The sequence below is a fragment of the Cervus canadensis genome, chromosome 6, assembly GCF_019320065.1.
Source record: "Cervus canadensis isolate Bull #8, Minnesota chromosome 6, ASM1932006v1, whole genome shotgun sequence".
Classification (NCBI taxonomy): Eukaryota; Metazoa; Chordata; class Mammalia; order Artiodactyla; family Cervidae; genus Cervus; species Cervus canadensis.
The window spans coordinates 30,889-102,157 of record NC_057391.1 but is presented as its reverse complement, the minus strand read 5'-3'; the positions used below and the strand labels follow the sequence as shown (position 1 = coordinate 102,157).

General features: G+C 44.8%; 1 protein-coding gene across 17 annotated transcripts; it reads right to left on the bottom strand.

The window, feature by feature from the left end:
• Positions 1 to 27,152: 27,152 nt before the first annotated feature.
• LOC122442935 (conserved oligomeric Golgi complex subunit 2-like) lies at positions 27,153 to 65,665 on the bottom strand. Of its 17 annotated transcripts, none has more exons than XR_006269828.1 (12): positions 65,593 to 65,665; positions 55,858 to 56,019; positions 49,811 to 49,891; positions 47,902 to 48,005; positions 45,390 to 45,569; positions 43,599 to 43,723; positions 40,651 to 40,778; positions 36,840 to 36,979; positions 31,514 to 35,330; positions 31,074 to 31,135; positions 29,713 to 29,830; positions 27,153 to 28,148 (listed from the first exon to the last, which is right to left on the bottom strand). XR_006269828.1 is itself a non-coding variant. In XM_043470590.1 (5 exons), the coding sequence occupies exons 1-4, from the start codon at positions 65,521 to 65,523 to the stop codon at positions 40,679 to 40,681; spliced, it is 567 nt and encodes a 188-aa protein (XP_043326525.1). In that variant the 5' UTR covers positions 65,524 to 65,586; the 3' UTR covers positions 27,153 to 28,148; positions 40,651 to 40,678. The 17 variants fall into 17 exon arrangements, 5 of the variants coding, with proteins under 5 accessions (XP_043326525.1, XP_043326527.1, XP_043326524.1 ...); XR_006269830.1 differs by having other exon boundaries at positions 65,452 to 65,637; XR_006269832.1 differs by lacking the exon at positions 65,593 to 65,665 and adding an exon at positions 65,452 to 65,586 and having other exon boundaries at positions 47,898 to 48,005.
• Between the last annotated feature and the right edge of the window lie 5,604 nt (positions 65,666 to 71,269).

Genomic DNA, 71,269 nt, shown 5'->3' with positions numbered 1-71,269 from the left:
AGTCTGGGTTGCTATCTCAAGCTAGTTCCCTCAGATTGCCCTCAGGGCATTCAGGCCTGGTCCTTACCCTAAGCAATGCAGCCCGTGCCTCCCTGTCCCGCCTCCGCTTGCTAGTGGGGGATGCGGGCATCTGGGCTGCTGCTCTGCTGGGAGTTGCTGTTAGGCACGTAATCGGTGGGTTTTAATTATTTATTTATTTTTCCTCCTGGTTATTTTGCCCTCTGAGATTCCAAGGCTTGCCACAAACCCGCCGGAGAGACTGTTTCCTGGTGTTTGGAAACTTCTTTCTTTTTTAAGACTTCCTTCCCGGGATGGATCTCTGTCCCTACCTCTTTTGTATCTCTTTTAATCTTTTATAGTTTGTCCTACCTCCTTTTGAAGACAATGGGCTCCCTTTCTGGGTGCCTGATGTCCTCTGCCAGCATTCAGAAGTTGTTTTGTGGAATTTGCTCGGCGTTCAAATGTTATTTTAATGAATTGGTGAGGGAGAAAGTGGTCTCCCCATCCTACTCCTCCACTATCTCAGAACCGCCTTGGCGTTCAAATGTTCTTTTAATGAATTGGTGAGGGAGAAAGTGGTCTCCCCATCTTACTCCTTCACTATCTCAGAACCACCTTCACACTTCTTTCTAATTGTGATATCCTAGGGTCTCCACTCTAGTTGTGCCTGGGGAATCTGCTTCAGTTGTGGCCAGGATGCCCCTCTGTCATTTTGGCCAGTGGTGCCTTTTCTTCTTACAGCCTAGGGCTCCTGTCAAATTGCAGTGGTGAGCTCAGTGTGCCTCTTGAGTTGCAGCAGGTGACTCAGGGTTTCTTTAGAGTTGTTATGGAGCCTCCTCTTGAGCTGCAATTGGGCAGATCCTCTGTAGTGGCGATCTGCAGGCTATCCCTGTCTAGTCGCATGTGCAGGTGGCTAATCTCTAGTTGTGGCATGGGGCTCCACTCTAATTGCAGTGAGGGTCCACTCTTTATTTTTCGTGCATTGGCTCCCCTCTAGTTGTCGTTTGCAGACTCCTCTCTGGCTTTGGCAATGGTGCTCCTCTTTGCTTGTGGTAGATGGGTTCCTCTTTAGTTGGGTTACAGTGCTCTTCTCAAATTGTGATGGTGTTGTGATGAGAAGGGGTGCTTTTTCTAGTGGTGATGTGCAGGAGGACACTCTATAGTTGTGGAATGGGGGCCTCCTCTTTAGTTGTGGTATGGGGATTAATCTTTTGCTGTGGTAGAGTTCTCCTCTTGAACTGTGGTGGGGGAGTCTCCTCTTGGGAATCCTCTTTAGTTGCATCAGAGGGCTTGTGGCTCATCTTGTGTTTCAGTGGGGAACTCGGAGTTCGTCTTGAATTGCAGCAGGAAACTTGGTGTTCCTCTTGAGTTAAAACAGGGGAGTCAGGCCTCCTCTTGATTTGCATTGGGAAACTCAGGGGTCCTCTCAAGATGCTAAAGGGGAATCGTGCCTCATCTTGAGTTGCAGCATGGAGTTCGGTGTTTCTCTCGTGATGCAGCGGGAAACACAGGGTTTCTTTCAAGCTGCGATGGGAACCTCTGGGTTCCTCTTGAGTTGTGACAGGGAACTCGGGATTCATCTCATGCTGCTGGAGGGGAATCAGGTCTCATCCAAATGGAGGTGGGAAAATTGGGGTTATTCTTAAGTTTTGGTGGGAAATGCAGACTTCCTCTCTGGATGCGATGGGGACTTGGGTGTTCCTTTCAAGTTGCAACAGGGTCGTCAGGCATCCTCTCGAGTTGAGGTAGGGAACTTGGGTTTCCTCTCAATTTGCCACAGGGAAGTCTGGCCTCTTTCTAGTTGCAGGGGGTAAACTGGGGTTCCTCTCGAGTAGCAGCAGGGGAATAGGGCCTCCTCTCGAGTTGCTGCAGGAAACTTGGCCTTCCTCTCAAGAGGTGATGGGTATCTCGGGTCTCTGATTGAGTTGCAACAGGTGAGTCGGCCCTCCTCTCAAGTTGCGAGGGGGACCTCAATGTTTCTCTCGAGTGGCTGCAGGGGGATCAGGCCTCATCTCGAGATGAGGCGGAGACATGGTATTTTTCTCGAATTGGGGTGGGAAACTCAGATTCCTCTTGAGTTGCGACAGGGAATTCGGGATTCCTCTCGAGTTGCAATTTGGAACTCGGGATGCATCTCATTTCACTTGAGGGGAATAGGGCCTCATCTAGAGTTGAGGCAGGAAACTCAGGGTTTTCTTGGGAAACTTTAGTGTTCCTCTCAAGTTGCGAAGAGGATCTAGGGTTTCCTCTCAAGTTGTAACAGGGTAGTTGGGCCTCTTATTGATTGGAGGTGGGGAACTTGGGTTTCCTCTTGATTTGCAACAGGGGAGTCAGGCTCCTCTCAAGATGCAGGTGGGAACTCGGGGTTCCTCTCGAGTTACAGCAGGGAACTCGGGATTCTTCCTGAGTTGTGGCCAGAAACTTGGGCTTCCACACTAGTTGCCATGGGGATCTCTGGGTTCCTCTCGAGTTGGGGGGTACCCAGTGTTCTTCTGGACTTGTGGTGGGGCCCCCTTTTGAGTTGTCTTGGGGCAACTCGTCTCTAGCAGGGATGTGCAGGGTGGCTCCTGTCTTGTTGCAATGTTCTGAGGCTACTCACTTCTTTTATCATGGAACTTCTCTATCTTTGTGGTCGGGTTCAACTCTGTAGTTACGGTGGATTTGATTCTCTCTAGTGGTGGTGTGCAATCTTGTCTCTCCTTGTGATGTGAGGTTCATCTCTGTTAGCATCAGAGCATCTCCTCTCTATGTGTGACGTCCAGCAGGCTCCTCTCGAGTTGTGGTGAAGGACTCTTCTCGAAGTGTGGGGCTGTGTCTTCTCAGGCTGGGCTGTGGGTGGTTCTATGGCAGAGGTCCTCTCTAATTTTGGCACTAAGAGTTCCTCGCTAATATTAGAGGTATTGCTTCTCTCTAGTTGTGAGGGCCTCCACATGACTTACTTCAGGGAGCTCATCTCTATTTGTGGTAGAAGGGCTTCTCTCTAGGTGTGGTATCCTGGGGGCCTCCACTCTCATTGCGCCTGGGGAATCCACTTCAGTTTTGGCCGAGGAACCTCCCTGTCATTTTGTCCATTGGCGCCTTTTCTTGTTACAGCCTAGCGCTCCTGTCAAATTGTAGTGGCAAACTCATGGTGCCTCTTGAATTGCAGCAGGTGAGTTGGGGTTTCTTTAGAGCTCTTTAGAGTTCTTTAGAGTTGTTGTGTAGCCTCCTCTCTAGCTGCAGTGATGAAGATCCTCTATAGGAGCGATCTGCAGGCTGACCCTGTCTTGTTGCAATGTGCAGGAGACTTCTCTCTAGCAGCATGGAGCTCCACTCTAATTGCACTGAGGGACCACTCTTTATTTGCCATGGGTCTGCTCCCAGCTAGTTGTCATTTGCAGACTCCTCTCTAGCTGTGGCAATGGGGCCCCTCTTTACTTGTGCTCATGGGCTCCTCTTTAGTTGCAGTAGATTGCTCTTTTCAAATTGTGATGGGCGTGATGCCTCTCTGGTTTTGATGAGAATGCACCCTTTTTCTAGTTGTGACATGCAGGAGAATACTCTCTAGTTGTGGAAGGCGGGGCCTCCTCTTTAGTTATGGTATGGGGCTTCCACTCTTGTTGTGGTAGAGTTCTCTCGAATTGTGGTGAGGTATGCTCCTCTTGGGAATCCTTTGGAATTGCATTAGGGGGCTTGGGGCTCTTCTTGACCTTCAGCGGGGTTCCTCTTGAGCATCTCAAGTTGAGGCAGGGAACCTGGGTTTATTCTAAAGTTGTAGCAGGAAACTTGGGTTTCCTCTCGAGTTGCGCTGGTGATCTCAGTGTTCCTCTTGAGTTGCCACAGGGTAGTAGCACATCTTCTGATGGTGCAAGGGGGAACTTGGAGTGCTTCTCGAGTTGCAGCTGGTGAGTCGTATCTCCTCTTGACTTGCAGCAGGTAACTCAGGGTTCCTCTTGTGTTGTGGTGGGAAACTTGATATTCCTCTCGAGCTGTGACAGGGATCTTGGTGTTCCTCTCAAGTTGCAACAGGTGAGTCAGGCCTCCTCTTGAATTGTGGCGGGAAATGCAGGTTTCCTTTTACATTATAATGGGGATCTCAGGTTTCCTCTCGAGTTGCATCAGAGAGTCAGGCCTCCACTCGAGTTGCAGTGGGAACTCATTGTTCCTCTCAAGTTGCAGTGCCAGACTCAGGGTTCCACTCCATCCATGGTGGAGAATTCAGAGTTCCTCTCAATTTGCGGGGGTACTCAGGGTTCCTCTCGACTTACGATGGGGCCTCCTCTCGAGTTGTCTTGCAGCAACTCATCTCTAGCAGGGATGTGCAGGATGGTTCCTGTCTTGTTGCAATGTCGGGTGGCAACTCACTAGTTTTGGCATGGTACTTCTCTATCGTTGTTGTTGGGGTAAGCTGTAGTTGAGATGGGTTCGACTCTCTAGTGGTGGAGTGCAAGCTCCTCTCTGCTTGTCATTTGAGGTTCATCACTGTTAGCAGCAGAGCAGGTCCTCTCTACGTGTGATGTCCAGCAGGCTACTCTCGAGTTGTGGTGGAGGGCTCCTCTCAAGGTGCAGGGCTTTGTCCACTCTGGTGTGGTGTGGGTGACTCCATGGGGGTGGGGAGTCCTCTCTACTTTTGGTGCTAGGGGTTCCTCACTAATAGTAGTGGGGTTGCTTCTCTCTAGTTATGAGGGATTTCACTCGACTTACTTCAGTGAACTCTCTCTACTTGGAGCAGAAGGGCTTCTCTATGGTGTGATATCCTGGGGAGCTCCACTCCAGTTTTGCCATGGGGATCTGCTTCAGTTTTGTTTGGGAAATCCCTCTGTCATTTTAGCCTGTGACCCATTTTCTTGTTACAGCCTAGGGCTCTTGCAAATTGCAGCAGGAAACTCTGGGTGTTTCTTGAGTTGAAACAGGTGACTCAGGGATCTTTTAAAGTTGTGTTGGAGCCTCCTCTCGAGCTGCAGTGGGGCAGATCCTCTCTAGTAGTGATGTAGAAATTGGCCCATGTCTAATTGAAATTTGTGCGAGGCTTCTCTCTAGTTGCAGTATGGGGCTCCACTCTAATTGGAGTGAGGTTCCACTCTTAGTTGTGATGTGTCAGCTCCTCTCTAGTTGTCATTTGTAGACTCCTCTCTAGTTGTAGCAGGGAGGCTCCTCTTTAGTTCTGGTAATTGAGCTCCTCTCTAGTTGTGGTAGAGTGCTCTTCTCAAATTGTGAGGGAGTTGAATACTCTCTGGCTGTGCTGTGAAGGGGCGCTTTCTCTATTTGTAATGTGCAGGAGGTTACTCTTTAGTTGTGCTAGAGGGGGGCTTCCTCTTTAGTTGTGGCATTGGGCCTTCCTCTCTTGTTGCGGTAGAGTGCTCCTCTCGAATTGGTTTGGGATAGGCTCCTCTTGGGTATCCTCTGGAGTTGCATCAGGGGGCTTTGGGCTTGTCTCGAGTTGCGATGGGGAACTCGGGGTTCCTCTCGAGTCACTGCAGGGGAATTAGCCCTCGTCTCTAGTTGAGGTGGGGAACTCGGTGTTCTTCTCGAGTTTTTGTGGAAACTTGGGGTTCATCTTGAGGTGTGGCGGGAATCTCAGGGTTCCTCTCGAGTTGCAACAGGGGAGTCAGGCCGCCTCTCAAGTTTGTGGGGAACTCGGGTTTCTTCTCGATTTGCATCATGGGAGTTGGGCCTCATCTCGAGTTGAGCTGGGGAACTCGGGTTTCATCTCAAGTTGCGGGAGGGGACTCAGAGCTCCTCTCAAGTTTCAGTGGGAATTCAGTGTTCCTCTCAAGTTACAGTGTGGGATTCAGGGTTCCACTTGAGCCTTGGCGGGGAACTCGGGGTTCCTCTTGATTTGTGGGAATACTCAGTGTTCCTCTCAACTTTCGGTGGGGCCTCCTCTCAAGTTTTTTTTGGGTGACACCTCTCTAGCCAGAATGTTCAGGTTGGCTCCTGTGTTATTTCAATGTCAGATGGCTACTCAGTAGTTTTAGCATGGGACTTCTCTATTGTTGTGGTCGGGGTCTACTCTGCAGTTGTGGTGGGTTAGATTCTCTGTAGTGGTGATGTTCAAGCTCCCCTCTCCTTTTGGTTTGAAGTTCATTTCTATTATCAGCAAAGGGGCTCCTCTCTATGTGGGATGTCCAGCGGGCTCCTCTTTTGTTGTGGTGGATGGCTCCCCTCAAGGTGCGTGGCTGTGTCCTCTCTACTTGGGGGTGGGGTTGGCTCCATGAGGGAAGTCTTCTCTACCTTTTTGTGCTAGGGGTTCCTCACTAATACTAGTGGGATTGCTTCTCTCTAGTTGTGAGGAACTCCATTAGACTTACTTCAGGGAACTCATCTTTATTGCAGCAGAAGGGCTTCTCTTTAGGTGTGACATGTTGGGGGTCTCCACTCTACTTGTCCAGGGAGAATCCACTTCAGTTTTGACCGGGGAGCCCCTCCGTTATTTTGGCCAGTGGCTCCTTTTCTTATTACAGCCTAAGGCTCCTGTCAAATTACAGCAGGGAACTCGGAGTGCCTCTTCAGTTTCAGCAGGTGACTCAGGATTCCTTTAGAGTTGTAATGGAGCCTCCTCTCGAGCTGCAATGGGTCAGATACCCTCTAGTAGCGATGCACAATCTGGACCTTGTCTATTTTAATGTGAGGGAGCCTCCTCTCTAGTTGCAGCATGAGACTCCAGTCTAATTTCAGTGAGGGCCCACTCTTTACTTGTGGTGGGTCGGCTCCTCTCTAGTTGTCATTTGCAGACTCTTCTCTAGCTGTGACAGAGGGGCTCCTCTTTAGTTGTGGTAGTTGGGATCCTCTCTAGTTGTGGTAGCATATGCTTCTTAAATTGTGATGAGGGTGACTCCTCTCTTTTTGTGATGAGAAAGGGTGCTTTTTCTATATCCAATGTGCAGTAGCCTACTCTGGAATTATTGCAGGGGTCTCCTTTTTAGTTGTGCTATGGGGCTTCCTCTCTTGTTGTGGTAGAGAGCTAAGCTTCTTCTTGGGAATCCTCTGAAGTTGCATTAGTGGACTTGGGGGTTGTCTCAAGTTGCAATGGGGAACTTGGTGTTCCTCTTGAGTCACTGCTGGGAATGGGGCCTCATCTCTAGTTGTAGTAGGAAACTCAGTGTTCATCTCATGTTGCCATGGGGATATTGGGGTTCACCTCGAGTTGCAACAGGGGAGTTAGGCCTCCTTTGGAGTTGTGAGGGGGAATTTTTGGTTCCTCTCGAGTTGGAGCAGTGGAGTTGGGCCTCTTCTTGAGGGGATCCTTCCCCTTGCAGCATGGAAATTGGGGATCCTCTTGAGTTGTGGTGGGAAACTCGGGGGTCCACTCGAGTTGTAGCAGTGCACTCAGAGGTCCTCTCGAGTTGCAGCGTGGGACTCAGTGTTCCATTCGAGCTGTGGCAGGGAACTAGGGGTTCCTCTCAAGTTGTGAAGGGGATTTCTGTGTTCCTCTCGAGTTGCAACAGGGGAGTCAGGCATTCTCTTGAGTTGATGTGGGGAACCCGGGTTTTCTGTTGAATTGCCACAGGGGAGTTGGGCCTCCTATCGAGTTGGGAGGGGGGATTTGGGGTTCCTCTGCAGTTGTGACAGGGGATTGTGCCTCCTTTCCAGTTGCAGAAGGGAACTCGGGGTTCCTCTCGAGTTGTGGAAGGAAATTCACGGTTCCTCTCGAGTTGCAGCAGGGTCTTAGAGCTTCTCTCAAGTAGAAGCCAGAACTGAATGTTCCTCTCGAGTTGCAGTGTGGGTCTCAGGGTTCCCCTCAGGCCATAGCAGGGAACTCGGGGTTCCTATCGAGTTGGGGGGTACTCAATGTTTCTCTTGATTTGCCTTAGGGACTTCTCTTGAGTTCTCTTTGGGCTATTCATTACAAGCAGGGATGTGCAGAATGACTCCTGTCTTGTTTCAATGTCAGGTGGTTACTCACTAGTTTTGGTATGAGACTTCTCTATTGTTGTGGTCGGCGTCAACTCTGCAGTTGTGGTGGGTTCGATTCTCTCTAGCTATGGTGAGCAAGCTCCTCTCTACTTGTGGTGTGAGGTTCGTCTCTATTAGGAGAATAGGTGTTCCTCTATACATATGATGTCCAGTGGGTTCCTCTTGTGTTTAGGTGGAGGGCTCCTCTTGAGTTGTGGAGCTTTGTCCTCTCTGGTTAGGGTGTGTATGTCTCCACAGGAGATATCCTCTCTAATTCTGGTGCTAGGGTTTCCTCATTAATATTAATGGAATTGCTTGTCTCTAGTTGTAAGGGACTCCACTCGGCATACTTCAGGGAGCTGATCTCTATTTGCGGCAGAAGGGCTTCAATCTAGGTGTGATATCCTGGAGGATACAATTCTAATTTTCCCTGGGGAATCCACTTCAGTTTTGGCCGGGGAGCCCCTCCATCATTTTGGCCAGTGGCTCCTTTTCTTATTACAGCCTAAGGCTCTGTCAAATTGCAGCAGGGAACTCAGGATGCCTCTTGAGTTGCAGCAAGTGACTCGGGGTTCCTTTAGAGTTGTGGTGGAGCCTCCTCTCGAGCTGCAGTGGGCAGATCCTCTCCAGTAACGATATGCAGGCTTGACCCTGTCTAGTTGCAATGTGTGGGAGGCTACTCTTTAGTTGCAGCAGGGGGATCCACTGTAATTGCAGTGAGGGCCCACTCTTTATTTATGGTGGGTTTTCTCCTCTTTAGTTGTCATTAGGAGACTCCTTTTTAGTTGTGAAAGGGGGGGGGGGCTCATCTTTACTTGTGGTAGGTGGTCTCCTCTCTAGTTGCAGTAAAGTGCTCTTCTCCAGTCATGAGGGGGGAGACTCCTCTCTGGTTGTGATAAGCAGGGGAGCTTTTTCTAGTTGTGATGTGCAGGAAGCTACTCTCTATTTGTGGCAGTGGGGGGCTCTTATATAGTTGTGGTATGGGGCTTCCTCGCTTGTTGCAGAAAAGTGCTACTCTCGAATTGTGGTGGGGTAGACTCCTGTTGGTAATCCTCTGGCATTACATCAGGGGCTTGGGACACGTCTTGAGTTGCGACGGGGACCTTGGTGTTCCTTTCGAGTCATTGCAGGGAAATCGAGCCTCCTCTAGATTTGAGGCAGTGAACTCGGGTTTCTTTTCGAGTTGCGGCAGGAAATCGAGGTTCCTCTTGAGTTGCCTCGAGGATCTTGGTGTTCCTCTCAAGCTGTAAATAGAAGTTGGGCCTCCTCTTGAGTTACTAGGGGGGAAACTTGGGGTTCATCTCGAGTTGCGACGGTGATTTCATTTTTCCTCTCGAGTTGCAGCAGGGGAGTCAGGCCACCTCTCAAGTGGCAGCAGGGAACTTGGGGTTCCTCTAGAGTTGAGGCAGGAAACTGGGGGTTCCTCTCAAGTTGCAGCAGGGGTCTCAGGGTTCCACTCAAGATGATACAGAGAACTCGAGGCTCCTCTCAACTTGGGGCGGGGGGGAGAAGGCTACAGGGGTTCCTCTCGACTTGCAGTTGGGCCTCCTCTCGAGTTTTCTTGGGTTGACTCCTGTCTAGCAGGAATATGCATGGTGGCTCCTGTCTTGTTGCAATGTTGGGTGGCTACTCACTAACTTTGGCATGGGATTTCTCTATCATTGTGGTCGGGGTCAACTCTAGTTGTGATGAGTTTGTTACTCTCTAGTTGTGGTGTGCAAGCTCCTCTCCACTTGTGGTGTGAGGTTCGCTTCTATTAGCAGCAGATGCATTCCTCCCATGTGTGATGTACAGCTGGCTCATCACGAGATGTGGTGGAGGGTTCCTCTCAAGGTGAGGGTGAGGGGCTGTGTCCTCTCTGTTTGGGGTGTGGGTGGCTCCAAGGGGGAGGTCCTCTCTTGGTTTGGGGCTAGGGGTTCCTCACTAACATTAATGGGATTCCTGCTTTCTAGTTGTGGGGGACTCCACTCGACTTACTTCTGGGAGCTCGTCTCTATTTGCAGCAGAAGGGATTTTCTCTAGGTGTGATATCCTGGGGGACACCACTCTAGTTGTGCCTGGGGAATCTACTTCAGTTTTGGTCAGGGAGCCCCTCTGTCATTTTGGCCAGTGGCTCCTTTCCTGGTTACAGCCTAGGGCTCCTGTCAAATTGCAGCCAGGAACTCGGGGTGACACTTGAGAGGCAGCAGGTGACACGGGCTTCCTATAGAGTTGTGATGGAGTCTCCTCTCAATCTGCAGTGGGGCCGATCCTCTCTAGTTGTGATGTGCAGGAGACTACACTCTAGTTTCCACGTGGGGTTCCACTCATATTGCAGTGAGGGTCCACACTTCATTTCTAGTGGGTCAGTTCTTCTCTGGTGGGTCAGTTGCTGTTTGTAGACTCTGCTCTAATTTTGCCAGGGGGGCTCCTCTTTACTTGTATTAGGTGGGCTTCTCTCTAGTTGTGGTAGAGTGCTCTTTTCAAATTGTGAGGCGGGGTGACTCCTCTCTGGTTGTGATGAGAAGGGCCTCTTTTTCTATTGGCAATGTGCAGGAAGCTACTTTCTAGTTGTGGCAGGGGGGCCTCCTCTTTAGTTGTGTTATGGGGCTTCCTCTTTTTGCAGTAGAGTGCTCCTCTCGAATTTTAGTGGGGTAGGTTCCTCTAGGGACTCCTCTGGAGTTGCTTCAGGGGGTTTGGGTCTCGTCTCAAGTTGCAATGAGTAACTTGGTGTACCTCTCAAGTTGCTGCAGGGGAGTCAGGCCTCCTTTTGAGTTGAGGTGGGGAACTCCGGTTTCTTCTCAAGTTGCAGCAGGGGAGACAGGCCTCCTCTCGAGCTGCAGTGGGACAGGTCCTCTCTAGTAGCAATGTACAGGCTTTCCCCTGTCTAGCTGCCATGTGCAGGAGGCTACTCTCTAGTTGTGGCATAGATCTCTACTCTAATTGCAATGAGGGTCCACTCTATTTGTGGGCAGACGGCTCCTCTCTAGTTGTTGTTTGCAGACTCCTCTCTAGTTGTGGCAGGGGGCCTCATCTTTAGTTGAGGTAGTTGGGCTCCTCTCTAGTCATGGTAGAGTGCTCTTCTCATATTGTGAGTGGGGTGACACCTCTCTGGTTGTGATGAGATGGGGTGCTTTTTCTAGTTGTGATATTCAGGAGGCTACCCGATAGTTGTGGTGGGGGCTACTCTTATTTGTGGTATGGGGATTCCTCGCTTGTGGTGGTAGAGTGCTCCTCTCGAATAGTGGTGGGGTAGGCTCCTCTTAGGAATCCTCCGGGGTTGCATCTGGGGGCCTGGGGCTCATCTGGAGTTGCAACAGGGAACTTGGGATTCCTCTTGCCTTGCAGCAGGGGACTCAGAACTCCTATCTAATTGCAGTAGGAATTCAATGTTCCTCTTGAGTGGCAGCCCAGGACTCAGGATTCCACTCGAGCTGTGGTGGGGAACAAAGTGTTCCTCTCGAGTTGCAGTCATACTCAGGGTTTCTTTCAACTTGTGGTGGGGCTTCCTCTTGAATTGTCTTGGGGTGAATCTTCTCTAACAGAGATGTGCAGGGTGGTTCCTGTCTTGTTGCAGTGATGGGTGGCTACTCACTAGCTTTGGCATGGGACTTTTCTATCATTGTTGTTGGGATCAACTCTGTAGTTGTGGTGGGTTCAAATCTCTCTAGTGGTGGTGTGCAAGCTCCTCTGTACTTTTGGAGTGAGGTTCATCACTACTAGAAGCAGGGGGGCTCCTCTTGATGTGTGATGTCCAGCAGGCTCCTTTTGAGTTGTGGTGGAGAGTTCCTTTTGAGATCCGGGGCTGTGTCCTCCCTGGTTGGGGTGTGGGTGACTCCAGGAAGGATGTCCTCTATAATTTTGGTGCTAGGGGTCTCTCACTAATTCTAGTGGGATTACTTCTCTCTAGTTGTGAGGGACTCCTCTTGAATTAATTCAGGGAGCTTGTTTCTGTTTGCAGCAGAAGGGCGTCTCTCTAGGTGGATATCTTGGGGGTCTCCACTCTACTTGTCCCGGGGGATCCGCTTCAGGTTTGGCCGGCGAGAGCCTCCATCCTTTTGTCCAGTGTCCTCTTTTCTTGTTAAAGCTTAGGGCTCCTGTCAAATTGCAGCTGGGAACTCATGGTGCCTCTTGAATTGGAGCAGGTGACTCGTGGTTCCTTTAGAGTTGTGATGGAGCCTCCTCTCGAGGTGCAGTGGGCAGATACTCTCCAGTAACGATGTGTAGGTTTGCCCCTGTCTAGTTGCAATGTGCGGGGGCTATTCTCTAGTAGCAGCTGGGGCTTCACTCTAATTGCAGTGAGGCTCCACTCTTTGTGGTGGCTCATCTCCTCACTACTTGTTTTGTGCAGGCTCCTCTCTCGTTGTAGCACAGAGGCTCCTCTTTAGCTGTGGTAGTTGGACTCCTCTCTGGTTGCAGTAGGGTGATCTTGTCAAGTTGTTAGCAGGGGACTCCTCACTGATTGTGATGAGAAATGTCACTTTTTCTAGTTGGGATGTGCAGGAGGCCACTTTCTAGTTGTGGCAGGGGGTGCCTCCTCTTTAGATGTGGTATGGGCTTCCTCTCTTGTTGCAAAGGATTGCTACTCTTGAGTTGTGGTGAGGTTGGCTACTCTTGGGAATCCTCTGGAGTTCCCTGAGGAGGCTTGGGCCTCGTCTTGAGTCATGACAGGGAACTCAGTGTTCCTCTTGAGTCCCAGGAGGGGAATTAGGCCTCATCTCCAGCTGTGGGGAACTTGGGGTTCTTCACGAGTTGCTGTGGGTAGCTTCAGGTTCCTGTTGAGTTGCATTGGGGATCTCAGGGTTCCTCTACATTTGCAACAGGGGAGTCAGGCCTCCTCTCAAGTTGAGGCAGGGAACTCGGGGTTCCTCTTGAGTTGCAGCATGGGAGACAGGCCTCATCTCAAGTTGAGGGAGAACTTGGGGTTCTTCTCGAGTTGCTGCAGGAAACTCAGGGTTCCTCTCAAGTTGCAACAGGGGAGAAGGGCCTCCTCTCGAGTTGAGGGGGGAAGCACGGTGTTCCTCTCGAGTTGCAGCAGGGAAATCAGAGCTCCTCTTGAATTGCAGTGGAAACTCAGTGTTCTTCTCGAGTTGTGGCACAGGACTCAGGGTTCCTCTCAAGCTGTGGCACGGAACTCGGGTTCCTCTCGAGTTGGGGGGGGGTACTCAGTTCCTCTTTACATGCAGTGGGGCCTCATTTAGTGTTCTCTTGGCGACTCTTCTCTAGGAGAGATGTGTTGCATGTCTCCTGTCTTGTTGCCATGTCAGCTGGCTACTCACTAGTTTTGGCATGGGACTTGTCTATTGTTGTGGTCAGGGTCAACTCTGTAGTTGTGGTGGTTTTGATTCTCTCTAGTGGTGGTGTGCAAGCTCCTCTCTTCTTGTGGTGTAAGGTTTGTCTCTATTAGCAAAAGAGGGGCTTCTCTCTACTTGTGAAGTCCAGCGGGCTCCTCTCAAGTTGTGGTGTAGCTCCTCTTGAGGTGTGAGTCTGTGTTCTCTCTGGTTGGCCTGTGAGTGGATCCACAGGGGAGGTCCTATACTTTTGGTGCTATGGGTTCCTCACTAATATTAGTGGGATTGCTGCTGTCTAGTTGTGAGGGCCTCCACTCGACTTATTTCAGGAAGCTCGTCTCCATTTCAGGCAGAAGGTCTTCTTTCTAGGTGTGATATCCTGTGGGACTCCAATCTAGTTGTGCCCAGGGAATCTGCTTCCATTTTGACTGTGGAGCTCCTCTGTCATTTTGTCCAGTTGCCCCTTTCTTGTTCCAGCCCAAGGATCCTGTCAAATTGCAGTGGGGAATTCGGGGTTCCTTTTGAGTTGCATCATGTGACTCGGGGTTCCTTTAGAGTTGTGGTGGAGACTCCTTTCGACCTCCAGTGGAGCAGGTCCTCTCTAGTAGTGATGTGTCTAAGTGCAATGTGCGGGAGGCTACTCTCTAGATGCGGCCTGGGGTTCAACTCTAATTTCAGTGAAGGTCCACTCTTCATTTGGTGTGGGTCAGCTCCTCTCTAATTGTCATTTGCAGCCTCCTTTCTAGTTGTGGGAGGGTTCTCCCCTTTAGTTGTGGTAGTTGGACTCCTCTTTAGTTGCCGTAGAATGCTCTTCTCAAATTGGGAAGGGGGTGACTCCTCTATGGTTGTGATTAGAAGGGGCGATTTTTCCAGTTGTGATGTGCAGGAAGCTACTTTCTTTGTGGCAGCTGAGGTATCCTCTTCAGTTGTGGTATGAGGCTTCCTCTCTTCTTGCAGATATGTGATCATCTGGCATTGTGGTGGTGTAGGCTCCTCTTGGGAATCCTCTGGAGTTGCACCAGGGTGCTTGTGGCTCACCTCGAGTTGGGACAGGGAACTTGGGTTAGCTTTCGAGGCATTGGACAAGGATTGGACCTCATCTCAAGATGAGGCAGGAAAATTGGTGTTCTTCTTGACTTGCGGTGGGAATCTTGGGGTTCCTCTCAAGTTGATCCAGGGGAGTCAAGCCTCCCCTCGAGTTAAGGCAGGGAACTTGGATTATTCCTCGAGTTGCAACAGGAGAGTCAGACCTCCTCTCGTGGTGCGAGAGGAAACTCGGGGTTCCTCTTGAGTCGATACAGGGGAATCAGGCCTTATCTCGAGTTGAGGGGGAACTGGGTTCTTTCAAGTTGTGACAGGGATCTCAGGATTCCTTTCGAGTGGCAACAGGGGAGTCAGGACTCCTCTCGAGTTGAGGTGGGGAACTAATGTTTCCTCTCAAGTTGCTGCAGGGGAGTTGGGCCTCCTCTAGAGTTATAGCAGAAATTTGGGTTCCTTGCTAGTTGTTGCTGGAAACTCGGGGTTTCCTCTAGAGTTGCCCCAGGGGACTCAGAGCTCCTCTCAAAGTGCAGCAGGAAATCAGTGTTCCTCTGGAATTGCAGAGCAGGATGCAGGATTCCATTGGAGTCGTGGCAGGGAAATCGGGGTTCTTCTTGAGTTTGGCTGCTACTCAGTGTTCCTATTGACTTGTGGTGGAACCTCCTTTTGAGTCCTCTTGGGTGACTCATCTCTAGCAGGGATGTGAAGGGTGGCTCCTCTCTTGTTGCAATGACGGGTGGCTGTTCACTAATTTTGGCAAGGGTCTACTCTCTCATTGTCGGGGTCAACTCTGTAGTTGTGGTTTTGATTCTCTCTAGTGGTGGTGTGCAAGCTCCTCTCTCCTTGTGGTGTGAGGTTCTTCTGTGTTAGCAGGAGAGTGGCTCCTCTCTCTGTATGATGTCCAGCAGGCTCAACTCAGTTGTGGTGGAGGGCTTCTCTTGAGGGGCGATGCTGTGTCCTCTCTAGTTGGGGTGCGAGTGGCTCCACAGGGGAGGCACTCTCTACTTTTGGTGCTATGGGTTCCTAACTAATATTAGTGGTATTGTTGCTCTCTAGTTGTTGAGGGCCTCTACATGACTTACTTCAGGGAGCTCGTCTCCATTTGAGTCAGAAGGTCTTCTCTCAAGGGGCACTCCACTCTAGTTATGCCTGGGGAATCCGCTCCAGTTTTGTCTGGGGAGCCTTTCTGTATTGTTGCTCTCTAGTTGTTGAGGGCCTCTACATGACTTACTTCAGGGAGCTCGTCTCCATTTGAGTCAGAAGGTCTTCTCTCAAGGGGCACTCCACTCTAGTTATGCCTGGGGAATCCGCTCCAGTTTTGTCTGGGGAGCCTTTCTGTCATTTTGTCCAATTGACCCTTTTCTTGTTCCAGCCTAGGGATCCTGTCAAATTGCAGTGGGTAAATCGGGGTGCCTCTTGAGTTGCAGCAAGTGACTCAGGGTTCCTTTAGAGTTGTGGTGGAGACTCCTCTCAACCTCCAGTGGGGCAGGTCCCCTCTAGCAGCGATGTGCAGGCTGACTCCTGTCTAGTTGTAATGTGTGAGAGGCTACTTTCTTGTTGGGGCATGGGGTTCAACTTTAATTGTAGTGAAGGTCCACTCTTTATTTGCTGTGGGCCGGCTCCTCTCTAGTTGTTGTTTGCAGCTTCCTTTCTAGTTGTGACAAGGAGGCTTCTCTTTAGTTGTGGTAGTTGGGCTCCTCTTTAGTTTGGTAAGTTGCTTTTCTCAAAGTGGGAGGGGAGTGACTCCTCTATTGTTGCGATTAGAAGGGGCTATTTTTCTAGTTGCGATGTGCAGGAGGCTACTCTCTAATTGTGGCTGCTGGGGTTCATCTTCAGTTGTGGTATGAGGCTTCCTCTCTTGTTGTGGTAGAGTGATCATCTCTAATTGTGATGGCGTAGGCTCCTATTGGGAATTCTCTGGAGTTGCATCAGGGAGCTTGGGGCTCATCTCCAGTTGGGATGGTAAAATCGGGTTAGCTCTCAAGTCACAGCAAGGCAATCAGTCCTTATCTCAAGTTGAGCGGGAACTCGGGGTTCTTTTGAGTTGTGGCAGGAAACTCAAGGTTCCTCTAGAGTTGCTACAGGAGAGTCAGGATTCCTCTCGAGTTGAGGTGGGGAACTGTGTTTCCTCTTGAAATGCAGCAGGGGTGTCAGTCCACTTCTTGAATTGCAGTGGAAACTTGGGGTTCCTCTCTAGTTGTGGCTGGCACTTGAGGTTTCCACTAGAGTTGCCTCAGGGGACTCAGAGCACCTCTCGAAGTGCAGCGGGAACTCAGTGTTCCTCTAGAGTTGCAGCGCAGAATGCAGGATTCCACTCGAGTCATGGCGGGGAACTCAAGAGTTCTTCTTGAGCTTGGGTGGTACTCAGTGTACCTCGTGACTTGTGAGATCTCTTGGGGCGACTCATCTCTAGCAGGGATGTTCAGGGTGGCTCCTCTCTTGTTGCAGTGACAGATGGCTGCTCACTAGTTTTGGCAAGGGACTACTCTATTGTTGTGCTTGGGGTCAACTCTGTAGTTGTGGGGGTTTCAATTCTCTCTAGTGGTGGTGTGCAAGCTCCTCTCTCCTTGTGGTGAGAGGTTCATCTGTATTAGAAGAAGAGGGGCTCCTCTTGGCATGTGATGTCCAGTGGGCTCCTCTCAAGTTGTGGTGGAGGGCTCCTCATGAGGTTCGAGGCTGTGTCCTCTCTGGATGGGGTCTGTGTGTCTCCACAGAGGAGGTCCTCTCTACTTTTGGAGCTATGGGTTCCTCACTAATATTAGTGGGATTGCTGCTCTCTAGTTGTGAGTGCTTGCACTCGACTTACTTCAGGGAGCTCATCTCTACTGGAGGTAGAAGGTCTCTCTAGGTGTGATATCCTGGGGGAACACCACTCTAGTTGTGCCTGGGGAATCCGATTCAGTTTTGGTCGGGGAGCCCCTCCATCATTTTGTCCAGGGGCCCCTTTTCTTGTTACACTCTAGGGATCCTATGAAACTGCAGCAGGGAACTCGGGGTTCCTCGAGTTGCATCATGTGACTCGGGGTTCCTTTAGCGTTGTGGTGGAGACTCCACGTGAGCTGCAGCAGGGAAAATCCTCTCTAGTAGCAATGTGCAGGCTGGTCCCTGTCTAAGTGCAATGTGTGTGAGGCTACTCTCTATTTGCAGCATGGACTCCACTCTAATAGCAGGGGTGTCTGCTCTTTATTTGTGGTGGGTTGGCTCCTCTCTAGTTGTTGTTTGCAGACTCCTCTCTAGTTGTGACACTAGGGCTCTTTAGTTGTGGTAGGTGGGCTCCTCTCTAGTTGCAGTAGTGTGCTCTTCTCAAATTATGAGTGGGTGACTCCTCTCTGGTTATGATGAGAAGGGGTGCTTTTTCTAGTTGTGATGTGCAGGAGGCTACACTCTAGTTGTGGCAGGGGGTCGCCCACATTAGTTGTGTATTGGGGTTCCTCTCCTGTTGCAGTAGAGAGCTCTCGAATTTTAGTGGGATAGGCTCCTCTTGGGAATCCTCTGGAGTTGCATTAGGGGGTTTAGGGCTCATCTCGACTTGTGAAGGGGAACTCGGGTTTCCTACTGAGTTGCTGCAGGGGAATCGGTTCTCATCGCAAGTTGAGGAGTAGAACTTGGGGTTCCTCTCGAGTTTCAATGTGAACCTTGGGGTTCCTCTCGAGTTCTGACGGGGATCTCGGGGTTTCACTCCAGTTGCAACAGGCTAGTCAGGCCTCCTCTAGATTTGAGGCAAGGAACTCAGATTTCCTCTCGAGTTGCAATAGGTGATTCAGGCCTCCTCTCTAGTTATGAGGGGGAACACAGGGTTCATCTCACATTGCAGCAGGGGAGTCGGGCCTCCTCTCGAGTTGAGGTGGGGAACTCGGGTTTCCTCTCGAGTTGTAACAGAGGAGTCGGGCCTCCTCTTAAGTTGTCTTGGGGCGACTCGTTTCCAGCAGGGGTGTGCAGGGTGGCTCTTGTTGGAATGTCAGGTTCCTACTCACTAGTTTTGGCAAGGGATTTCTCTATTTTGAGGTCGGGGTCAACTCTGTAGTTGTGATGGGTTAGATTCTCTCTAGCTGTGGTGTGCATGCTGCTCTCTACTTCTGGTGTGAGGTTCGTCGCTATTAGCAGCAGAGTGACTCCTCTCTATGTGTGATGTCCAGCGACTTCCTCTTGAGTTGCTGTGGAGGGCTCTTCTCAAGTTGCAGGACTGTGTCCTCTCTGATTGGGGGTGTGAGTGGCTCCATGAGGGAGGTCTTTTGTACTTTTGGGGCTAGGGATTCCTAACTACTATAAGAAAGATTGCTTCTTTTTAGTTGTGAGGGTCTACATTCCACTTAATTCAGAGAGCTCGTCTTTATTTACTGCACAAGGACTCCTGTCTAGGTGTGATACCTTGGGGGAGTCCACTCTACTTGTGCCGATGAATCCGCCTCAGTTTTGCCCAGGGAGCCCTTCCAAAATTTTGGCCAGTGGTCCCTTTTCTTGTTACAGCCTAGGGTTCCTGTCAAATTGCAGTGGGGAACTCAAGGTGCCTCTTGAGTTGCAGCATGTGACTCGGGGTTCCTTTAGAGTTACAGTGGAGTCTCCTGTCAAGCTGCAGTGGAGCAGATCCTTTCTAGTGGCAATGTGCATACTGGCCCCTGTGTAGTTGCAATGTGCAGGAGGCTACTGTCTAGTTGTGGCATGGGACTGAACTCCAATTGCAGTGAGGGTCCACTCTTTATTTGTGTTTTGTTGGCTCCTCTCTAGTTGTCATTTGCAGACTCCTTTCCAGCTGTGGCATGGGTGCTCCTCTTTAGCTGTGATAGATGGGCTCCTATCTAGGAGAGGGAGAGTGCTCTTCTCAAATTGTGAGTGAAGTGAATCCTCTCTCGTTGTGATTAGAACAGGAGCTTTTTCTAGTTGCGATGTGCAGGAGACTACTCTCTAGTTGTGTTAAGGGAGGGGCCTCTTCTTTTGTTTTAGTATGGAGCTTCCTCTCTTGTTGCTGTAGAGTGCTGCTCCCGAATTGTGGTGGGGAAGTCTCCTCTCGGGAATCCTCTGGAGTCTCAGCAGGGGGCTTGGGGCTCATCTCGAGTTTCGACAGGGAAGTTGGGGTGCCTCTTGAGTAGTTGCAGGGGAATCAGGCCTCATCTAGAGTTGAGGCTGGGAACTCTGGGGTTCTTCTCGAGTTGTGATGGGGATCTCAGGTTTCCTCTCAAGTTGCAGCCTTTTAGTCAGACCTCCTCTGGAGTTGAGGTGGGGAACTCAGGGTTCCTCTCAAGTTACTGAAGGGGAATCAGACCTCCTCTCAAGTTCAGGTGGGGAATTGGGAATTCTTCTCAAGCTCTGGTGGGGAACTCAGGGTTCCTCTCGAGTTGCACAGGGGAGTCAGGGCTCCTCTTGGGTTGAGGTGGAGAACTCTTGCTTTCTCTCAAGTTCTAACAGGGGAGTCAGGCCTCCTCTCGAGTTGCAAGGGTGAACTCAGGGATCCTCTTGAGTTGCAGTGGGGATCTTGGGGCTCCTCTCGAGTTGCAGCCTTTTAGTCAGGCCTCTTCTGGACTTGAGGCAGGGAACTTAGGGTTCCTCTCAAGTCACTGAATGGGAATCGGACCTCCTCTTGAGTTTAGGCGGGGAACTGAGGCTTCTTCTCGAGCTGTGGTGGGAAACTCAGGGTTCCTCTCAAGTTGCACAGGGGAGTCAGGCCTTCTCTCGAGTTGTGAGAGGGAACTCAGGGTTCCTCTTCAGTTGCAACAGGGGAGTCAAGCCTCGTCTCAAGTTGCAGCGGGGAAGCTGGTGTTCCTTTCAAGTTGCAGTGCAGGACTCAGGGTTCCACTCGAGCTGTGGCAGGGAACTCGGGGTTCCTCTAGAGTTGTTGGGTTACTCAATGTTCTTCTCAACTTGCAGTGGTGCCTCCTCTCGAGTTGTCTTGGGGTGATTCTTCTCTAGCAGGGATGTGCAGAGTGGCTCCTGTCTTGCTGCAACGTGCAGTTGGCTACTCTCTAGTTGCAGCATGGGGCTCCACTCTAGTTGTAATGAGGTCCACTCTTTATTTGTGGTGGGTCAGCTCCTCTCTAGTTGTCGTTTGCAGACTCTTCTCTAGTTGTGGCAGGGGCGCTCCTCCTTAGTTGTGGCAGGGGTGCTCCTCTCTAGTTGCAGCAGAATTCTCTTCTTGTGATGGGGATGACTCCTCTCTGCTTGTGATGAGAAGGGACATTTTTCTAGTTGTGATGTGCAGGAGGCTACACTCTCCTTGTGGCAGTGGGAGTCCTTTTTAATTGTAGAATGGTCTCTTTGCTGGAGCAGCCGTGAAGAGAGACCCCATGTCCGAGGTAAGAGAAACGCAGGTAAGACGGTAGGCGCTGAGAGAGGGGATCAGGGGCAGACAGACTGAAACTACAGTCATGGACAACTAGTCAATCTGATCACATGGACCACAGCCTTGTCTAACTCAATGAAACTAAGCCATGCCATATGAGGCCACCCAAGACAGACGGGTCATGGTGGAGAGGTCTGATAGAATGTGGTCTACTGGAGAAGGGAATGGCAAACCACTTCAGTATTCTTGTCTTGAGAACCTATGAACAGCATGAAAAGGCAAAATAGATAGGACACTGAAAGATGAACTCCCCAGGTCAGTAGGTGCCCAATATGTTACTGGAGATCAGTGGAGAAATAACTCCAGAAAGAATGAAGGGATGGAGCCAAAGGAAAAACAACCCCCAATTGTGAATGGGACTGGTGATAGAAGCAAGATTCGATGCTGTAAAGAGCAATATTGCATAGGGACCTGGAATGTTAGGTCCACGAATCAAGGCAAATTGGAAGTGGTCAAACAGGAGATGACAAGAGTGAATGTCGACATTCTAGGAATCAGTGAACTAAGATGGACAGGAATGGGTGAATTTAACTCAGATGACCATTATATCTACTATTGTGGACAGGAATCCCTTAGAAGAAATGGAGTAGCCATCATAGTCAACAAGAGTCCAAAATGCAGTACTTGGATGTAATCTCAAAAATGACAGAATGATCTCTGTTCGTTTCTAAGGCAAACCATTCAATATCACGGTAATTCAAGTCTACGCCCCGACCAGTAATGCTGAAGAAGCTGAAGCCAAACAGTTCTATGAAGATCTACAAGACCTCCTAGAACTAATATCCCCAAAAGATGTCCTTTTAATTATAGGGGACTGGAATGCAGAAGTAGGAAGTCAAGAAACACCTGGAGTAACAGGCAAATTTGGCCTTGGAGTACAGAATGAAGCAGGGCAAAGGCTAATAGAGTTCTGCCAAGAGAACACACTGGTCATAGCAAACACCCTCTTTCAACAACACAAGAGAAGACTGTTGAGGGAGACTACATGACTGCCTTGAGGAGAAGGTCCTCACAAGGATCTGGCGAAGGGCCAGAGCTGCCAGGCATGTCTCGATGTTTTGCCCTGAGAAATATTTCCTGCATATATGGCTTTAGGACTGCATGAGAATAGTGCTGAGAATAACAAGCTGGTCTTGAGGAGAGTAGATTGTCTCTTGATCCTGAGAAAATAGAGTCTATGTGTCTCATTAACTTTGTAAACTTGCTGTTATCAATTTTGTACATGCTCAAGCTCCATCCGTGTAACCTTGATTTTTGTAAGCTTTTTCCTTGCTCCCATGCATAAAACGACTCACTGTAGAAGTAAAGTTTTGTCAGTTTCCCAGAAAAGCTGTCCGTGTCCTTTTTTCAGAATCTATTCCACCAAGCCTTCCACAAAGACTCTACACATGGACATCACCAGATGGTCAACACCGAAATCAGATTGATTATATTCTTTGCAGCCAAAGATGGGGAAGCTCTATACAATCAGCAAAAAACAAGACAGGGAGCTGAACTCCTTATTGCCAAATTCGGACTGAAATTGAAGAAAGTGGAGAAAACCACAAGACCATTCAGGTATGACCTAAATCAAATCCCTTATGACAATACAGTGGAAATGAGAAATAGATTTAAGGGACTAGATCTGATAGACAGAGTGCCTGGTGAACTATGGATGGAGGTTTGTGACACTGTACAGGAGACAGCAATCAAGACCATCCCTAAGAAAAACAAATGCAAAAAAGCAAAATGGTTGTCTGAAAAGGCCTTACAAATAGCTGTGAAAAGAAGAAAAGTGAAAAGCAAAGGAGAAAAGGAAAGATATACCCATTTGAATGCAGAGTTCCAAAGGATAGCAAGGAGAGATAAGAAAGCCTTCCTCAGTGATAAATGCAAAGAAATAGAGGAAAACAATAGAATGGGAAAGACCAGAGATCTCTTGAAGAAAATTAGAGATACCAGGGAACATTTCATGCAAAGATGGGCTCAATAAAGGACAGAAATGGTAGGGACCTAACAGAAGAAGATATTAAGAAGAGGTGGCAAGAATACACAGAAGAACTGTACAAAAAAGATCTTCACGACCCAGATAATCATGATGGTGTGATCAGTCAGCTAGAGCCAGACATCCTGGAATGTGAGGTCAAGTGGGCCTTTGGAAGCATCACTACAAAGCTAGTGGAGGTGATAGAATTCCAGTTGAGCTATTTCAAATCCTAAAAGATGATGCTGTGAAAGTGCTGCACTCAATATGCCAGCAAGTTTGGAAAACTCGGCAGTGGCCACAGGACTGGAAAAGGTCAGTTTTCATTCCAACTCCAAAGAAAGGCAATGCCAAAGAACGCTCAAAGTAAAGCATAATTGTACTCATTTCACACTCTAGTAAAGTAATGCTTAAAATTCTCCAAGCCAGGCTTCAGCAATACATGAACTGTAAACTTCCAGATGTTCAAGCTGATTTTAGAAAAGGCAGAGGAATCAGAGGTCAAATTGCCAACATCTTATGGATCACTGAAAAAGCAAGAGAGTTCCAGAAAAACGTCTACTTCTGCTTTATTGACTATGCCAAAGCCTTTGATTGTGTGGATCACAATAAACTGTGGAAAATTCTGAAAGAGATGGGCATACCATCTCTGACCTGCCTCTTGAGAAACCTATGTGCAGGTCAGGAAGCAACAGTTAGAACTGGACATGGAACAACAGACTTGTTCTAAATAGGAAAAGGAGTACTTCAAGGCTTTATATTGTCACCCTGCTTATTTAACTTATATGTAGAGTACCTCATGAGAAACGCTGGGCTGGAGGAAGCACAAGCTGAAATTAAGATTTCTGGGAGAAATATCAATAACCTCAGATATGCAGATGACATCACCCTTATGGCAGAAAGTGAAGAAGAACTAAAGAGCTTCTTGATGAAAGTGAAAGAGGAGAGTGAAAATGTTGGCTTAAAGCTCAACATTCAGAAAACTAAGATCATGGCATCCGGTCCCATCACTTTATGGCAGATAGATGGGGAAACAGTGGAAACAGTGGCTGACTTTATTTTCTTGGGCTCCAAAGTCACTGTAGATGGTGATTGCAGCCATTAAATTAAAAGACTCTTACCCTTGGAAGGAAAGTTATGACCAACCTAGACAGCATATTAAAAAGCAGAGACATTACTTTTCCAACAAAGGTCTGTCTAGTCAAGGCTATGGTTTTTCCAGTGGTCATGTATGGATGTGAGAGTTGGACTATAAAAAAGCTGAGTGCCAAAGAATTGATGCTTTTGAACTGTGGTGTTGGAGAAGACTCTTGAGAGTCCCTTGGACTGCAAGGAGATCCAACCAGTCCATCCTAAAGGAGATCCGTCCTGGGTGTTCATTTGAAGCACTGATGTTGAAGCTGAAACTCCAATACTTTGGCCACCTTATGCGAAGAGTTGACTCATTGGAAAAGACCTTGATTTTTGGAAAGATTGAGGGCAGGAGGAGAAGAGGATGACAGAGGATGAAATGGTTGGATGGCATCATCGACTCGATAGGCATGGGTTTGGGTGGACTCTGGGAGTTGGTGATGGATAGGGAGGCCTGGCATGCTGCAGTTCATGGGGTCGCAAAGAGTCGGACATGACTGAGTGACTGAACTGTACTGAACAGCCCTTCTCTCTTCGTGGCAGGTGGCTTCTGTCTGATTGTGATATGAGGGTATGCTCCTCTCTAATGGCGATGTCAGGGGAGCTTAGCTCTAATCAAGGTAGGGGTCTCCTCTCTAGTTGCAGTGTTGACCTCTTCTTTTTGTGTTATGATCCGTGTGGGAGTTCCACTCTAGTTTTTATTTGCATGGGCAGTTTTCTCTAATTGTGATGTGTGGGGCGACCTCCTATTGACCTGTAGCAGGGGTGTCCACTCTAGTTGTGGCAGTGGTTCTCCACTCTAGATGCGATGTATGGGGTGGGCACCTGTCTAGTTGTGGCCTTGTGCTCCTCACTAGTTGTGTCTGAGGATCAACAATCTACTTGTGGCATGCATTTAATTCTCTAGTTTTGGCAGTCAGGCTTCTCTGTAGTTGTGATGTGGCGGGGTTCTCCTGTCTAGTTGTGCTGTGGCTGGGGAAGTCCTCTCTGGTTGTGGAGTGGGAACGCTTGTCTTGTTGCATCATGGTGTGCAGCTCTTCTCTAGGTGTAGTTTGCTGGCTCATCTCTATTTGTGGCTTGAGGGGCTACTCTCTAGGAGTGGTGTGGAGCCTCCTTTCTAGATGTGTTTTACGAGATTGCTCCACTCTAGGGGCACGGTGTGGGCCTCTCTTCTTCATGTGGTGTCTGTGTGGGCTCCTCTCGAGTTGTGTCGGGGGACTCGGTGTCCCTCTTGAGTTGAGGTGGCGCCTCCACTCGACTTATGGTGGGATGGCTCCTCTCTCATAGCAATGTGCAGGGTGGCTTCTGTTTAGTTGTGATGTGTGGGTGGCTAAACTACCTGCGGCATGCGGTAGTCTCTAGTTGGTGTTGGGTTCAACTCTTAGTTGTGTCAGGTGGGCTCCTCTCTAGCTGTGTTGTGGAGTCTCCTCTCAAATTGTGTTGGGGGGAGCTTTTCTCTCGTTACCTTGTGTTGGGGGGGCACCTCTAACGTTGCGGTGGAGTGTTCCTCTTGAATTGTTGAGGAAGTTTCCTCCCTGGTAGCGATGTGCACAGGCACTCTTTCCAGGTGTGATATGCGCGAGCCTGCTCTCAAATTATGTCGTGGACCCTCCTCTTTAGTTGCGGCATGGGAGCCTCCTCACCTCCTCTCTAGTTGTGTAAGGAGACTTCTGTTTAATTGCGATGTGTGGGAATTCCCTTCTCAAGTGGCGATGTTCAAGGGGCTGCTCTCTAGTTGTGGCAAGATTACTCCTCTCTGACGGTGGTAGGGGGATCTACTCGAGTTGCAGCATGGCACTCATCTCTATTTGTGTTGGAGGGGACCTCTGTAGGTGCAATGTCCAGGGTCTCCACTCCATTTGGAGTGGTGGGACACTCTCCAATTCTGACCAGTGGGCTCCTCTCTCATTGTGGCCATTGGTTTCTCTTGAGTTTTGGTATAGGCCTCTTCTAATGATCAGGAGGGGCCTTGGGGCACCTCTCTAGTTGTGGTATTTCCTCCTCTGGGAGCTCTCTGTGGGGAGGCTGTTCTCTCTACATTGAGCATTGGGGGCTCCTCACTAGTTTCCATGGGGTTGCTCCACTCTGGTTGTGAGATGCTTGTTTCGAGTTACTTCAGGGGCCTCATCTCTATTTGCAGCCGAGTGGCTCCTCTCTTGGTACAATGTGTGGGAGGGCTCCTCTCTAGTTTTGGCAGGGGAATCCTCTCCAGTTATGGCAGCGGGCTCCTCTGTTTGTTACCAGGGGCTCCCTCCTTGCGACAGCACAGAGCACCTGTCGTGTTGCGGTCAGGGACTTGGGGTTTCTCTCGAGTTGGGACAGGTGACTTGGGGTTCCTTTAGAGTTTTGTGGGGCCTCCTCTCGAACTGAGCGGGGCAGTTCCTCTCTAGTAGCAATTAACAGGCTGGCTCCTGTCTAGTTGTGATGTGTGGTAGGCTACTGTATTTTTATTACATGGGGCTCCACTCTAGTTGCTGTGGGGTCAACTGACCTTTTGGTTTCTGCTCCTCTCTTGTTCTGGTTTGCAGACTCCTCTATAGTTGTGGCAGGGGTGGGTCTCCTTTTTAGTTTTAGTATGGGGCTTCCTTTCTCGTTGTGGTAGAGTGCTCCTCTTGCATTGTGGTTGGGGTGGCTCCTCTTGGGAATCCTCTGGAATTGCATCAGGGGGCTTGGGGCTCATCTCAAGTTGCTCTCTCACACCCTTGCACAGACTTGCCTGCTCTCACACAGACTTGCATGCTCTAGCATGCCCTCTCACAACCTCCCACGCTCTCGCATGCCCTCACACGTTCTTGCATGGACTCACACGCTCTTGCACACCCCTGCATGCTCTCACACATCCCCACATGCACTCGCATGCCCTCTCACACTCTCACATGACCTCACATGCCCGTGCATGCCCTAGTACACCATCGCCCACACTCGCACATCCTCACATGCTCTTGCACATCCTCGCATGCTCTCACACACCCTACATGCCCATGCATGCCCTAGAATGCCCTTGCCCATGCGCGCTTATTCTTGCATGTCTTCACAAGCTCTCTCATGTCCTCACATGCACTTGCATGCCTTCACATGGCCGTGCCTGCTCAGCCCTTGAATGTCCCTGCATGGCCTGGTAAGTCCTGCACACCATCACACGTCCTTGCATGGCCTTGCACGCATTCACACAGCCATGCACACCCTCACACATCCTCATATGCTCTTGCACATCATGGGATGCTCTTGCACACTCCTCACATGCCCTTGCACACTCGTGAATCCTCACACACCCTCACACACTTGCACAGACTCACACATAGATGCACATCCTTTTGCACCCTCGCACACCATGAAAAGCCATCTCACACTCTCACATGCCCTTGCACACTTTTGCACAGCTTTGCAAAGTGTTGCACACCATTGCACTTGCTCGCCCAGTCTCACACAGCCTCGCACATCCTTGCACACCCTCAAATGGCATCGCAAATTCTTGCACGTCCTCCCATGCTCTCATAAGCCCTCGCATGCTTTCTAAGGTGAAATAAGTATGCACTTTATATATTCAGTTACTTTTTATTAATCAAAGGAAGAGACAATTCTATATGCACCTACAGCTCTAGAATGTTATTAATGATAAAGCTAAACTTGAAACTTTCAGTAACTTGCATCAGAAGAAAACAAAATTCTTAATTGATGCTTTCAGTAGAAAATAATTCAGCAACACGGAAAACCGTATTTTCACAGCTATTAACACTATTCTGTAGCTCCCCTCAATACCAAGAGAACCTTATGATGAAGACCATGTTTTTGCTCAACACATACAGTATTTGTCCAAGCACCACAAAACACTTAAACCTGAAAAAAGCAGAATTAAGTATCAGAACACTTAAACACATTCTGTTCTTAAACAAAGTTCTGTTAATGGTAAAAGCAAGAACATGAAACCTATGTGGAGGAAATAGGAAGACGTTTTAATAGTTCAGCACTTTTAAAGTATAAGTACTGGGTAAGTAGACTAGAAACAATTAGAATCCAACCCATTAAAGACCATGGCTCCACAGAGTGAGCTGAGCTAGTGAGGGCCTGGCTTGCCCTGGCCTGTGGCGTCACTGCTCAGGGGAAGCCGGGGCTCCAGGCAGGCATGCGGTAGACAGGCTGCTCCCCAAGGAGGACAGCATGCCAGTCGGGGGTGGAGGCAACACCAGAGGGAGGGAAGAGGATGCTCTCTCTCAGGGGCCCTGGGCCCACAAGTCTAAACCCCATGAGGCTAGACAGTGAGAACACTGAACCCCACACTTAGAATCCTCTGTGACACAGGCTCACCTGCTCCTGAAGCCTGTCCAGGTCTGTGACCACATAGACAAGCGGAGTGCTGGAAATGGAGACGATGGGCTTTGTTTCAGAAGGGCCACTTGCTTGGTCTTTGCGATGGCCTTGGGTGATAGAAAGATCTTTTCTGCCAGTTACCAAAGGCTTTTTAATATCCTTAGCACTTTCATTAGAGATGGGCCCGAGTAAAAGCTGAAAAAGGATTTCAGCCATAAGATGTTTCCACCTGCAAGATACATGAGCATGTAACTCAACACAAAATGCCAGCTGTCTACAAAGTATTAAGTGAAAGTTAACTCAAGAAAGAAGACCACATCCTGTCTCTCCAGGTAGGTGTGAAAAACACAAACAGGACAAGCTTTCACCCTATGTGCATTTCCCCTCCTTGACTTAAGTAACAGAAAGAAAGCAAGAGGTCCCGAAACTAAAGGAAAATTAAGATCCAGAACATCATAGGTTTTAAAAAGCTAATTAACTGCTTAAGGTAAACAATTTACTGTATTTACTTAATAAATTATCATCATAAGGATAAAAAAAAGTCTCAACCTCAATTATGCTTCAAATAATACAAACGACATAAGTGTTCTCTGCATAATGGACTGCTACAAGGGAAAAAAAAACCTAAGAGAAGAGCACTTGCATCGAGAAAAGAATGGAATATACTAGGTGTAAGAATAATCACTGGCTGGCATCTTGCTGGGGATGATGAAGCAAGCCCAGGCCGCAGAGAGTCATATCAAGTCCATGGTGTCCCAGGAACTGCAGGATCTTCATGAACAGGTTCATAGGGCAGGGTGCTCTACTGAGACTCCTCTGAGTAGAGGGAGGCAAAGGAGGAAGAGGAGAGGAACTTGGATGGAGCACCATTATCTGCTGGGCACCTTCGTTATCAGTTTGCTGGGCAAGAAATCTCTTTACTCCTCACCTCACAACAAGCACATGTAGAAGCTGTGTTCCTATTTTACAGACGAAGAATCTGAGATTCAGCCAATTTCCCTAAGACCACAAAATTAAAGAGCAGCAGGGCCAAGGTCTGACTTTGACTTGAAGCCTGTGCTGAAACACTCTCCTCCAGTTGACAGAGTGCTTCTGTGTCCATGGATGATGGCTTCTCCATGTTGTCTTTCCTACACTTCCGCTTACGCTCTCTTATACTCATCACCTTGCACTGGCCGGGGTGTGTGTCTATCACTGAGCTGTCTGTGCAGCAGGCATCTCTGAGACCTGGAGCGGGCCTGGTGGGGCCGGGTGCTCAGCACTGGACCACATGAATGCTCCTGTGGCTTTATGCACAAAAACTAATCAGTCATCATAGGCATGTGAATACCTAATACAGCCAAGCTGAAAAGGGTTTCTGAAACAAACGGAAGGTTAATCAACTTTACGACCTTCTAATCTCAGCCATTTGGTGTTTTTCAATTTTCAAATATTAAGGAAAAAATATGCATATTTTTATCATCTTCATTAAAATGATCATCTCTGTTTTATGGTGCCTCTGTATTGGAGGCACCATACAAAGATTCTGGTTTTCCTAAGGGAAAATGAGGTCAATGTGGTGCTTTTCAAAAGGACAAAGCAATGAATATGTGACAACTGATGCCCCTAAAGGTCACATAAACAAGAGTGAAAAGGAAATCCAGTGAAACCGATAGAAACTTGGGAAGTTGGACTATAGCCCTTGCATCAACCTCTCATGACCACATGAGCTTTAAAAATCTTGGCACGTTTAGCTTAACCTATCTTTAATTCATTTCAGTCTTGATTAGGGATGAGCACCAGCCAGCCCTCACTTCCTTGACAAACATGGAGTACCGCGCCAGAATCTGCAGCGTCAGTCTCCACAGATGATGCGCCAGCAGCGGCAAGAACATCTTGTCAGGCCAGCACCTCTGAAGGCTGCTCCACGTTCTATGAGAAGCCAAAAGGCGATATGAGCTCCCAGCTAGAGGTAAAAATGCAGTCAAGGAGTCGCAGCGGAAGGGCTAACAGCTAAAATCTTCAACAGACAAGCCAAGAGTGAAGCCAATGACATTCTGAAGAATCCTATGAGGTCAGCAGAGATTTAGGGAGGTGGAGTGGACAGCCAAGAGGCCTTTAAACGCTGTTTTCTAATTTTACATGACTCCTTCTCCCAGGTATTTGATACATATTAAACATATATAACAATCAGAAGTAATCAGTTAACAGGTACTTTATAATAAAGCAACAAATGTGAATTGGAGTAGCAGTCACTTGCAAGGGTTTAATCTTTGGTTTTGAATTTGTCCTGTCTTCTCTTCCACTCCTGAATATGCTATTTAAATATAGGAAGTCAATTACACATGGCTACTTTTGCAAAGACAGCTGAAAATAAACTTCTGAGGCTAGAAGAGTGCAGTTTAGATGGAACTTGGCCGCACAAAAGGGAGCACAGTGGAGTGGGGCTTTGTGGCTACAGGAACAGCCACCTAGGTGAGCAGGCACCAGGGACACCTAAAGCGTGACTAGATGCAAACATGTCTGGAAAGCGTAGGCTGACCCCAGCCACCCGCCCACTGTCCCAGGACTGAGCCAAGGGCTCTGGAGGCCTGAGGCAGCAGTCCGAGCTGAGAGTCATCCTCTGGAGGGAAGGGACATTCTGATCCTTTCCCTCAGCTTGAGAGGGAAGTGGAGGGTAGCCACAAGGCTACAAAAAAAGGCTGTCACTTAAGCACAGCAGGGGTTATATCCCCTTGACACATTATATTCAGAAGTGAAAATGTGGTCTCCTTCCCGTGTTCTTAAAGCATCCTTTACATCGTCTCTATACAGCCAGAAGCTCTAGAAACCATTTTTAAAAAAAGAACTTAAACTGTTATCTTCAGGGTCTAACTTACTTCCCTGGTGGCCCTGATGGTAAATCATCTGCATGCAGTGCAGGAGACCTGGGTTTGATCCCTGGGTCAGGAATGGCTACCCACTCCAGTAATCTTGCTTGGAGAATTTCATGGACAGAGGAGCCTGGTAGGCTACAATCCACGGGGTTGCAAAGAGTTGGACACAACTGAGCAAGTAACACTACTGGAAGAGAGCAAAAGGTCAAAGTGCTCCCAGGGCGCTAAGGCCACCAAGAAGACTTGGTGAAAGGAATTAGCCCGCTTAAAGATAGCCTCTGTCACTTTGAGGATGTTACCTGGTGCATCTTCCAGGACATCTGTAAGGGCTGCCTCTAAGGATCCTGCTATTTCTCTAAATCTGAGAGAAAAAACAAGAGTGTAAATGGCTGTTTTCTCTGCTTCAGGTGCCTCTCCCCCCAACCTCTCCCTCCCCAGGCAATAGGACCACTCTCCTGCTTGCTTGTAGGGCCAGTGCCTCAGAGATGCCTCAGCAGCCCTGATGCCTGGCCTCCGGACTTTTTTTTCTTACTGAGCAGGAAATAAACTTATCTGAATTACTTGACCAGGAAGCCATTTCTGGCAAGTCCCACCACCTATAATCTGGTAGTCACTTCAGGCCATAAGACTGGTTTTTTCAGTCCTCTTACCTACACTCTATCAGAAGAAAGCAAATGTCCCTCAAACTAAGAAATGGAGAAGCTATATTCTGTATCTTTGTTTGCAGCTTGAGACATACCACTGAAAGTAGGCAGTTAAGCTAGAACAAGTTTCTGCCTGGCGCTCATCAGATGTCTGCTGCCTGTCTCTCGTGCTGCTATCGGTAACTGCATGTCCAGCCTGAGGCTCAGGATCTGCTTTCTGGATGGGTTTTCTGTTCTCTCTGCTGGGCCATTTGTCATTTCATGTCGTCTTCAAACAGCCTTCTGTTTTAATACCTGATGTGGACACATTTTTATGGCTGTGAAATGAAACCGTGTGTGTATTCATTTCCTTAATTAGCTGCCTATGTAGCATCCTGCTTCCCACCTATATAACCCTTCCATGTTCATACTTTCTTTACCATACATTCTTCTGTCACCCACTAGTTCCCTTGCTACCAATAAATTCTGACACATACTTAACATCAATTTACCTAATCCACAATCTTGGTTTTTTGGACAGTACTTATATGCTTTTTAAAAGCAGTTCAGAGACTGATCTTCAGGAAACTGGAGAGTAAACGCAGCAGCACTTCATAGAAAGAGCAGCAGCCCTGCCCTCAAAGGCCCGAGTGGCCGAGAGCAGAGGACCCTGGCCCACCCTGCCTGCTGGAGCTGGCCGCTCCCCACAGCTTCCCTGTGCCACATGCAGGAAAGAACTCAGTGACTGCCCCGTGAAGCCTGCGAAAGGCAAGTCTCTCCAAGCAGCAGGGAGAGGCCCAGAAGGAGGCAGAAGAGCAGTGGAGGAAGAGAAGGGAGCACTGGAGAACCGCAAAGAAGGCGGTGCTCCTGAGCACACTGGGGAGGAGAGGGCAGGGGCTGCCCTGCAGTGACGAGAGCAGACCAGCTCCTGCATTCCCCACAGACCCCAAATCCCACCGTTTGCCCACATGTTAACACACGAAACACAGGAAGGAAGCTTCAGCACAGAAAAGGCCTGGCACCAACACAGCATTGTTCAGAACGCGGAGAACCAGAAGCCACCTTCACAGCCCCAAGGAAGGGAAGGTTTCCGTAACATGCGGCACAGTTCCTACTGAATGCAGCGTGAAGAGAGGTCAGCTGGAAGTTCTGCGGCCATCAGAGGAACAGGTATAACTCAGTGTAAGGAAGGACACAGGATAAAACTGTATGTATGCCACAACAATCTGAGAACCATGCAAATGAGAAAGTGCAAGACACAAATGCAGCAGACCCTTAACATTAATGCCTTTTAAACAGACGTGCAGATGACGTGTGACCAGGTGTGAGATCCCTAAGACTAAAACTGTCTATGTCGTGTGACCCAGTTGTCCCCTCCCTCCCCTGCAGGAGTCCAGCACCAGCCCCTCAAGTAGCTTTGCTGGCCAGTAACTTCCAGGATTGAGGTGTTAGATTGTACTTCTTAGAAAATAAACAAAGTGAGATGTTACTTTGGTGAAATTTGAAAAGTTATGCTATAGTTTTCACATGTATATGGGATGCCATTCTACTCTTGATAGAGGATTTGTAAGACAGGCAACCCCAAATACAAACACTCCTAAACTCTTCCATTTGGGTATGGGGATGATCTGGAGACACACACCCCGTCCCCCACGCATGGCTATCCTGACGCATGGACACAACCTGAGGAGGGTGGAGGGGAAGGAAGGCGCATCAGTACCACACAGACTTCATGCTGTAGAGGAGCTACACCATGCTAAGCATGTGCTGAATGGAACAGAGAGCACACATGTGACCATCCTGGGACCATACACCATTCTAGCAAGAGTTCAATTAAAAAAGACATACCACAGCCTGTAGCATTTAAGGCGCTAATACCCAGCTTCCAGGCAGCCACTGATTTACCTCCATTTGAGACTGCTGGGGGCCCATGTGCATTTAATATCTTTCTATGAAAACTAATGCCTAACCCTACTTTCCAAAACTCTTGGAAGAACAAATGAGGTGTTGACACAATAGGGGATCAGAGACAGAAGGGGTGCCTGTGTGCTCACAGAATGGAGGTGGTGGGAGGGGTGCCTTTTTTCCTGAAGATGATGGGGATGTCGGCACAGAGTCAGACCCGGGACTATCTGATTGCTACTGAGAGTGCAATATTAGTACTGATATTCCTTCCTAGAAATTTGCTGAAACATCACCCTACTGGCGTTTAGGCTTACTTTAAATGACCCTGAAGTGAATCAGAGAGCAATACAGCTTTGACACTAGCCATGTTCGCAAAACATTCTGTTATCCCAGAGAATAAATAACCCAACCACTGACAAAAATCAACCGAATGGTGTTCTATAAAGTATTACTTGAATTTCTTTTTAAGTGGAAGAGCAAATGAACTGAAAACAGGTTCCACACTTCATAACTCAAACATAACTTTTTTAATTTCATCAATTTTAAATAAAACTATTCACAAAGAAAAGTTAAGCAATTCCTTTGAATGATTATGGCTAAACTCTGGTGAAGATTAAAAATGTCTTTCATGCCCCGGCGCCCTGCCCCCACGACTTGAAAGGGCCGGGGCTGCGGCCGCCTCAGAGCCTCAGAGTCGCGCGCGCGGGGCGAGGGGCAGTGCTGAGGAGACGAGCCTGAGGCACGGAAGCTGAGGCGAGCTAGATGCCAGAACAGTCCAGGGAGCTGCAGCGTGGCGGGACCCCGTAGCCAGAGCAGTCCCGGAGCAGAAACGGCCGCTGCCGCCGCTGTCCACGAAGCCCAACCGAACTGGCCATGGCGTTGTCGATGCCGCTGAACGGGTTGAAGGAGGAGGACAGAGAGCCCATCATCGAGCTCTTGTCAAGGCTGGCAGTGACGGTGAAAGCATAGGAAACTGCCCCTTTTCCCAGAGGCTCTTCATGATTCTTTGGCTCAAAGGAGTTGTGTCACAACCATTGACCTGAAAAGGAAGCCTGCAGACCTGCAGAACTTGGCTCCGGGGACACGCCCACCATTTATAACTTTCAACAATGAGGTCAAAACGGACGTAAATAAGAGTGAAGAATTTCTTGAAGAAGTCTTATGCTCCCCTCCCCACCCAAGTACTTAAAGCTTTCACCAAAACACCCAGAATCAAATACTGCTGGAATGGACATCTTTGCCAAATTCTCTGCATATATCAAGAATTCAAGGCCAGAGGCTAATGAAACTTTGGAGCCGGGTCTCTTGAAAACACTGCAGAAAGTAGATGAATATCTGAATTCTCCCCTCCCTAATGAAACTGATGAGACTAGTATGGAGGACATTAAGTTTTCCACACGTAAATTTCTGGATGGCAATGAAATGACACTAGCTGACTGCAACCTGCTGCCCAAGCTGCACATTGTCAAGGTGGTGGCGAAAAAATACCCCAACTTTGATATTCCAAAAGGAATGACTGGCACCTGGAGATACCTAACTAATGCCTACAGTAGGGGTGAGTTCACCAACACCTGCCCCAGTGATAAGGAGGTTGAAATAGCATACAGTGATGTTGCCAAAAGACATCAAAAGACATTACCAAATAAAAGAGGACTTATGAGAGAAATGTCTTCACATCTTCCCCTGACTAAGAACATACTTTTCCTAATAGACTGCTCCTCTTCCTAGAAAGTAGAAACTTTATTTGGCATGAACATGCAGTTATTCCAGATTAGGATAAAGCATAGACAAGGTATAGTAGCTGCCTTGAAATATATATACTCCTAAGCAGTAGTACGTTGAAATTCCTTTACCCTGCCTATATCCCCTAGCCCGTATCCTCGTCTCCTCCAATTTGGAGACACTCCATCACAAACTTTCACTCAAAAATAGTGTGCCATCTCTCTGGAGCCTTCATCACTGGAGTCCATTCACTGTGTATTGATGACAGAACTTTTGAGGTGCACTGTTCAACCGTTAAAATAGTAACTGTAAAAAAATAAAAACAAATAAATAAAATAGTTAAAAAAAAAAAAAAAAGTCTTTCATGGGACTGGCTGAGTTTCGGCATAGTTTAAGACTCAATTACCAGCTTTGAGAGAACCTATGATGAGAGGAGGACGGGCTGAGGCCAGGCTGTGCTACCCTGCAGGGCCCAGAGCTCCAGAAGGCAGAATGACATGACAGTGCAAGATTACCAAGTGTGGGGGTCTGGGGTCTGGGGAAATGACTAGCTAAGAGGTGTTTGGAGGCAGTAAACAGGAGTATGGGCTGTGATGGTTATTAGATGTCTAAAGCAATCTAAGCCAAAACGTAGACTACAGGAGACATGGAAAGTTTAAATATTATTTCTCTACTGCACTCTTAACACTATAAAATGATGCTTCACCATTTTAAATTTTTCTCACAAACCAAAAGGGCTTCTTGCCCTGGCTACATCTTGATCATCATGTAACGATTACATCCCATGCAGTCCATGAGTATCTCAGACAAACAAATCCTTAATTTCTTACCTACATGATAACATAACCTTGAAAAATTAAGTATAAAGCTCAGTATTATATGTAAAAGAGCACCATACTAACGGTTTGACAGCTTTGATTTCATCATTAAAAGAGGATTATATACATTCTCAATCATGGCAAGTCAAGCGATTTAATATATTTCCTTCTCTGTAATTATTCCTCAGAACTCCAGAGAAGGACTGCATCATAATTAATGAAAGCATCCAGCAATTTAAGCAAAAAGCTTGCAAGTCTTTAAAAACCATTCTAACTAATAAAATGCTCTAGTTAACACCATTCTATGGAGGAACTCACTGTGATCTCATTCAAGAGAATCTTTTTCTAGGGGAACATACATTGTTAAGAAGTTATCCTAAATTGCCCCCAAATTGTCTACAGGACCACTTATTGACACTGGTGATATCATTATGCTATCTGGAAGGAAAGTGTCACCATTTTCCAGAATACTCACCAAGATTATAAAGGAAGCCAAAATAATAACTACAATTCTTATACATTGACGGATGGAATCAGCTACAAAGACTATTTCAAGAAAGAACACTTTTCCTGATCCCCTCTGAGGATAAAAATGTTACAGATGAGCAAAACTACAGATGCAGGATAGGCCTGCTATTTGAAGCAAGTGATGGAAGAGGAAAATGGAGAGGAAGGGCTGCTAGGTGAGCAGCTCTCTCTGTCTCTTCACGCTGAATGAAGACATAGCACCTGGGAATGAAGCTGGGCCTGGTCTAGCTCCCTGGAGTCTAGCGTTCTCAGCTTGCTAATGACAAGAGAGTAAAACTTAATCCTTTCGTCATACAGGCCAGAACTTTGGCAATCATGATACTTCTTGTGCGTTTCTGCTCTAAATTGTTTCCCAAGGAATAATATGATGATCTCCAAGAAGGGGCTGTGAGATGGGAGTTCAGTCCATCTGAACTGGTGTTCAAATTCTATTTCAGAAGGGAGGAGGTGATGGGAATAAATTACTGACCTTATTTGAAAATAAACAGGCAAGTTCCACTTATTATTGAAGCTGTGATAGGCAGGATGTGCTCTTAATCTTTTTACACTGGCCTGTGATCCACACTGCCGTTCAAATGTTCTTACAAAATCCATACTTACGGTATATTTCTAAAATAAGAACAAACAGGTGGAATTTTCATTTTAAGGAAACTAACCAGAATCGGGATCATATACTGAAAAATGGAAATCAAGATAAAGATCAACACAGAGAATCACAGGTTTAAGATCTCATTAGGCCCTTACAGGATCTTCCTCTGAAGATCCCCACACTGAGTAATGCCCAAAGTGGTTCTCTGACTTGCTCAAGGTCTTAGGTGGCAAGCCCATCAAGAGACCCAGGTATTCTAAGTCCAGCGTTCTTTAAGTGACAGCTCTCACTCATCTTCTAGGGCACCCCTAACTGTCCACTGGAACCACGAGAGATCACAGATTAAGTGGTATAATTTTCACTGCCTTTCGAGAAGAAGTAGAAAATTTAAAGAAAGGGAAGAAAGGAGGGAAGAAAAGGAAAGCAATTACTCAAACCATGTGAGTAATTACATCATTTTTATAGATGGGACAGCATGAAGACTGACAAGGGGAATCTAGCAACACCACTAAGAGCAGCAGGTAACACGTACTGAACATGTATCATCTGGACACAGTGCTTACAATTCTATTACTTAATTAACCCAGAAAACTACACTAGGTTAACTGCTTTTATTGTCATCTCCCATAGAGATGACACTTCCTCTTCTGCTCAGGCTCAGAGAGAACTGACTCAGAAACAAGGCAAGGAAAGAGAGGAACCAGAAGCCCAGACAGTCAGCAGTGAAAACTGCAGCTGCACGTCCTTTGGCAAGGGCTCTCAGTCCCCAGGCTCTGGGGAGGACACTGCAGGACTTCCTACGTACTTCTCACTGAAGAGAAGCTCCATTCTGGGTCACCAAACCAATCGCCTAAATACGATCGATGCCTGTGATTACATGGGAATTGTAGTACAGTAAACACCATATAGTGTTAAATTCCTTTCAGCTGGTTTGGAGCTGCTGCTAAGTCGCCTCAGTCCTGTCCGACTCTGTGTAACCCCACAGACGGCAGCCCAACAGGCTCCTCCGTCCCTGGGATTCTCCAGGCAAGAACACTGGAGTGGATTGCTATTTCCTTTCCCAGTGCATGAAAGTGAAAAGTGAAGGTGAAGTCGCACAGTTGTGTCTGACTCTTAGCTACACTTACTGAATTCCCTAAGTGTGGTCTAGATGTGAGGGGCTGAGACAAAAAAAGTATTACTCATCCCTTTTGGGGTAAAACCACACCCCTGCATATAATGGATATTAAAAGAATGCAAAAATACTTCTCTCTTCTCAAAAGCATGTCTCATTAACATTGAAAACTGAAAGCATTTCTTGCAAGAAATGTAACCACGAACATTAAGTATTGGTTTAGAATTCTAAAGTCAGTATTTCATCAGAAAGCTTCATGTCTGAGCTGGAAAATCTCCTGAGCCTAACATGATCAATATGATTCTCTAAAGAGGGATGTAAAGGGTCTAAATTGCTAATGCTTAAGACCATTACTTCATTCTGCTTATGGTATCTATTTTTAAAAGCTCTACTTTATTTATTTATTTATAAAGATCTATTTTATAAAGTCACAAAACTCAATGTCACACAACTGGTTGAAAATCATATCACTTAATTATATGGTTCAACATACTGTAACAAGGGTCAAGAGAACAGATAAGTGGTATTTCTGGGATAATAAAGTTCCAAATTTGTCAACTTCACCTGTTGTGAAGTTATTAGGCCCAGGCTCACCACACTCAACTTGTACCTCTCTACACTTTAAAAATTAGTAAGCAAAGCGACCAAGCGCAATTAGAAAAAGAGGCAAATAGAGCTGCCAGAAATGAAAATAATGATAAATTTGAAACAGGTGAAAAGGAATTTAGACACAACTGAAAAAGGAATTCTTGAAGTAGAAGAAAAATCCCAAGAAATTACCCAGAATGTAGCACAAAGAGATGAAAAAAAAAAAAAAGAAAGTAAATTCAGGAAACATGAAAGATAAAGTGAGGATAATTAATTAAGAGTTCTAAAAGCAAATAATAAAGGAATGAGACAGAAGCACAACTGAGTCAATGAGTAAAAATGATACAGAAATGATTTAAAAAACCACCAATCCTCAGATTCAGAAAACCCAACAAATCTTAAATTCAGCAAATAAAAAGAAGTCCACACTAGATAGATCATAATGAAACAGCACACCAAAGTCACCGGGAAAATTTTAAAAGGAGCCAGGGGAAAAAGCCATTATAACTACCAAGCAACAACAGGAAAAACTACTTTAAGTGACAAAGTTCACAGTGCAGAGAATAATACTTCCAGCAAAACTACCTTTCAAACATAAAAGGTATAAAGTTATTTTCAAACAAATATTAACCAAGGGTTTATCATAAAAAAGTGAAATTTATTATCAACAGAAATTCATAAGAGACGAATTTCAGGAGGAAGGAAAATGATCCAAGAGAAAAGGTATAACATCCAAGAAGGAACAATAAGCAAAGGAAATGATAAACGTGGAATAATTTTGAGAGGAGGATGATGGCCATGTTAAAGCAATAAAAGTAATGCCCAATTGGGGGGCACAAAAAAATAAAAATAGAAATAAGACCCTGGTAACTAATATATACTATGGAATGGCATGATTGGCATCTAAGATCTTTGTGCTGCATGGGAGGCTGAAGGACACCAGTAACTTTAAATTCTGTTAAGTAAACACTAAGGTTACTTAATACACAAATAAACGGCGGGCAGAACTTCCAAATCAGTAGAGGGGTAAAAGAGAATAAATGAGAAAAACAAATTCCCGAAAGTGCACAATACAAAGAAGGTGGGAAAGAAAAAAAAAAAAAAGAGAGAGAAAGGAAAAGAAGAAAGAAAAATGGGACAAATAGGAAGAACTAAAAAACCACAAATATATCAATCACTACGATCACTGTCAATTTAATAAATTACCTAATTAATAGACAAAGATTGTCATATTGAATAAAAAAATAAAAGAAACAAAAATCAAAATCCAGAGCAGGAAGAGGAGGAGAGGCACCAAGAGGCTGAGCAGCAGGGAACTGAGCAGGAGATCGGGGTGCAGACTTAGGCCATTTGGCCTAGAGTCTTTTTTTTTTTTTTGGCCTAGAGTCTTTATTCCTCTCCAGTACACTACACAACATCTTTAAAAAACGGAAAATTAACATATGGGTTTCCTTTTGCTATATCAACCATGAAGTCCTTTAAATAAAAAACATGATTTAAAAAAAAAAAAAAAGAAATATCAAGGCCTCCTAATCTTTCAAATTATATAGGACATTTTTATACTACATTAATAATTACAGTATTAGTTATATTATATACTACAATCCAATTACTATTTCTTGTTTTCCTTCAAAGTGATATAGAAGAGTTCTACAAACTTAATTTTTCATTGAAAACAACTATAAAGAGATTTGCTTTCAATGGTCCTTAAGAACTTTTTTAAAATTTACATAAAAAACATCCATATCTAGTCATAACTGCTTCTCGACTGAATTCTACCTTACATTCTAAAAAATATTCTTAGTCCCCAAAGTATCAGAGACTATGACCTGAATAAAATAATGCATGTATTTTTAAGGTAAATGCTGGCTCCACAACTCAGACTGTGATTTTCAATAAACCACAGAACTGTGCAAAAGACTGTGCAAAAAAGACATGATTATCTCAGGTTAACACCTTCAAGAATCAAGACAACAGAGGGAAACGTACCTGGTGAAATGCATCAGGATCCCCAGGATTAAAAAGTGAGGGTTAACTTTTCTTCTAATCCTCGTACTATTTCTGGCCAGACAGAATTCACCAAAAAATCATAGCCGGGAACAGTATTGCCCTTTTCACTGTAAGATAAGAGAAAAATTTCAGTCAAATACACCAGATACATCTACTTACAAAAAGCAAAATTCCACCGCGGTGTTTTAGTAAAATAAAAGTTGCTCGACCTAAAATTTACTTCGATATTTTAAAAACAACTGTATTTGTCAATTATTTTGTTTTTAGACCCAAACTTCTATTTCACTCCTTGATCTCATTCTCACCTAGAACCTGACACATCCTGTGTCCTGACTCCTACAATTATAGCAAACATAGCAGACAGCTGGGGTCAAGGATAATGGAAAACTAGGCTGACTTGCCGTGGCATAGTTTTCTCCCCTTAAATGGGCTACCATGTTTATACACTATCTTGAAAAACCAGCAATCTAATACCACAAGAAAAGCAATCTTTGTATTCAACCTTAACACCACTCAGCTCTAAAACACTGTTAATCACACTAATTTACCAATTACTAACAGCTTTGTGACTCAGCTATCTCTGATTACTTTCAGGTCTAATGTTCTATGACTATTTCATGTAAAATCTGGATTACAACTCTTAATACAAAAAAAAACTGATAACATTCATGGTTTCCATATGCACATGCTCTATTTTGCATTGTCAGCAAAAAGGCCAAATTCTGAGTTTCTAATTCACTCACTTAGGTGAGAGAGAACACTGAGAGAAAATCATGCTCTCAGGAGCCACAGCACCTGAGTTCAAATCTCGGGTCATTTAACCGTGTTTTGGTTTCCTCATCTTTAAAATCATAGGGTCATTATATGGAATAAGGCTTGTAAAGCATTTAGGATGGTGTACGGTTTGTAGAGCATTTAGCACTTACTGGCATATAGTAACTGCTATGTTAATAGTGTTAAATACACAGTACATAAATAAAAAAGGCGGGTTCCTTAAGATTTTCTCTACTTAAAAATCTGTAAATATCTTTAGGCAACACCATCTCACTGACCTACCCACTTTGCTGCATTGTTAACATGCTCTTATATTAAGGTAATTTTCTTTATATTTGATGAGGAAAAGGAGATGCCTATGTCCCACATACCCAGTTCCACATATCATATCATATACTTTTAATCCCAATAAGAACCAGCTCTAATAAGGTATAGGAAGACAGAACAAAATTGAAGATTTTAGAATACAAATGCACATATTGTGAGCAACAATGAATGACAAGATCACCTCATTTCCAAACTAAATATACAATTAAAACCTCAAAAGGAAAATTTAACTCTGCAAGATCAACAGTTAGAAAAGCTAATTTATATCCTCTGGAAAATAACTCCTGAACATCACTGCTATTGCTGGGTATACAGAGCACCCAAAGGCAGATGCTGAGCCAGGGAGGGTCCAGGGCAACAAGAGGATGCGGCGGGAAGCAAAGGCAGATGACCTACCAAGGTACAGTCTAGATACTCAAATTTCTGAGCTTTCTACATGAGTTCTGCCACCCTGAAAACTGTGGAAAAGAACAAACATGTGAGGCATGGAACTTGACATTTCAGGACCAAGACTAGGCTTGTCAAATCTAAGGATCATTTGTTTCGTTACTGTGGCCTCTTTAATTTCACATGATGACTTCTATAAATTCTTACCCCAAATCCAAATCCAACTAAATCTTGACTATTATTACACAAAAGTGGCAAAACAAATCTTCATCTGAAATCATCTAGTGGAAACAGAGAGGGTACTTCCCAGTCAATCAGCACATTTATTCCCCAGGTTTCTCTTTTCAAAAAAAAAAAAAATTTCAAGGCTAAAAATAATTTTAACTCCATGAAGAAAGGGACTTGATTTGCCTTTCTAGTGCTGCAAATTGACTGAGTCTTCCATTTCGCAAACACTGGATAGTTGCTGTCTTAGGACACTGTGCCAGGGGTGGGGAGTATGGGTTGTGTGGGATGGGAGCAAGCTGTTAAGATGGAAACTAGTCCTCAACAGAAGTGAGAGCAACACGCAATCTCCTGCAGAGAACAGGATGAAAGCCAGACTTCAGGATGAAGGTGAGAGGTCTCTTGAAGGAAGTGGCATCTGCATTGGGGCTTCACATGGGATGACAGATCAACAAAAAGAAAGGGAAAGGCAGAGGACTCTGAGGAAAAACACAGACCCACCAAATGTGTGCTGGGGACCAGCGGAGCAAGGGAAGCCCACAGAGTGCCACACACAAGGCCCACTGAGGCCAGAGTGTGCAGGGCCTCGTACGCCGCATCAAGACGCCTAGACTTTCCTCCACACGCAACAAGAAGCCAATAAAGACTTAGGAAGAAGGCAGTGCCTACATATCAGAATTGTGGGTCAATGTGACAGCCGAAGGGCAGGGGGGAAGGGAGAGGGTAGAGGCAGGGAGAGGAGGTGGGCAGATCCTGTTATTCTGGATAAAACTATGACAAAGGCCCGGATCAGGCCAGTGGTGATGGTGAAAGGCAGCCAGGTATTTATGAAACAAAGCTAAAAGTATGGAAATCAGGCAAGAGGAGGGAAAACTGGAGATGACTTTAACCATAATTAATATAAAACTTGTTGAGTTACACTGAATTCATATTTATAAACAGATTACGACGTTAAAGTAATGGAAGGAAACCAACTTTTATTTCACATGTAATTGAGGAAAAAGTACACAGAAAAGGGAAATATGGGTTGTGAATTCACAAAGATGTACCCTTTACCTCTGCCCTACTCATTACAGTTTCCTTCTGAGGCGATGACCCACACCCACCTCATAGTGCCATGCTAACAATTCACTGGGGGAGCGCATATGAACCCGACCCAAAGGAGGCAGCAATAATCAGCAGGCGCAAGTTCTGAGTACGGCTGCTTAAACTACCTTGAGATGGCTCCTCCTGTGACCTCTCGAAGAAGGCGGCAGTGATGGGGAACGAACTCCAGGAGTTTATCATACATGAGCTGGAGATCACTCAGACGACTATCAACAATCTGCTCTAGAATCACCTATTAAATGAATAGCATTTAAAAAAAGCATCTCAAAGAGAGGTATGAATTACACACTACAGGAAAAATAGAGAAAACCTCAAAAGTATGCTTCCTCATGCCCCCTCCTCCCCAGCTAACATGTTTTCTAACAGTAACAGCTATACTCAGAACTAGTTTCAGGATTTGGAAGCACAGCTCTGACCCAGGGGAGACACAGGCTGGGTGACAGAGACTGGCCTGAAGCTGGAAAGCCAAGCACATTTGCCTCCTCCCCTCCCGAGACAGAAAACAAAATAAAATGACACTTTCCCGTAACAACAGCCCCTCCCTGTACTGACCTCGGCCTTTTCTTCTACCATAATTCAGATGAGGGGAAGGCGTGAGACAGAGGAAGATGGAAATATATATTTTATTTTACTTTATTATTTTATCTTTTGTGTTAAGGTTGAGAGTCAAGAGGCTAATGACAAGATAAGCATACAAATTAAAAAAAATTAAAATGTGGCCTTGGTTTATTTAATATGCCACTGAAACATCAAATGTTTCTCTCATTTAGCACATTAGGTTCAGTTCAATGAAAAACAAAGGCATAAGTTAGTAATGATTTTCACTTACTGGGACAGAAATAATGTAGGTAATTTGTCTTTTTCATTCTTATCAAGTTAGGTAAGAAATATAACAGGAAGAGAGGAAATTGACAGATCATTTACTTTTAGTAACGCTAATAAAAGCTGAAAGGATTACTGAAGTTAATCCTTACATTTCATTGTTATCAATGGGATTCCATTTCCCCCATTTATAAATGGGAGGCTTTCATCCCAAAGTCATGGTGAACAGGGCTTTGTGCTTACTGGACAGAAAGAGCACCCACACGGACAGAGGACTGAAGAGAGTCTGCAAACACTGAGGATGGGCTTGTGACTTTTATCAGTTTGAACCAGATGAAGCTGCCGCTTTTGTGCATCAGAAGACATTGAGTATTGGCAACTTCATATGGTACAGTCTACATCCTGGCTGCTCAAAGGCAGAATATGCTTACTTTCCAAAGTGTAACTGCATCCCTGGAGATGAAGGACACTGGATAGTGAGGTTTTGGACTTAGGGTATTACGCTGCTAATTTGCCTACGAAAGTCCTGCATCAGTGACTATTTCCTCCCTCCCACCTTCCTGGCTAAGAGACTCCTCAGTATTCAAGACTTAGGCCACATCTCTGTGAAGACAACCTTCAGCACAGACTTTCCATGGTCAGGGTTTCAGCAGGCTCCCTCACCAGGAACTTACACTGTGGCTTTGGTATCTGCTTACTTGTTCCATTTTACCCACTAGACCAATAGTTAAAAATTCATTTTAAGAATTTAGTGGCAAATAATTTACATACCATAAAACTGACCTAAAAATGTTCTGATACATTCCTTCTCCCTAGGCAAGACCCTCCTCCCACTAAATTAACATGATCCCTGGGCTACAGCATCACTAAAAAACACTGAGAAGGTGCCTGACTCCTGCATGCTGGTTGTAACCACCAGGGACCAACCTTATCTTGCAACTGATGGTACTACAGTAACTGAGAATCTTTACAGAAAGGCCTCTAAACTACCCCTTACACCCAGTAAAGCATCCAAGACAGAGCAAATGCTCTATGAACATCTGCTGAATGAAGGCCTTATTCAACAGTACACAAACCTCATCTATGTACAGTTTCACGAGGACTTGACCAACTGACGCCTCTGCATCCCGTGTCTTGTCAATTGTGGCCTAAGTCCGTAAGCAGTGCCGAATAATATTGACACAGGAAGTCTGAAGACCTTCTAATAGGAGGCCTTCCAATGACTGTTGTAACATGGCTGTAATACCAGCTATATGCTGCAAGAAAGACAGGTTAAAAAGCTCCAGTTGTAATCATTTCTAAAGATCCAAACAGGATCTATCATGTGCGACACTTAGGAGGCAGGGGCCTAAAAAACAAAAACTGAAAGAGAAAATTCAAAGCTAGCTTCAAAATCCTGCAGATCAACAACTATCTGAACAATACAGGCATACCTTGGCGATACTGCAGGTGTGGTTCTAGGCCACCACAATAAATTGACTACTAGCACAATAAAGCCAGTTATGGGGGTTTCTTGGATTCTCAGCAGATATAAAGCGTATGTTTATACTGTACTATATACAGTATATTGAGTTGGCAAAAGCATTATGTGTAAAAAAAACAAGATACAGACCTTAATTACTTTAATTAAAACATGCTTTATTGCTAAAAAATGCAACCATCATGTGAACCTTCAGTAAGCTATCATCGTTTTGTTGGTGGAGGTTTGAAATACTGTGAAAACTACCAGAATGAGATACAGAGATGACAGCACTTGAAGTGAGCAAGTGCTCTTAAAGGGTACTAGCACGGTGACAGACCTGCTTGGCGCAGAGCTGCAATAAACCAATTAAAAAAAAAAGCGCAGTATCTGTGAAACACAATAAATCTAAGGGCAATAAAACAAGGTCTGCCTGTACCAGGTAAAATCAGAATTATTTAGCAAATTCCTAAACACTAAAGTGTGAAAAATCTAAAACAACAGTTACTGGTCTTATTTTGTCCAAAAGAGGCAAGCCTTTGCTTTGAACAGCATGAAACTGTAACTGATTAAATTATGTGGCAATTCTCTCCAACATTTGTCCAGTCAAAAGCAGGCTAGTGGAGACAATTAAAAAGAGTTAATTCCTAAAGGTTTTTAATTTTCAGGAAAATATCACATGATCAGCAATCCTGATGCTTTCATTGTGCTTTTCCATAGCCCCCTTGTTATAAGGTAGAAGCTATAGCATCCTTTGTGCCATGAGCTTTTACAGCATGTTCTAGGACAGTGGAAAACTAGAATAGTTAAGTATAAGCCCCTGACACTGCCAGGCCCCGACCACAGGGTCCAGCCAAGAAGCAAGAGCTGGCCCAGGCCAGTGTGGGTGTTTACATCTCCTTCCCCAGCCGCTCTCATTCAGGGCCTTCTTCATTGTTAACTTCCCTTCCCTCTCTCTAGCTCTACCCGGTTATTTACATTGCCCTGGTTTTCCCTCCTCTACAACTCAAAGTTGCTGATCTGAATTTTTTAAGAAGTCCTCGAAGGTGATTCTGAGCAAGAAACAGCATGTCTATTACATTAAAGATGCAATACCACAAAGGAACAGTATTATAGAAAAAGACATTGTGATGCATCTCTATCAAAGGAAGAGTAGGGATGGACAAAAACGGAAAGAAAACAGGAAGGCAGGTATGGTGGATGTCGAGTGAGGATAAGCTGGCAAGAACTGCCAAGGCAGCTGAGGGCAAGAGACTTGGAACAGTTTGAGACAAACAGCCCCCCTGGATGGGTCAGAAGGGATGACCCATCAAATGGGGTCACAAACAGTTGAACGTGACTGAGCAACTCAACTGAACTGAGGGCCTACTACACGCCAGGTATGGGCTGACGGCACCTCAGTGTCAGACAACCCTGCCGGAGGAGTTCCCGTTAGCCTTCCACTGTCAATGACGCCAGGAGTTGAGTTCCACGGCTCTGGCTGCACAGTGGAATATACAGCACAAATCTGTCCAGGGCACCACGGTGCTTCCCGCGGTGCTGGTATGAGCTACTCATTTTCTGAGTCACTCACCTACCTGGCTGATTTAAAATTCAGACTAGAAAGATAAGAAGACAGTTGCAGTATGTAACAAAGAAAATGGTCATCTTTTTCTAATTTCACAAGTTTTTTTTCTTGTTGACAAATGTTAACTAAATGTGCCTATCCTGTTTCTTAATGATGTAATGCTAGGGTAAGATACATAAGTGGCATTACTCTGGTCTAAATGAATTTAGGAAAGATGAAAGCCATTTCATATCTTGAAGAGCAACAGAATTTTGCCAGTGCTTCTCTAAGGCAATTCCAAAGACTAAAATTCTTCCAATAAAAGTACACTCCTCTGATTCCCTGTGAAGTGATGTATTGGAACTGTGGCCGACAACCATAAAGCCTTTATAAGGATGTATTATAAACTTTACCATCTCACACCCTCCACTTTCCACAAGCTACACTCAAAAACACTGAACCAAAGACTTGGCTTTTCTTCTTTTTCAGAAATGAATTTTAACTAAAAAATAAAAATAAAAAAATTAGGCTAGATGCAAAGTATTAATTTATATAATATTTAGTGAAGAAAATACTTACTTACCTGCTTGCTTCTAGTGCAGATGTTTCTTTAGAATGTTGAGAATTTAAGATTTTTTCAATTTTCTCAACTGATGGAATAAACTGTATAAGCCACAACACACATATCTATAAAATAATAATTAAGCAAAACACAAAGTTATCATGATATTTCATCTTAATCCTCTTATTTCCCCATTCTAAATTCAGGGACACATAAAGCAAAAAGTATGTAGGGTATGTAGGGCATTCTATATTTTGAACACTTCTACATAAAACTGAATTCCCAAGAATGCAAATCTTAATTTTAGGTGTCAAGAAGAAGCCCATTTTCAATACTCTACTGCAAGTTTATAGTTAAAAAAAGAGAAAACTAGACTTTTTGTTTCCTCATTTCCCACACTATTATTCCTTTCTTTTCCTATCTTAAATGAACCTCTCTATAGGTATTACATTTATTTTCTTATGACCCTTTTTCATGTTATAACTGTAGCTTCTGATCATCTTTATCCTATTGACATGTATATGACACAATTATATGCTTAAGCATCAGTTCATTAAAGCCATTATTATACAACCTTATCAAAGAAGTTGACCATTATTAAAAAACCCATCCTTAAAAGCACAGAAAGATATAAAGCACTCATTAAACAAACAGTTCCCAGAACTACACCGTAGTATAGCACTGGGAATTCTATCCAGTGCTCTGTGGTGACCTGAATGGGAAGGAAACCTAAACACGAGGGGACGTGTGTGTGTGTGACGGATCCACTCTGCTGTGCAGCAGAGACTAAAGCGCTGTAAAGCACTGGACTCCAGTAAAAATCACTCTAAAAAAGACAAAATAAAACATGTGAGTCGTTACTGAGCACCCACTGTGCACCAGACACTGACCCAGGCAGGGGGCACACGAGTGAACAGGACCGGCAGAGTCCCTGCTCTCACAGGCCGACAGCCTTCCCAGAAAGGCACTGCATTCTTGAAATCTCTGGACAGAAGCTGATAACTGTCTCACATTCTAATCCCATTACATCCAATAATAATGGATATATATATAACATATGTTATATATTACATTCCTACAATATATACAATAATGGATATGAAATATTATATGATAATGTAATATTATATCCATTAAAGTCAGAAAATAAAATCAAAACATGAGACTGCTAAAAATTAAAAGTAGTGCATGCAGAGGTACAGTAAGAAGTGGAAACAAAAGAAGTAAATGTGGCAGAATGAGAAAGCAACACACTAGTTTTTCCACCTGCAGCAGAACACTGGAAGAGCTGGCCTTAGAAGGCCTACTTGCTCCCGAATCACTAAAATTTGAATATCTTCTTTACAAGGGTGCTGAGAAATTAGTTTTATGCCTGTTAAACTGTAAAATGCTTCACTGATACCAGTTATTCCTGTGTCTTGTTCTGGAAAAAATTGAGGAATGTTAATTTTGTGTCCATTTGGGTACCTCTAAAATTCAGCTTTATTTCAAATAGTTAACATGACATTATAAGCACAGAAACAGTTTTGGGAGAAAAAAAAGTTTCATATGGTGAGAAGTTGAGAAGACATGAGGCTTTGAGCTGGCATGTGGCAGAAGAAATCTACATTTAAAATTTTTAATGCTATCATTAATAAAGCACAAGAAGATTATGCAATATTCTTTGTCTTTTTCTTCAATGAGTTACTTTACCACACCCTTCTTATCAACAGGACTTTAATCAGCCAGGGAGTGAGAAGACCTGGGCTCCAGCTCTGGCTGAACCCCTCAGGAACCTGCCTGAATGCTAATGCCTAAAGAGAAAGGAAGATCCCGCACTCCTCTCTGCAGAGGTACCAAGAGGAGTGTATCACACTGCATCCATGAAAGTGTCGTTAGCTCCAAGGTGCTACCATAAGCCCCTGTTTAACAGTATGACACTCCAGGATACCTTTTTTCCCCTAATGTCCTCTTGTTTAGACATTCATTCATCTACTGCCCGAATTCCTTCACTGACAGATGACCGAAGACTCTTTAAAAGAATAAAGAAAACGTATTGCAGAAATTGTTTTGTGGCATTACAAAACTTAACACATTAAATTCCATGTAACTTAATTATCTTTGGGCCAGTATTATATAGATATTGACAAAAATACATAATATCAAATATACCTGCTGTTGAGGGTACCCATGATTCGAAGGCAAAATGACAGACACATAAAGCCAAGATCACAGAGGATTAACGGCCAAAAGAATAATAATATTGGGTTGGCAAAGAAGTTAGTTTACTTTTTTACCATAAGATGGCTCTAGTAGTGCTTAGCTGTCTTTAATTTCATTAGAAATAATTTTGTAAGACTGTATTGTGACAGCTGTCATATCAGTGTGCATTAAAAAAAAAATCAAGACTACTGAATTTTTGTGTAGTCATTTTAATATTAAAGGAGAAAAAAAGCAACATTTTCTGTGTATTATGCTTTATTATTTCAAGAAAGGTAAGAATACAACTGAAATGCAAAGTAAGGTTTGTGCAGTGTATAGAGAAGGTGCTGTGGCTGATTGAAGTGTCAAATGGCTTGCAAAGTTCTGTGCTGCAGCCTTCTGACTGGATAGATTTTGCCACGGTTGAAAAGAGCAGTTGAGGTTGACAGCAATCAAATTGAGACCTTAACTGAGAACAATCAATGTTATACCATGCAGGAGATGGCCAACATACTCAAAATATTCAAATCAATTGTTGAACACCATTTGCACCAGCTTGGTTATGTGAATCGTTTTGATGTTTGGGTTCCACATAAGTGAAGGGAAAAAACAACCTTCTTGACCATATTTCCACAGGGAATTCTCTACTTAAAAGTAACAAAAATGTTTACTTTTTAAAACAAATTGTGACAGGAGAGAGAAAAGTGGATTGCTGTTGTTGTTCAGTTGCTCAGATGTCCCCATGGACTGCAGCACGCCAGGCTTCCCTGGCCTTCACTACATCCCAGAGTTTGCTCAAACTCATGTCCATTGAGTTGATGATGCCATCCAACCATCTCATCCTCTGTGGATACTGTACAATTATGTGGAATGGAAGAGCTCGTGGGGCAAGCAAAATGAAGCACCACAATCACACGTAAGGCTGCTCTTCACCCACAAGTGATGCTGTGTATACGGTGGGATTGGAAGGGGATTCTCTATAATAAGCTCCTTCTGGAAAACCAAATGACTAATTCTAACAAGTACTTGCTCCCAATTAGACAAACTGAAGGCAGCACTACACGAAAAGCATCTGGAATTAGTCAAGAGAAAATGCATAATGTTGCATCAGAATAACTCAAGACCACGTTTCTTTGATGACCAGGCAAAAACTGTTACAGCTTGGCTGGGAAGTTCTGATTCATCCACCACAGTCACCAGACATTGCACCTTCAGATTTTCACTTATTTTGGTCTTTACAAAATTCTCTTAATGGAAAAATTTCAATTCCCTGGAAGACCATAAAAGACACCTGCAACAGTTCTTTGCTCAAAAATATAAAAAGTTTTGGGAAGATGGAATTATGAAGCTGCCTGAAAAAAACGGCAGAAGGTAGTGGAACGAAACTGTGAATACACTGTTCAATAAAGTTCTTGGTGAAAATGGAAACTGTGTCTTTTATTTTTACTTAAAAACCAGTGGAACTTGCTGGCCAACCCGATACATATACAATCACCGCCATACGTGGTCAGAGTACAGAAAGAACCATCTGAATCAAACACTAGGAAAATCTGGCGTAGGGGATGGAACTCGAGTCTGACTTGGAGAGCCCGTGGAGGCCGACGGTGGAGGAGAGCAGTCACTAGAGGACAGAGGGTGGAAAGGTGCAACTGACAGGGTGCACTCAGGGTTGGAGGGTGCACCCGGGTGCCCGGCAGCCTTCATTTTGGAGAGAAGTAGAAATAAACGGGGGGTGGGGGAGATTTAGGAGAATTTTAGACTAGATTCTATCAGGAACTAAACAATCCTTAAGCACTGGTACTTCATGATGCCATGTTGTTCTAAGGATATTACGAATCAAGGAGTAAGGAAAAGAATGGCCAGGAAAAGGCAGCTCATAGGTGGAGAAACATGTCCAGAAGCTAATAAATTAAACAAAATATGAAGAGTCAGGCCAAAGCAAAGGTAAAAGAAACGATGAGAATAAACTAGACCTGGCAACCCACTCCAGTACTCTTGCCTGGAGAATCCCATGGACAGAGGAGCCTGGCGGGCTACAGTCCGTGGGGTCCCAAGAGTCAGACATGACTTAGCGACTAAAGCACCACCACCAGACAAATCACAAAAATTTTATAGAAAAGTGAATTAATTCATTCAATAAACATGAAATGTCTACTAACAGTCAGCCAATGAGGATAAAATGACGAATTAGATAGAAACAGTCTTTTCCCTCAAAGATCTTAGAATCTCAGAGAAGCTTCTTGAGTTGAGATTAAAAAGGCAGGTGAGGTCTTGGTTGATGGGGAGAAGGGTGGTGATAAAGACAGCTGCAGAGTAAGGGACGGTAGGTGGTGCTGGCCGCTGGCAGTGTAGGACAAGAGCCTGAAGGCATGAAGGCAGTTGAGGAAGTTCAAGCACAGGTGGGCAGAGTGGAGAGAGTTCAGAGAGAAGAGTGGAAGGTTAAAAAAGGACGGGGTTCGGGAAATGTCATGGCTATAGGTTGGGAGAAGGAAGAGGAGTCCTGAAAAGGAGTCAGGAAGGCCATGCAGAGGCTGGTGTGGAATCCAGCAGCAGACCAAAAACTTCTTTCTCTTCTATTTCAACAAAAGGCACTTTAATAAGCTTTGTGAAATTCAAGTAAGACACGGACTTTCAAACAATCTGCTAGTTCAAGGCACAGCCCACAACTAAACCTCTTTTATGAATTTTTTCTTGCCTACCCTCCTCGGGACTTCTCAGCCCTGACATTCCCATTGTCCTGGATTTCCTACAGTTTTATCCAAGCAGAACCTCTTTACTACATTATCTACTGAGAACCCTGCATGTGCCAGGTACTGTCTCGAGGCAAGGAGCATAAGGCCACGTGGTCTGGCATGGTCCAGTGCTGACACACGCAGAAGCAGTGCTTCACAACGAAAGGGAGGATGGAGGTCGAGGCGCCTAGCACAGCCCAGAGGGTGAGGGGAGGACAGGGCGGCAGTTTTCTGTTGGAGGTGATACCAAAACTCCCTCTCCACTGTTCACCCGGATGAAGTCCCTGTTCTCATGGCTTAGGGGCAGATAGTTCCATTCCCAAGGGAGCGATTTTCTCAGAGAAACTACGTATTACACGACATTTATATTACCCTTCAGTTACATCAGGGGTTAAATGGCTGGTATAAACTGGTCCACAAATCTAACTACATATAAAATATTGTCTGGGAAAATACTTGTAAAATGACAAATTTTAAAATGTAAGTAAGCCAGTTCTAAGCTGGAGACCACTTATACATGGGTGAGGTGGTATTAACAAATTTAATTTTTGAAATACCCTTCTCCTCCTCCCCGACATTTAAAAGTGTCTACTCTACTCTTGAGAATTTGCTGTCTTCAAACCAAATATGTTTCTTAGGTTGTAATATCACATGCAAATCATTTACATTTTGAAAGTATTATACTATAATCATGGAACATTAAAAAACACCAACCACAACAATCACAACAATCTAACAGATTAATAAAAAAGAATTCATGGAGAAGGCAAACAAGTGTAATATGTTTTATGGTAGATTGTTGACTGTTATTTGGGGACATACCAGAACCTCTTCTCGTAACTGTCCCAAAGGCACAGAAAGCTGACTGAGGGCCTTGTCCATACCAACGTAAAGGCAAAAGCATGTTGGCACAGACACATCAGGGCCAGGATTAACAGTGAAGCCTATGCTTAATCATCAAAGCAGTATTAGGCTTAGGTTATTCTTTCTGTACAATTATATGCTGCTAGTAACTACATAACAAAAATGTTATTTGGCCATAAACATTGCTCCTTGAATGTGAAAAACCTGTTGATACATAAGCACTATAAAAATAAGGAAAGTCATAATAAATAAAAAATTCCTATGCACAATTTGCCTTTGGGATGAAATTTTAAATGACTTAAAAAACTAACAGGAAAAATAGCTATCTCTGTTGTTTATGATATTCAACCAGCTGATATGAAAGTCTGATGGACTACATCTCTCCTAAGCACTATTATAACCCTTCAGAAAAATCCAAATTAAACAGGATGGAAATAAAATTTTCGGGGTCTCTAATCCTACTGGAACATTTATCTTAGTGGTGTATTTCCCAAAAGCAAATATGGCTCATTATTCTCCCTTAACTAATTTCACTACACAGGCCCTCTTAGACAGTACAAAAGCCATTCAAGCTTTGAATGAAGAACAAATTCAGATGAGGAAGGCAGTAATTCAAAATAGGATGGCACCCAGAGGAATCGGGTGGAGAGGGAGGTGGGAGGGGGGATTGGGATTGGGAATAAAGACCTGCCCTCTGTAGTTGAAATAAAAAAAAAAAAAAAAAAAAGAGGAAAAAAAAAAACAAAAAAAACAAAATAGGATGGCATTAGACATACTCACAGCAGCCCAAGGAGGGACTTGCGCCGTAATTAAAGTCGAATGTTGTGTGTACATCCCTGACCTGTCTGGAAATGTATCTACTGCCTTGAAGGATATGCAAAATCAAGTGAAAGCCATGTCTAATGAACTGTTGTTATAGTAATCTCGATCATACTGCTTTGTGGGCCCTGCTTCCTACAATGCCTTGTGAATTTTGTAACCCAGAGGTTGATAGCATTCTCTCATGTGGGTGACAGGAGGGCTAAGGTACAATATATCTCAATAAATGATGCTCGTTATGGAAACTAAGAGCATCAAGAGAGGGGAATGAAGAAGGAATTCATAGGGCCTGGACTCCATCTCAGGCCTGTCTGTGCGGATCGTGCGCGGCCACCTCTCCAGTGGACTCTGAACTCTGTGCTTAGCGCCTGTGGGAATGACAATGGAAGGATAAGAGCCCCCTCTGGGCAGGGGAATCTTAAAGAAGAGAAAACAGACACTAATCACCCCTGCCTCCGGACACTATCTATCAGAATGTAAGCACAGGCTTATCGGTTATTAACTATTTGGAATGTGACTGCGGGCTTATTGATTATTGACTGTTTGAACACATAACATGTGAATGATGGGGTTATTGTGGTTGTATTTACCCCTCCTTTGTTTATGTAAGTCTCAAGGGAATTGGGATAATGGGTTTGGACACATACACATGGGGTATAAAAGATTTTCACAAATGCTGGTCGGGGTCCTTGGCTAAGAGGAGACTCTGCCTTGGGCCCACTGGTGTAATAAACTGCACTTCACTATCTAAAAAAAAAAAAAAAAGAAATTCCCATAGAGATGGCTATTTTCCATACCTCTTTTGACAAACAGACTTAAAAACAAAATATGAACAAGACTTTCGCAAGTATGAAAACTCAAGTGTTTCTAAACAACTTTCCCAAGTGATTGATATGCTTCTTATAAACAATTCCTAAATTTTTATAAAATGTATAAAAAGAGGCTTCTTAATGATCAACATTGGCCAATGTTTTCTCAACCTATCTCTGGCTAGCACATGTTCCTGAAAGTAAATGAAACATTTCCTTAAGAAGAGTTAATATCTGCTCTCGGAAATTAGTCTAAACTGGTGGGGTTTCATGGGAATCAATTAGCAACTAACAAAAACAAACACTCTTGGCATTGCTATCCTTTACTTTTCACCACTTCTTAATAAGTCATTCAAAACATAATCAAACTAAACACAAAACATGTGTATCAAGAAAGTTTAGTTTCTTTTATTAATCAAGATTAGCAATCCCTTCAAGTTTCTGGGGAAAAAAATAACTAAAAGGTTTCTAAAAAGACGCAGAGCTGTTAAGAAGAAACATGAGTGAGAAAAAAAGTGTGCAGTACATGTGTAAATACACTGACAGGTAGGAACTGTGGATTTCAAGTTTACCAGGTTTGTTGACAGGTTGACAAAGTCTGCGTAGTCCTTGTTGATGAGCTCAACCATGGCTGTTTTAAGCAGCTTATAGTAGAGCTCCAGGTCATCTCTAAGTGCTTCCAGCTGGACTCGCTTCCGACAGTCAGACATAAAGTGATCCACATCAAAGTCTTCCTGAAAATAAAACCAGAAAAAAAGAATTATTGCAACAATATCATATTTTACACATACAAATAAAAGGAGAGAGAACAACAGAGAAACGCCATTCTATTCATTTGAAAGGTTAACTGCTGTCAGGATAAAGCACTTTAAAACACACAGGACAGCAAGGCGCTTGCACACTGTCAAGGTACCAAGAGGGAGGCCCCTGACCAAGAGCTTTCTCTCCTGCTGCCTAAGTCCCAAAAGGGATTTCATTTGTTTTTAACTACACACATTCAATAGGCTCGTCTCAGAACAGAAGTAGTTCCTTTTCCCTTAAGTTTTAAAAGTAACAAATATTCACTGTGACAATTTCAACCTATAAATAAAGCCATCCCTCAGCATCCATGGGGGCCTGTTTTCAGGACCCCCAAAGACATCAAAATCTAGGTATGTCCTAGTCTCTAAAATAAAATGGCACAGTATTTACATACACTTTAAATCATCTCTGGATTACATAATACCTAATAAAATGTAAATGTTATATAGATCACTGAAAATACTATGTAAAGAGTTGCCAACTATTTGTCGCAGCAAATTCAAATTTTGTTTTTTGAAACTTTCTGGAATTTTTTTCCCAAATATTTTCACTGTGAGGATGGATGAGGTAACATCCATCACATAGTTACAAATTTCCTTTTCTTGCTATGATAAATTTTAAGATTTACTCTCCAAAACTTTCAAATATACAGTACAGTATTATTAACTATAGTCACCAAGCTATACATCACATCCCCATGACTTATTTAACTGATTAACTAGAAGTCTGTACCAGTTGACCCCTTCGCCCATTTCGTCCATTCCCCACCCCCTGCTCTGGCAACCACCAATCTGTTCTCAGTACCTCTGAGTTAATTTTTGTTTTGTTTTATAGATTTCACATGAAAGGGAGATCGTGATCATCTTTCTCTAACTGATGTCATGTAGCATTAATGCCCTCAAGGTCCATCCACGTTGCCACAAATGGCAAGATTTCTTTCTTTTTTGAAAATATTTTTATTTACTATTCTTGGTTGTGCTGCATCTTCAGTGCTGCATGTGGGCTTTCTCTAGTTGTGGCGAGCAGGGGCTCCTCTGTGTTGCGGTTTGCAGACTTCTCATTGTGCTGGTTTCTCTTGTTGTGGGCAACGGACTCTAGAGCACAGGCACAGCAGCTGTGGCCCAGAGGCTTAGCTGCTCTGTGGCATGTTGAATCTGCCCGGACCAGGGATCAAACCTGTGTCCTCTGAATTGGCAAGCAGATTCTTAGCCACTGTTGTAGTACAGTGTAAGTACACTTAGTACTGTTGTAGAAACCAGTACTCCAGAAACCAAGCACCACACCAGGAGAGTTGGAGAACTCATGTTTACTATGCCAGCGGGCCCAGAGCAGTTAACACTCTAAGCTCTGAGCCCCAAACAGAGGGGTTACAGAGTTTTCACAGACAGACGATAGTGGGCAACACTAGCTGCTAATAGGCTGGTTTAAATGAAGCAGTTTCGTGTGCACGGGAACAGCAGTCAAGATGGGGAGGGGAATGCCTGACCTTTATATGGAAAGGCATGATTAAGCAGGTTTACAGGGGCTGGGGAATTGCAAAGAGCAGGACAAGGATGGTGAGATAAGCTCCAGTTCCTCATATCTTAAATCCCCACTTTCTGAGACTGTGTGACCTACCCGATCCAGACTTTGCAAGGAGCAAGCTGAGTTACACAGGCAGAACGAGCAGGAGGTTATGTCAAATTTTAACTTTTCCTTTTCAGTACCACCAGGGGAGTCCAGATTTAGTTCCTTTTCATGGCTGAATAATATTCCTCTGTGTGTGTGTGGTGTGTGTATATCATGGTTTCTTTATCTATTCATCTATCGATGGATACTAAGCCTGCTTCCATGTCTTGACTATTGCAAATAATACTGCAGTGAACACTGGAGATCTACAGGTGCAAGCCTCACCGGCCACCAAAGCCAGGTGACCTAGAGTTGTCTCTGGGCAGCAACTGCAAACATCAGGGCACCAGACAAGTACCCAAGTTCCTTTCTAGGAGATACCGTCCAGCTGGAATGAAGGCAGAGAGGGCAAAGACGGCTCCTGCCAGCCTCCAAGCCCCCAGAGAATGTTAAATGAGAGGCCGGCCCCTCAGGCTGATGCTTTAAGATAAACAAGCCTCTTTCACAGAAAGTCTGGGCCCTTTTCAGCCTCTGTCCCTGTGCCAGGCCCCAGGAGGGTGACCAAGTTCATGCTGCCCTTCAAAAGCTGTTTCTCACATCATGGCCTGGTGGGTCTTGCAGATTCCAGTTCCACTGACTTTCAAAGGTAGATATTTGGGGGCTCATCTCCCAGGTGCAAGTCTTTAAAGGAGGGGTGCCAAGTTTAGGGTTCAGACCCTTCACTTCTCAGGGAGCAGCTGGGGATGGTAGCTTCCTTCCAATTGTGGGTCACCATGCTGGGAGGGGGCTGGATGGTGAGACCATGTCTCAGCCTCTCCTATCCACCTTGATGTGGGTTGTTGGCCAGATGTGCAGGAGTTGCTCAGAGGAGGAAACTATTTCATGAGTAGCTACTGATTTCATGTGTCCACGCGAGGAGGTAAGTGTTGTAGGATCCTCCTTGAATGAAACCCTTGACCTTTTTCTATGTCCACACACACATGCACAAACACATACACATACACAGAACCTTAATAGACCTTTTCTAAGTTATTTTTCTCCTTTTACATATAGCTTCAATGTCTTTTCATAATACATATTAATTGGTATTGACATTTTACATGGATGTTGAGTATTCAACTGAACAGATGTTCAAAATCTTTCAAAACCAACTTCCAAGCATTGTTCACAGAATCATTATGCCCTGTTTCCCTTTATAACATTCTGATGCCCCTGGTAGGCACACAGGCATACAGACAGCAAATTACTATCTACTTATGACTTTGGTACTAACTGAGCTGTTTAGTTATCAAGTATCAGGTACGATGATTCCCAAACTTGTTAAGGCCACTTATACTTATCACCAAAACTACATAATTTTATTAAACATTGTATAAACCAACAAAATATAAGTACACAGTGATAACTGTTTTCATGAAAACTACAGCAGATGCTTTGCAAAGACCTGATACTGAGAAACTGATAAGACAATTTTTGCTGAATTATATTAAATGTATGAGATGACCATGAACCAGGTAGTGCTGTGGGAAGGAGGATCATACAAATCTTGAAGGATTCTATGCAAATGCCTTCGGGTTCTCTGCAAATGCCTTCGGGTTCTCATTCAACTTAAAGTACAACAACAACAAAAAAAATCAAATTCACAGACAGATTTTCAGAGAAAAGAGTTTCAAGCCACATCAATGTAGAACAAATGTACACATATGTTAAGGACAACATGCACCATTCCATAAGAGTATTATAAAAACTGACCTTCTTAATTAATCATCCAAACACCTGCTATAATAGTGTCAGAGAAGAGATTTCTTACCAAACTATAATTTCACAGCCACCTAGTGAAAAACCATCTGTTTCTTTTACTTCTTGAGACTACCTAAGATAACACCTTAGACTCACAGTTACACAACAATCACAGAAAGAATGTGGGGGCAGGACTCAGCCTGGCAGCTTGGCCTTGGTACTGACCAGCCGTATGACTACGCAGAGCACTCGGCTTGTTACTTTGAAAGTATGAACTTCAAGTGGATGAAGTTCAGAGCTGCACTTCATGATGGCATTCTAAATCATATAACTTGAGCTCTAACAAATGCTATCAGGCAATATTAGTGCTCAGTTTGCCATTTATATATTTGTTCTTGGATAAACAAATGTCCCACATGAGAGAAAATGACTGAGAACACCTGTGAATATCAGAGCTTTTCCTCTGACAGCAAACGACTTCAGACTCACAGTGGCATGTAATAACTGCCACATTTCACTTCCCAGAGGGTTTCACTTTACACTGTAGATTTACTAAACATCCAGCAATTGATATTATTATCTAGAAAATATCCACATGGAAGAGAATGAATTTATATACCAACCTCACACTATACACAGAAATTTAACTCAAGATAGATTAAAAGACAAATAGAAGAGCTGAAACAATCAAACTCTAAGAAGAAAACAGGTGAAAATCTGTGTGCCCTTGAATTAGGCAGTCATTGACACAAAAAACATCAAGATAACAGATAAACTGAACTCAATCAAAATTAAAACTTGTGTGTTAAAACACATTATTTACAAAGTGAGAAGACAACCCAGTGAGTGGGAGAAAATATTTGCAAATCATGTATCTGACAAGGGTCTAACATCAAGAGTATAAAAACTCTTACAACTCAACAGTTAAAAGACAAATAAACCAAGTAAAAAATTGGCAAAGGATCTGAATAGACATTTCTCCAAAGAAGATATACAAATAGCCAATCAGCATATAAGAAAGTAAAAACAACTCAAGAGTTTGGCTGGAATGTGGAAGAGAATGATATGAAAATGACTAGAGGCAGGAGGGTCAAGAGGAAGAGACCAAAGCAGGAGCGTGTTTGAAAGCCACTGGGGATGAGGTCAGAGGAGAGGGGAATCAGAGGGTGGGGAGAGTACCAGGGGGTCTGGGCTGCAAGCACGGGGAGGAGTGGGGTAGGAAGGACCAACCTCAGGAAGGAAAACCCCTTTTCCAAACAGGCGAAGTGGAGAAAGGGGATGGGTACATATACAAGAATGGAGCTGTCATCAGTCAAGATGGAGAAGTTCCCATCTGATGGCACTATTTTTTCTATAAAATAGAAGTCATATGCTGAGATAGAAGGACAGATTTCAACAGCACACCTAGGTGAACTGGTCTAAGTTATCTTTGTTAGCAGCCTCTTCTCTCCCATACTACTAGTATCTCATGTCCTATTTCATGTATTAGTTGGCCATCAACCCTCACTAAGGACTTTTATATTTTTTAAGCTGACAAAACTAATGATATGATGTCATCACCACCTCTACTACCAAGTGACAGAGGTCCCCAAGTGATGGTACCTCTACTACCATCTGCCACTCTTGTCTTCTGATCATCTACATCCTCCACAAATCTGTCCTCTGCTCTGTATTTCTCATTAGATCTTACAAGGACCACTGAAGCATTTTTTCTCTATGTTCAGAAAGGTAGTTGGTTGTTTCTTAAGCATTTATTAAATAACTTCCTAAAAGTCTGAGATACCACTATGACATTGAGTTAGGACTGAAATACATGTGCAAGAATGGCCCAAATCAAAATATTAGCTCATCAGTTCAAATGCAACATAATTTCCCCTTGAAACAGAACCCTATATTAACCTGAAGTAACCAGTGGCCCAGCATCCTCTAACACGGGTCCAATGCAACAGACATGACTACATCGTTTCCTGCTTTCCACCTGACTGTAACTCATCAAGCGCAAACCCCTCAGTGCAGTACACGAGAACAACTTGCAGTCGCACCCAGCTGTCTTTCTACTTTTCTAGTCTCAATTCTGGTCATCCTCCCAGCCTCTCTGGACTAAGTCCAGTTTCTCAGCACACACTGTGGTCTTTCTGTGACCATACTCAAAAGCCTAAATCTTATCTACCTTGTACTATCCAGTCTAGACTGCTGGTGGACACAAAGCAGGTGATCAGTGGAGTGAAGTGATAGACACTCAAGTCATGTCCAACTCTCTGCAACCCCATGGACTGTAGCCCACCAGGCTTCTCAGTACATGGGATTCAGCAAGCAAGAATACTGGAGTGGGTTGCCATTTCCTCCTCCAAGGTGATCAATGAGTGCCTGTTTATTAAATGAATGACTGCCACCATTGTCCTAATAGGGTCTCATCATGTGTGTGACACAGTTTCCTTTGACTGGAAACAAATTTCCCAATGACTGGATTTTTTGAGTAACCTTCACTCTCCTAATGCAAATCAGACATTCTCTAACTTTCTCACAGGCACAAATTACAATATGCATCAAATCAGACAGACTTAAGAAATATAACCCCAAAGGCAAACTCTCTACCTATCATTTCTGCCATGTGACCAAAACTTTTAAAATGTCTCTCTGAAGGAAACATAAATTGCAAGTAACCTTAATCTCCAAGTCTCACTTAGAAAAGCAACATTTAACACAGGGTGGCTGTCCTATGTATTTTGCTTTTACATGTGAAGTGGTCACATTTATTAGCACTACAAATTACAGAGCACATTCAGAGGCTTAGGAGGCATGAAAGAATATGAAACTGCTGCCATTTCAGCCACCTCCCCAGTTTGCTCTCCCCTTCATCAAGTTCTACTTTAGAACTTATTTTGAGGTTTCTACTTTCTGAAGCCTCTCTTCCCAAAGGCTTTCTATCAGTTCAGGGCAAGAAACATGGTGGGGCTAGCAAGTCAGAAAGAATGCTGGTGCTGAGCCTGAAGGAAGCCTTGAAGAAGGCAAAGTTGGTCAGGCTAAGCTCTCTGTATTCTGAGATTCCCGAACAGAACAAAGCCCCTCATCTCTGCTTGTGCCTTGGCTTCTTTCAGCACACCTCGCCTCATCACGCTCTTTCTTCCTACCCTTGCTCCAGGACAGTTCTCAGCCAGCGGATGGAACAAAGCGTTTCTGGATCGGCAAGCTCACGTGGTACTCCCTTTCAAATGACGCCCTTCATCACAGAGGTTTAGCAGAGAGATCACTGTACAAGGACAAGAGCACATTATTCCTGGGTCTAGATGGCCTGCATGATAAAAATGACACGGCCACACTGGAGAAGATCCAGATGTAACTGCTTTTTTCTTAAACTGCATCACTTAACTTTTTTACCACAGCTGGCATGCACTGCTGTGCCAGTCCCAGGCGTGCTGCAGAGCAGCTCGTCTGTGTGCACGCGTGGACCCACTCTGCCCTGGGCTCCTCTCCCACGTGGGTCACTGAAGTGCTAGCAGAGCTCCCTGTGCTGCACAGTGAACCTCTGCTGATCTGCTTTACATATGGTAGTGTGTATACACTAATCCCAGTCTCCTAACTTATCGCCTCTCCCCATGCCTCCCTTCGGTAACCATACAGGTCCGGCTAGTCAAGGCTATAGTTTCTCCAGTAGTCATGTACGGACGTGAGAGCTGGACCATAAGTAAAGCTGAGCACCGAAGAATTGATGCCTTTGAACTGTGGTGTTGGAGAAGACTCTAGAGAATCCCTTGGACTGCAAGGAGATCCAACCAGTCCATTCTAAAGGAGACTGGTCCTGAATATTCACTGGAAGGACTGATGCTGAATCTGAAACTCTAATACTTTGACCACCTGATGCAAAGAACTAACTCATTGGAAAACGCCCTGATGCTGGGAAAGATTGGAGGTGGGAGGAGAAGGGGACGACAAAGGATGAGATGGTTGGATGGCATCACGAACTCAATGGAGATGAGTTTGAGTAAATTCTGGGAGTTGGCAATGGGACAGGGAGGCCTGGCGTGCTGCAGTCCATGGGGTTGCAAAGAGTCAGACATGGCTAAGCAACTGAACCATATGTTTAATTTTGAGATCTGTGAGTCTGTTTTGTAAATAAGTTCATCTGTTATGACTTTTCAGGCTTCCTAGGAGGCTCTGTGGTAAAAAACCTACCCGCCAATGCAAAGAAACATGGGAGATGTGAGTTTCACCCCTGGCTTAAGAATATCCCCTGGATAAGGAAACGGCAAACTACTCCAGGATTCCTTCCTGGAGAAGCCCATGGTCAGAGGAGCCCGGCAGGCTACAGTCCACGAGGTTTCAAAGAGTTGCTTAAGACTGAGCATACACACATGCATGTATCATTTTTATTAGAGTCCACATGTAAATGATATATTTGTCTTTCTCTGTCTGACTTACTTCACTTAGTACGATAATCTCCAGGTCCATTCATGTAGCTGCAAATGGCATCATTTTGCTCTTTTTGATGAACAATATGGAAGTTCCTTTAAAAACTAAATATAAGGAGAGATGTAGGAGGGGGGAATCAGGATGGGGAATACATGTAAATCCATGGCTGATTCATGTCAATGTATGGCAAAAACCACTACAATATTGTAAAATAATTAGCCTCCAACTAATAAAAATAAATGGAAAACAACAACAAAAAACTAAATATAGAACTACCATATCATTCAGCAACCCCACTTCTGGGCATGTATCTGAAGAAAATTATCATTTGAAAAGATACACGCACCCTAGTATTCACTGCAGCACTATTTGCAATGGCCAAGACATGGAAACAATCTAAAAGTTCACAGGAATGGATAAAGAAGATGTGGTGTTGTTCAGTCCCCAAGTCACGTCTGACTCTTTGCGACCCCGTGGACTGCAGCACACCCAGCTTCCCCGGCCCTCACCATCTCCCCAAGTTTGCCCAAGCTCAAGTCCATGTGGTACACACTACTCAGCTATAAAAAAGAACAGATGTAAATACTGTTTAAAACTGGAGACTGAACTGAATCCAAGCATCAAAAGGATAAACTAATGAAGCTAAAAAGCAAAAAACATACTAAGACTTGAAGTCATAAAAAAAAGCCAAAAAAACAAAAAAAGTAAGACTTAAATTCAGTTGCTCAAAAATTTAAGTGTCTACTGAGCCAAAACATTTAACTTTTTAACACTGAAAGCAGCCACTAAGTGGTATCAAAAACCCCAAACCTTATAAATAAAGCATAACTGTATTTCTTGATGGTGTATGTACAGTTCCAGAGACCCAAAAGAATACAGTTCCAGTTTCACCCTCAAAAGAATATGCAAAGTTCCTCCCAGCTCTGATTCAAATCTTGGACACTTTCAAGGCTGTGCCGGATAAACCTTTAATATCCATCATATTTCAACTCTTCATGTAAGGTGACGGCCTACATTTACCTTCAGACCAACCTCAAGTTCATCTTATAAAAAGTAGACTAACTTTAAAGAAGCAAAATGGTTTGCTTTGTTGTACTGCAACAAAATCAGTAATAAGATTCTAATCTTTTAAATATCCCATTCAGAAACTTTAGGCGAACGTTAAGGAAAAACTTTCGATTGAGTGCCTTTTCCACCCACCTAATCCCTAGGTAGAAACGTGGGTCCAGAGATTTGGTCAATACATTCATACTGAGCTTCTAGGTTTAAGGCGGCGATCGACAAACTTCTGTCTGCCCAGGATCTGGCAATTCCGACTGCACTGCATGGGAACGGGCTCGGGTAATAACCGGAGCTTTTACACCTAGCTCAAAACCACTTGCCCACAACTTCAGGCCTTTTCCTCACTATGCACCATTTCACAGAAGCGCCTTCTCACAGCAGGCTTCCCCAGCCCCACCTGAGGCCAAAAGACTCACTGCGAAGGCAGCGAGGTCCCGCCGGGGGCTGATCCGGGGCGTGCGCGGCCAGCACCTGGAGGAGGCCCCGGAGGGAAAGGAAGACAGGCCACCCGCCTCGGCTCGGGGAGCGCAGCCCCCCGGGCGCACCTTCATGAACTCGTCCTTGTCAAAGCACAGCGTGTCCGGCCGCTTGGGCAGGTTCATCCTACTTTTCTCCATCCCGCTGGACGCCGCCTCTCAGCGCCAACCGCGGGCGAGGAGAAGAAGGAAGACCCTGTGCGTACCAACCTGGCAGCCGCAGCCAGAGCCAGTTGCCCCGGCAGAGCGCCACTTCGGCCAACATGGCAGCAGCCGCACCGCGGCCAATCAGCGAGGGCTCCGCGGGCCGGCCTTTGCCGCACGGCCTCCGCCCGCCGCCGCCAAGAGGGGCGTGGCGATCGCCGAGGCCACCGCGCTGTAGGTCATGCTGCCTCCGTGCGGCGGAGGGCGGCACTGCAGCTCAGGCAAGCTGGGTTGAGCAGTCTGGCTCCCAGTGAGGTAGGTCTGAGAATGAAGAGCACTGGCTGGAGGAGTCTGGGGCTTCCTCTCCAGCCACCGTTTCCACTGGGAAAAATCTACCTGCAGCATTCTTCCAGGATCTCCTCCCTGATCTTGCTCCAGGGTCTGGCTCAGATCCAGGTGGGAGGTCGGAATAACCTTGGGTCTTCACTCTTCTTAAGGGAGCACCTTTGAGTAACTCTGGTCTTCGCTCTTCTTAAAGAGCACCTCATCACCTAGCTAGTCAGAACATAGCACACAAATACATGTGCATACATATTTATCTGTAATCTCCTTAGAAACCATTCACAACCTAGAAGTTGAGAGTTATGCTTTATTTGGTGAGAATTTTTAGAACTTCAAGTCGGGGAGACAGCAGCTCAAGTGACCCTGAGAGAACTGCCCAGAGGAGGCAGGGAGTTGGGGGACAGATTATATAGAAGTTTTGCAACAAAGTGTAGGTAGTCTGAATGTCAAAAATGTTTTGTAACTGAAAGAAAATCAGATATCCCAAGTTGAGAAATTTAGTGCTTTTCTATGTAAAGAAAGATGCGAGAGACTAGGCTTACTGAAATTATTCCTTTGATATGCCCCTCAACTATCTGGGGCTAGTAGTCTGTTTTCACATCCTAAGCTTCCTCAGGACTCATCATAGGGAATGGCTGCAGTTTGATGGCTACTAGATGACAGGCACTATTTCCATCCTGAATACCCTCAGGGCTCACTGGCTCACCTTCCATGGTGGCTGCAATTGCTGAAAACTGTGATATCCTTTGTTTATTGATATGGCAGAAACTATTCCATATCTCCTTCCTCAGTGATCAGTTCAAAGAAAAGAAAGCCTTCCTTAGTGATCAATGCAAAGAAATAGAGGAAAACAATACAATGGGAAAGACTAGAGATCTCTTCAAGAAAATTAGAGATACCAAGGGAACATTTCATGCAACGATGGGCACAACAAAGGACAGATGTAGTATGGACCTAACAGATGCAGAAGATATTAAGAAGAGATGGCAAGAATACACAAAACTATACAAAAAAGATCTTCACTACCCAGATAATCACGATGGTGTGATCACTCCCCTAGAGCCAGACATCCTGGAATGCAAAGTCAAGTGGACCTTAGGAAGCATCACTACAAACAAAGCTAGTGGAGGTGATGGAATTCCAGTTGAGCTATTTCAAATCCTAAAAGATGATGCTGTGAAAGTGCTGCACTCAATATGCCAGCAGATTAGGAAAACTCAGCAGTGGCCACAGGACTGGAAAAGGTCAGTTTTCATTCCATCCCTAAGAAAGGCAATGGCAAAGAATGCTCAAACTACTGCACAATTGCACTCATCTCACACGCTAGTAAAGTAATGCTCAAAATTCTCCAAGTCAGGCTTCAGCAATACATGAACCGTGAACTTCCAGATGTTCAAGTTAGTGTTAGAAACGGCAGAGGAACCAGAGATCAAATTGCCAACATCCTCTGGATCATAGAAAAAAGCAAGAGAGTTCCAGAAAAACATCTATTTCTGCATACTGACTATTCCAAAGCCTTTGACTGTGTGGATCACAATAAACTGTGGAAAATTTTGAAAGAGATGGAAATACCAGACCACCTGACCTGCCTCTTGAGAAACCTGTATGCAGGTCAGGAAGCAACAGTTCGAACTGTGTATGGAACAACAGACTGGTTCCAAATCAGCAAAGGAGTATGTCAAAGCTGTATATTGTCACCCAGCTTATTTAACTAATATTCAGAGTACATCATGAGAAACGCTAGGCTAGAAGAAGCACAAGCTGAAATCAAGATTGCTGGGAGAAATATCAATAACCTCAGATATGCAGATGACACCACCCTTATGGCAGAAAGTGAAGAATTAAAGAGCCTATTGATGAAAGTGAAAGAGGAGAGTGAAAAACTTGGCTTAAATCTCAACAATCAGAAAACTAACATCATGGCATCTGGTCCCATGACTTCATGGCAAATAGATGGGGAAGCAATGGAAACAGTGGCAGACTTTATTTTGGGGGGCTCCAAAATCACTACATATGGTGATTGCAGCCATGAAATTAAAAGACACTTGCTCCTTGGAAGAAAAGTCATGACCAACTAAGACAGCATATTAAAGAGCAGAAACATTACTTTACCAACGAAGGTCCATCTAGTCAAAGCTATGGTTTTTCTAGTAGTCAGGTATGGATGTGAGAATTAGACTATGAAAAAAGTTGAGAGCCAAAGAATTTATGCTTCTGAACTGTGGTGTTGGAGAAGACTCTTGAGAGTCCCTTGGACAGCACAATCAAACCAATCCATCCTAAAGGAAATCAGTCCTGATTATTCATTGGAAGGACTGATGCTGAAACTGAAACTCCAATACTTTGGCCACCTGATGCAAAGAACTGACTCATGGGAAAAAGACCCTGATGCTGGAAAAGATTGAAGGCAGGAGGAGAAGGGAATGACAGAGGATGAGATGGTTGGATGGCATAACCCACTCAATGGGCATGAGTTTGAATAAACTCCAGGAGTTGGTGATGGACAGGGAGGCCTGGCGTGCTGCAGTCTATGGGGTCGCAAAGAGTCAGGCACGACTGAGTGACTGAACTGAGCTGATTCCATTTTTCACTAGGAATAGCAAATTTTTGTGTTTGAGGCCAGTATCCATGTGATTGGGCTTCCCTGGTGGCTCAGTAATAAAGAGCCCACCTGCTAATGAAGTAGAGGTAGATTTGATCCTTGGGTCAGAAAGATTTCCCTGGAGAAGGAAATGCAACCCACTCCAGTATTCTCACCTGGGAAATCACATGAACAGAGGAGCCTGGTGGGCTAGAGTCCATGGGGTTGCAAAAGAGTTGGACACGACTTAGAGACTAAACAACAATAGCAAATCAATATGATCATACACCCAACCCCATTTTCTCAGAGTTTCTCCCTCCTCTTGCTCCCATACATACCTATTTTATTTGGACATTTTTCTTTCTTTTTCTCTTCTTCAGTTTCCCAAGGTCCCTGCCTCTGGCTCTGAATACCAGGATCAAATGATGAGGATTCACTTTTCTTTTTCTCTCCTTGAGATCGATAATTCAAACTACAAACCTCTCTTGACACTCTTCACCCTGAAACTCTTCTTCCTGCAGACTTTGCCTTTATACACCAGGTGTAGGCTGCTCCTCCCAAGCCTGTTTTCACCTTGGAGATAACATTAACCCTTAACAGTCCTTAAGAAAGAGTGGGACAGAGGAAGATAACACCTCAAAATGAGATTCTTGCATTCAAGTTAGTGCAAACAGCAAACTGGTCACATTTTTAAAACATGGTTATAGGTCTGGGCCAGACCAGCGTTTGAGTGTTTGAGTGTCTCCTGCAGATGCAAGTGGCCTGCTGTGGGGACAGGGGCTGTGGCTTCAGCAGACTGGGGAAGCACAATGTGTGAGCCCCATCATAGAGCCACCGAGTAGACAACCCAAAAACTGAAGATCAATTATACCAAAGAAGTTCTCACACTGTTATGAAAGTTCTAAGGCCCACAACAGATCTCCCAACATGGGGATCCAGCAAAGGGACTGAGAACCCTCAGGGAATTTGCCCTTGAAGGCCAGTGGGACTTGATTACAGAACTTCCATGGGACTGGTGAAAGAGACTCTTAGAGGGCACAAACAAAACCTTGTGCACACTAGGGACCAGGAGAACAGAGCAGTGACCCTCACAGGAGACTGAGGCAGATTGCCTGTGAGTGTCCAAGAGTCCCCAGGGGCGGCATGGGTCAACATGGCCATTGTGGGGTCAGGGACACTGAATACAACAGTCCTGCCATAAACCTTTTGGAAGGAGGTTGCAATTACCACCACCATAGCTCGGTCTCACTGAATACAACAGTCCTGCCATAAACCATTTGGAAGGAGGTTGCCATTACCCCTACCATAGCTTGGTCTCAAGCCAACTACAGGGAAGGAACACAGCTGTACCCATCATGAGAAAATTAGTTTGATTAGAATGATCGGCCAAAGAACACCCAGAAACTAATCCCATCACCATAAAACCCAAGACTTCGAGTCACGCGGCACAGTGGTTCTCCTGGGTTCCCTTACCCTCCTGCTCTCCACCTGGGTGCCCTTCCCAATAAAATCTCTTGCTTTGTCAGCACATGTCTCCTTGGAAAATTCTTTTCCAAGTGTTAGACAAGAGCCCAACTACGGGCCCTGGAAGGGGTCTGCTTTCCTACAACAAAAGATCATGGAGAGGTCTGTTGTTTTTCTAAAATGTTTATAGTCTTTTTTTTTTTTTTTTGTAATTGAATTACAGTGTGAGTTGCAAAGTTTGTGTTTCTGTTCATTTCATTCCATCTGTTTGGTTTTCTTTCTTTCTAACAGTTATTCATTTTCAGTGGAATGATTCTTGCTCTACAATATTGGTCTGATTGGTCATATATCAACCTGAATGTACCCTGGGGGTATGTGTGGCCCCTCGCTCTTGAATCTCCCTCCCACATCCCTCCCATCCCCACCTCTCTAGGCTATCAGAGAACCCCAGTTTGAGTTCCCTGAGTCAGAAAGCAATTTCCCACTGGTTGTCAAGTTACCAAGGTTGGTGTCCATGCATCTGTGCTGGTCTCCCCATTCATGTCCTGGTGTCCTGTTAAACACTAAGCTTAATTTATTTGGAAATGACCTAGCTATTCAATACACTGTCGTCACTCAGTTTAGCACAAGGATAGAAACTCAGGAGACCAAAATCTGGAGAAGCTATTGTCAGCTCAGTTCAGTTCAGTTTAGCTGCTCAGTCGTGTGTGGCTGTCTGTGACCCCGTGGACTGCAGGACGCCGGACTTCTCTCTCCATCACCTCCTCCAGGGGCTTGCTCAAACTCATGTCCATCTGGTCAGCGATGCCATCCAGCCATCTTATCCTCTGTCGTCCCCTTCCCCTCTGCCTTCAGTCGAGTCTATTATTGACAGGTATCTTAGAGTATAATTATTGTTAAGAGTTTATCTAAAAGCTCATATCATATTTAAATTTTTGAGGAGTATTCCTTATTATTGTTTTTAGAGGTACTTTCTTTGTTTACAAGCTTGTGACAGATGACAATATGGTGATCTTTAACTCATAATAAACCTAGGCACAATGACAATTTTGGGCTTCATGTTAATGACTCTTAGACATGTCTATAGTAGAGCTGCGGGGGATTTAAAAATATATGTGTATATATATACATATATATATATATACACACACACACATATATATATATAAATGTGTGTGTGTATATACATACACACACACTAGATATTTAATATTGACTATTTGCCAGTTCATGTGAATCTGAAATTCATTTAGGTCAATTTTTTTCTTGTAGTTAGAGCTGTTTGATTTGTAAGGGCTTCCTTTTCTTCTGACCATTTTGATAAGACCTCACAACTTCAGCAATATTAGGAAAAAA

Bases quoted from the DNA above. Each gene is read 5' to 3' on its own strand.
- LOC122442935 (XM_043470590.1), bottom strand. From the start codon at position 65,523: ATGGAGAAAAGTAGGATGAACCTGCCCAAGCGGCCGGACACGCTGTGC. The intron at 56,020-65,322 runs GTGAGTCTTTTG...TTTTATTTTCAG, and splicing joins GGGACCTCGCTGCCTTCGCA to GAAGACTTTGATGTGGATCA. The intron at 40,779-47,901 runs GTAAGTAAGTAT...CTTATCTTACAG, and splicing joins TCTGCACTAGAAGCAAGCAG to TGAAAAGGGCAATACTGTTC.